The 72,089-nt window shown below is 37.1% G+C and overlaps 1 protein-coding gene across 1 annotated transcript; it reads right to left on the reverse strand.

The window, feature by feature from the left end:
• Positions 1-2,310: 2,310 nt before the first annotated feature.
• TPO (thyroid peroxidase) lies at positions 2,311-40,985 on the reverse strand. Its single transcript, XM_062634608.1, has 13 exons — positions 40,857-40,985; positions 37,737-37,818; positions 35,706-35,875; positions 33,266-33,398; positions 28,847-28,976; positions 26,138-26,344; positions 20,046-20,561; positions 13,017-13,275; positions 12,335-12,505; positions 10,559-10,796; positions 6,675-6,883; positions 5,987-6,157; positions 2,311-2,916 (listed from the first exon to the last, which is right to left on the reverse strand). The coding sequence occupies exons 1-13, from the start codon at positions 40,948-40,950 to the stop codon at positions 2,756-2,758; spliced, it is 2,541 nt and encodes an 846-aa protein (XP_062490592.1). The 5' UTR covers positions 40,951-40,985; the 3' UTR covers positions 2,311-2,755.
• Positions 40,986-72,089: the final 31,104 nt, after the last annotated feature.

Below are 72,089 nucleotides of genomic sequence, written 5' to 3' on the forward strand. Positions count from 1 at the left end.
AGATGGCCCTGCTTGAGGAGGGATTGGGCCAGATGACTTCCAGAGGTCCTTTCAGAACTCAACAGTTCTGTGATTCTTCCATTTGCATGTATCACGTTTCACAGGGCACCTTTCATAGGTATCTTCTTAATCACCTGTGTCAGGAAGCTGTCAGTGCTTTCCAGAAATCTCCTAGATAATTTCTGTCTTGCTGTGTTGTCCTTCCAGGTTAAAGTGTGGCTAAAGTTCCTCATGAGGACCAGGGTCTGTGAATTTGAGGGTTCTTCCAGTTGTTTGAGGTAGGCCTCATATACTTCTTGCTCCTGAGAAGGAAGTCCATAGCACACACCCTCTAATACAGCAGCCATATTGCTCTGCTCACTGATCTTGACCTATAATTTCTCCACTGACTCCTGACCCATCCCAAAGCAGAGCCCCACATAATCCTCCTGCTCTCTCACAAAAAGTGTAACATGCTCCACCCTGTCCTTTTCCCAGCTGATCCTTCAACTGTGTGAGCTATCCCATCATGTTTCTGTGATCCCAGTGAGGTTATAGGCTCATAACTGCACACAGACTTCTCATTCTTCCTCCTTTTTGCCTAGGAATGTATACCTGGGTAACACTTCGCATAATGATAACACTGAAACTTGGGCTTAGCATTAATCCTTCAGTATGTATGCCTCAGACACCACTTTTTTTTAGAAGATTTCATCTTCAAACATTGTCTCTCACACATGGTATTTGGGTAGGGGCTCCTAGTGAGGAGGTAAAGAGGTAATGATGTAAAGAATAGCTGCAATATCGTTCTTGAATCTAAGAAGAGGGTGATGTCTTTCAAAAGTTTGTCAATATAAAATCTAACTAATAGTAATGGCTGACACTTTGCAGTAACTTAAAGAGTTGTTGGTCAATTTCAAACTGACCAACCAGTTTAAAATGCCATTATGACACAGGTACTGTAAAGCGAGTCTCACTATTTCTGTAAAAGAATGCAAGGGAGACCCAGGTAATCACTTGCCAAATTTTGACAGTCATTTGTCAATGGAAATTTCCTTCCATAGCATTTAAGCTGTAAGACGAAGCAATATGTGCCACATACCAGAAGCTATTATGACAGACTTTAGACATCCCAAAACCCAAATCTTGGTGTAGCATGCAAGGATGGGCCCATAGAGATGACAAACTGTTGTAGAAACTGAGGTCTGAAGGAAGGTGTTAAACTTATATGCCAGACATTCAGCTGTGGCCTGGATGGCTGTACCTGTGCGCATTCTCTTGAGTTATCAGAAAGTAAATGGAGCTCTGAAAAGCACATTTGACTTGGTCCGTGATAATGATCACTTACATCACTGACTGTAAGCATTGTCTGTTTCACCCTTTGAAATATAAAACTGACCTTATATTTGGAGCTGCCTTACATTCATGCCAGTGCAGTGTCTTCATATAATCTGCCTTTGTTGTAATCAACAGCAGTGAACTAATCTCTTTAAACTAATCTGAAGGCAGGTTTTTGTCTCTGGATTTAGAGTGGTAAATAAAGGAAACCATGATTGAATGGGTAAAGGAATAAACAGTAAATAAGGATAAGAAACAGCTACAAAGAAGGTGGTTTGTTGTTTTTTTTTCCCTATTTTCTGATATGTTAAAAGATGAAACTCTGAATGAGCAGCATCATTCATTTTTAGTTTTATCCTAGAAAGAGTTGACCCTGAGGATCTGCATTTGCATGTGATATAGCAAGAGAAAACTGGGTCCTTCTGGTGACATTCACTCTTGGGAAGATACTTTTGATGGTGTGCCTGCCGAAAGGGATGACAAGTGCAGCTGTATTAATGCAGTCTCCCACTTTCCTTCACTCTTGGGCCTTTGGTGATCTCACATGGACTCATTTAAGGCTTCGTTTGAGGGATGAGGTGTCATATGAGTGATATGATTGTGTGGTACTGAACCACAACTGGAAAACTGACTGGATGTACATCATATTCGTGAAGACGTCTGTCTGTTTACAAGATTAATATTTTCTTTTTTTTCTGGGGAATTATACTCCTGTGTTTTCTTTGTGCGGTTAATAACAAAGGTCAACATAATGCCACATGTCATAACCAAGGTATTTGAAACAGGAAACAAGAAATGTGCCATCAGTAAGATTCAGCCAATTCAGGATTGCAGGGCATGCAGTGCTCAATACGCAAGATTTAAGCACTCTAAATTGTCTATGCTTCCCTTTAGGCACTTTGGCAGAGTAGATATCCATCCACTTGAGTTTGGATTGCAGGTTTTCATGGAGCTTTTGACAGATCTAGGCACTCCTTCCCAGAACAGGTATTGCTCAGCATCAGTGGGTAGCTACATTCATACTCCCCACCTAAACCTTAAGATACAATACAGCTTTCACACATGCTGAAAAAGCTGAAAAACACGATATATAATTTATGCCAGCTCTAAAAGGTTTAACAGTTTTGGAATGTAGTAGGCAGATCTTAATTAAAATTTAGATGCTGAGTTTAGATACTAACCAGGACAAACTGAGACAGATTTGACCTTCTCTTCATATGCACTATAAGGACATACTTATTAGTTTATATATGGCAGAAATGGAAAATGAAAAGCTTACTTCTGTGTCTGTATTATTTATTCAGTACCTTCATTTACTTTACAGAATCTGACTGTATCTTTATGCCCGTGACTGTGTAGTTTTTTACGTGTTAATAACTCTTCAATAAATCTCAATTTTATAATTTTTACAGCATTATAAAACAGAACAGAGAAAGTTTTAATGGAGAGTAGGTTCACAAGCATTACCAATGCATGTTCTTCCATCTTCTGCCAGCTTGTAAGGATCAGTATGGAGACACTTATAGCTGCCTTTAGTGTTAATGCATTTAGCAGAAGGAGAGCATGGTGGATTAATTTTATTTTCACATTCATTGATGTCTGCAAAATGAATACACAGGAATCAATAGTCATTACAAATTACAGAGAGGGATTACCACCTTATCATACACACCTTGTACTGAAATGAAATATATTGTAGGCTTTCAATGACACAGAGATACCGACAAAAAGAATCTCATTGTTACTGTTCAAAGGAAAAAGTGAGGGGTTGTTTGAGGGGCATAGGGCTTGTTTGGGGGTTTATTTGTGAGGGGTTTTCTTTTTTGTTTGTTTGTTTGTTTATTTGGTTGGCTGGTTCAGGGTTTTTGGTTTTGCTTTATTTATTTTTAAGCTGAAAAATATGAAAAAGGAAGATGCTGTTTTTGTAATTCACCAAAAGCTACAAAGAGCACTTAGTGGAGTTTTCAAAAATGCAGACTGTAAGCTTGAGAACACTTCTTTCATGTGTTTATATCCTAACACTTTGAGTTCCTCTATAAGCTTTCCCCATACTGTGCTCTACTTCTGGGCATGATTCTGAGGACCAAGGATTCAGATTAGCTTTGGTTACAAAATTTATAACAGTAATCTGTGATATCACTGCAAAGACAGTTGTTTCTAGATGCTATATAAGAAGTTCTGTGAAATGACAATATCCTGACAGAATGTTGAGCAGAGGAACATTTATCCATTGGAAAATGTACATAAACATATTGTTCCTCAGGCCATTCAAAACCTTTCATTCTCACGTTCTGATTATGCGATGAAATGGGAGACAGTGTGGAGTGCAGGAGTGAAAGTATTCAGTGAAGGAAAGAACTGAGTCTTTTCCATATTTCTGCATCTTTCTTCTCTCTGTGTAATACTGCTTTGCAGGACTGGATTCAGTTGCCTAGAGATAAGCACCCAGTGCTGTTTTAGATATTTTCCCATTGGTTGTATACAATATTTTCCAGCTTGTTTAATGTCTCTGACCCATGTTTCTGGAAGCACTGCAAGCCCATTTGTGGGCAACAAGCTGAGCTTTCACTGTCCACTGGTTTTGGTTATAGCCCTTTCTTTTCCTTCCCTACTACAATGTTTGATCTGTTACTTCAGGCAAAGTAGCTCTTTTTGATCAGTATCAGAAACAGACCCTGTAGGAACGATTTTCTGACTTAGTTTAGTGTTGTCACACAGACCACTTAGGGAATTCTGTCACTGCTGATGCTCTCTTAAATTTTAATACAAAGCAGCATCTGTGTCCAAAGCTAGCCATCAGCTAGACAGTCAAAAGATTAAACATTTAAGGAATAATCTTAAACTTCAGAATGCTTAAGAAAAACTAATAACACATCTCTGAAGCAGGAAAACAAGTTGTTGTTCTGAATGAAGATTCCTGAATAAGTATTACTCCCTTCAAGAGTATATTTTGGGTTAGTTCTCATTGGCTTCATTATCATCTTGGAAGGACAACCTGCGCAGGCTCTGCCTGCACTGTAATTCAAATATGCTATTTCAGCTTTTGTAGAACCATAGTCGTGCGGTTAACTAGCTAACATTTTTTCTATCATTAAATAGTGCATGTCAGACCTTATCAGCCTGCCCTATGACTCAAAGAGAGCAGTGCTTCATTAAAGCAAAATAAACAGAGCTATCTATCAGGAGTAAGATAACAATATAAACAAAGTAACATAGTCTAGCTCTGAATGACTTCTTGAATCAATAGAAAGTATTTCTGTCAAAGCCAAAGTTAGTAAGCAGAAATTAACAGCTCTCAGATTCCTATGCTTTTGCCAGCAGGCCTCTCTGTCTTTTCCAGAGCAGCATATAATTTTGACGCCATCTGCAAAAATGCCAAGGTCTATTCTTATTATTATATTGCTTGATTTATTCCTAATTTGTTGAACATTTAAAAGAATGGGAACACATTGCACAGACATGCACGGAACAAAGAGCCTTCTGCTGTAAAACTCAAGTAGCATCTGCATAAGTGGGTTTTGATGGCTTTTTTTTTAATAAAGGCATTGTTTATTTAATATATGCAGCAGCTTGTTTTCCTATAGCAGATATACAGTCTTTTGTTTACATTACTGAACATACTAAAAGAAACTAGGACAAGGAATGATTCGTTCATATAACTTATTTATTCAGTTTTCTGCCAGGGCATTAATCTATTGAAAAGATTTAATTATAATTCATTTAACAGCTTTATTTCTTTATATGGTATTTATGTGGGTGGAATTCAGTAGATAAATAGGATTTGGATATAGGAAAGAGCTGCAAATTTCATTTGATTTTTTCCATACCAGGTATACAATTAGAATGAATAGCTTTCTATTCTGCTGTCACAGAAATACTGATAAGCAGACTATTGCGGATCAGCTGCAGCACTTGCATTCAAATTAATTTACTGCCATCCATAATATATTCCTAAATATGGCCTTTACAGGTTTCATGTTTCCTCATGTTTCCTCATAAAGCTGAGCAGTTTGAGTGTGTGTGTGTATATGTATGTATATATATATACACACACACACCATTAAAAGCACACACATTTCAAAATGTGAACAGAAAGAATTCATCCTTCACAGCTGTGAAGAGTGAAGGCCTTGTAACAAAATAGTTGCAATATTCTTTTTCTTCCTATAATTTTTTATTCAACAGTAAAAATAAGGCAAAAATAAAAAAGAAAAGAATAATTAAAATAACAGCAAAACATTTGCTCAAAAATGTGCATGAAAGTTGAAAGACAATATATTTTTACTGATTTTCACCTGGTCTGTCCAGGATGACCACTGTTTGTCTTGCTTTTATATTGCATGTTGGTGGAAGCAATATCTAATTCTGATTTACTACCTTTTTTTCCAACTGGTTGTTAATAGACTAAATTTTTCTTGATCAGGTAATTTTTAGTGACATTTTCCTATCATTTTGATTGCTGAATCAGGATGGGTAGAGACTGAGATAGGAATTCTGGAGCAAGGAGGGCTTCAGATTATCATGTTATTGTACCTATAAAACCTGAAAGTTGGCTGCAAGAGGGAGGGAGTTGACTACAAGGAGGGAGTTCACTTCTGATGAGCTGTGCTGGACTTTAGCATTTAGAAAATTCGAAACCACCACCAACAAAAAAATAAATAAAATATACCTATACAAACAGGAGCCTCAAAGTTCCATCCTTTACTTGTGCAGGTTAATTGCTCTTCTCCTTGTAATTGAAATCCATATTGACATGAATAAGTCACTGTAGATTTTCCAGTTTCTGAACAGTATACAAAATCACCATTTTCTACACTCTTTGGTGTTCCACATATTTCCTCTACAAATAAAAAGACTGTATTACAAACTTCAAAATAATTATCACTTTACCCTCACAATGACGGTCGACATTATTCTTCATTACTGCTACAAATTAATTTAAATTAAATTACTCATATGTTTTAAGGTGATCAAGAATGTAATTGCTCATTTCTGGACAATAATTTATACAATGATTATAATTTATAAGGAATACCTCAGGTTTGGCTTATAAGCTTTGTAAAATTAACATTATCTTCTAACAGCATGTTGCGCATATGTTTTCTTTCATGTAAGAACTCAGTTGCCATAACATCTGAGTATTGCACAATCCATTCATGTTATCAGAATGAAGTTGAAAAACACTATATTTGTTACAGAGGAAGCTGAGAAAGGAGGAAACACCTAGATCTCATTTTTAAGTGGTAGAAATACCAAAGATCTGCATCAGACCAGTGATTCAAGACCTGCCAAAATCAAGGTCAGTTGTCTAATTACTCTCCTCTCCCATCAAAAAAGATAGGTAATTACCATTTTACCTTCCTGATAAAATTCTTTCCAAGCTTCTAAATTCATCCCAGGTATATTGGCACAATGCTTAAAATCCTGTGGAAACTTTCCAAGTTGAAAGGCGTCTCCTGGCACTTCAGAAATTCCTGTATTATCACAAATGACGCGGGACAATGAGTGTTTCTTGAGTTCATGTTTTTGAGCTTCTGTGAAAACGTTATCATTTTCCCACCAAAATCTGGAAGAAACATTTTGAAAATATCAAATTCAAAGAGTTGATTATTCTTACTTTCACAATACCCTAAGTAAAAAGCCAAAAAGAAGAATTACAGCAAATGTAGGTGGATAAAATAATAAAAGTAAACAGCACTATCTGCAGACTTAAATTTCCAGCTTGAAAGACACGAAAAGGCTAGTATAAGTCTGACCAATTCAGATGATGTGTAAAAGAAGTCAGCTGGTTAAAACTATTAATCAGTCACATTTGCAAAATTGTTTTTCATTGATGGTACAGGGCCACAAAAGTTACAATCCTGAAGGAAAAACTTGGAAATGGATGCTTTATCTTATGCACTCCAGCATTCACTGTGCAATGATAAGTTGTTTTAAGCATAAATTACAGGAGAATTACAGGAGCAGCTATAATAGATTTCCCTATACCACAGTTTTTGAATTCTGCTTGGATTACTGAATGTTTCCTATGAAAACAGGAATTGCTGAATACTCCTCTGTTTAATATGGAGTTCTTAATTGCTAAAAAAGCTTCAGATATGCAGATTAATTATAGCAGAAAATTGTAAGACAGTAATTGTGCTTTTGATCATACAAAAAAGTAAGCTAGGAGGACTGGCTGGAACAGAAAGGGGCTACTTTTTCCATGTTGTCAGATTGGGAGTGCAGTGCCAGAGCAGAAGAATGAGTTAGTGCTACCAAGGCGTATCTGTTATATTACATATAATATTTGTGTGTGCACACACAAATGCATATGTGTTTAAAAATAAAAGCAACAGGAAAGAAAACACTGGGAGAAAAAAGAGAAGATAAACTTTATCATGACATGTAACGAATGGCAAAATAGTATTTCTGGAGAATCTGATAGCATATATGCATTAGTACATTAAACAGCGTTAAGCACTGCTAAAATGCTAAGATAGTTCCCTGTGGTACTCAGGCCAATTAGGATCTTCCCAAATTCTAGGCAGGATTTGTGGTAACATGTCATAGGACTATTAGCAGTAGAGTCTAGATGTGTTCACATTGTACAAATTGACTGAATATTTAACACAAGATTTTGTGTTTAATTTTTTCTGATCAGAAGCAAACAGCACTTTTGACTGTGGACTCTGTGTAAACTTGGCATGTGTGAAGTGTGTTAGGTTTTTTATGAGACACCTGATATGGTTCTAAGCAAATGGAAAGTCTGATAGTCGTGCTTGTGTTCTGGGCAACATGAGGGCTTCTGGTGTGCCCTGGAGGGGCTTTTCAGGTCAAAATGGATCCTACTGCCAAGAGGAGTGTATCAGTTAACTAAGGCAAGTGGATGGAGAATTTTGAAAAACGGTAGGCAAATAGTTACCTACAGCAGGACAATCTGGGGAGAAACCTGTCCCATTTTGCCTATAGTGGAGGGAGAGGAAATCTAAAGAACCAGGGATGGAGTGAATGTCCCACACCTCGGCAGGACTTTGACAAGAAATGCAGGAGAGATGGAAGGGCTGAAGAGAGGTAAAAAAGAAAGATGTCTTCCTGCTATACCTCACTTGCACATGGTGTCCAGACTTCTCAGAACATCCTGGAACCTCACTGACTGTTCCCAGACCCTTTCCCATAACCAAAGCTATTAAAAACTTGGCTCCACTCATCTCTCTTATGCCTGTCATTTCCATGTGCATTAAAACCTATTCTACTTTCATCACAAAATTCAGTTTTATATACACTGCTGAGAAGTCTTGAGCAGAAAATTATTTTTAATCTACCCATCGGATAGGTCTTTACTCTAGCAAAGGTTGTTCTGATTGATCTGTATCAGGTGAATTTTACAGTGTTAAAGTAAAAAAATGAAAGAGAAAAAAAGAAGAGGATCAAGCTTCCCTATTCTGGAGTGACAAAGTCAGTTCCAGAATTTTTGCCCAGCTATTGCAAATCCTGAGGTCACACAATGATTCAGAGTGGAAAGAGATAGAAAAAGAAAATCAAGACTGATGGAACAGAAACAATTTGTTCCAGGTGATTTGGTTGAGGTTAAGACAGTGCCTAAGCTTAGTACATTGGAAAAATAAATCCCTTCATGTTCTGTCAGGTTACTGACAAAAGATTTTAAGTCTATCAGAATGGAGTTCAGTCAGTCAAAAATCCACTTAGTCCTGGTTTCTAGACTTAAACAAGTACATTAGAAGACATGTTTTGAAATCCATACTTACTGACATGTCAATTAACGTACCTAGTAAGCATGTAGATTTACTGGTGCAGATGCAGATAATACTGTATCAGACAAGGCACTGCAATGAATGCCAGACTTTTCCATTCTTGAACCTACTGTGTGACAGCTATAACATGTTGTTCCACACTTCTAACTTCTCTTGGCTCCTTTAGTATTAATAACAGAATACCACTTTACATTTAAATTAGCTGACACAAACTTTATGACAGAAACTTGGGGAATTATTTTATTACTAGACTTCTCTTTTTCTCAGTTTGGAGATAATGTATTAAATTATACTTGTTTAATTAATGCTAGTTGTATTATAAGACAATGAATAATAAGTAGTGTCATAAGGCATAGAATTATGGAAGTAAGGCTTGAAAGGACCTTGGTAGATTATTGGTCCCCAGATAGGGTCAAATATGCCAAGTATACAATTCAGAGGGCTTTCAACTGCATTTTTAACACAGCTGAGTGGAATGTTTGTTGTCTATCCAGTTTATGCTAATAAGGTACCACCTTTATGATTAACATCGCTTTTTCCTGTGAGCTAATTAATTAACATTCTTTAAAGTTCAGATTTAAATTCTGCCTCTGATGCTTATTTACGTAATGATTTCTTTCTACAATAGTGACTTATGAGAGGAGCTTAAAGGTGAGCGTGAGGACCAGATGTACTTAAAATACCACTGCTAGCATGGTGTGAGCAGTTTAAAATTAGTCTTCTCCTGAGATTCAAAATTAATGCACACGTACATGCTGGAAATGAAAAAGAGCTGGTTTTATAATAGCTTCAGGAGCAGAAGCAAGATATAAACTGCATCTTGTATCCCTTTGTGACTGAAGCTGCATTTCTCCTTCCTTCCTGGTGTGGAGGGCTGTACTGGCACAGGATCCTGGTGGTGGTAGTGCAGGGTTAGGTGAAAGGACATCCTATGCTGCGTCCAGTGAGGCAATTCTGGGAGAACTCTGCAGTCCTAGTTCATATAAGAATAGGTACATGGTGCTTTTATTATTCCCTCTAGGATGCCTGAATTACAGCTCCTTGCCTATCCTGTCTGACTTTGCTTTGGTTGCCATGGAAAATGTCTAGGTTCTTCTAATTCCTGAGTCCAGTGTAGGCCTCAGGGACTGGATAGTTAATGGCTACACAGTAGTATATCCACCCACACAGAAGTTAGCTGCCCCTGCCACAATTAATTGCTGGTGGCAACTTGCATTTCCACTTGGAGTGCAAAGTTGGACACCTTAGTAGTACAGAAAAAATCTCCACATCATCTGCAGTTGAGACTATACACAGACTGAAGAAGAATAAGCAGAAGTTCACCAAACAAAACTGAAGGAGCTAAGATAAAAATGTGGAAGCTGCAGGAAATATTTTTTTTAAAACATATTTTGTCTTACGCCCTGGGAATGTCCTCAAATATCTGTAAAATCTCCATTGCTTCTGCGTTTTTTACACAAATGCTTCCGCAGCATGAATGAACTCACCGGTCACCATCCCTTAGTGCTTTCATTTGCTTTCCAATTATACACGCAAACAGGGGACCAGTTCTAGCACCTGGAAGAAAGTCTTCTACAAGACCACCAAGCCAAACATCTATATTGCTAGGATTGTGGTACAATTCCATGATTTTTTCAGTGACATTTCGATTGGTTATTACTGTATTCAAGTCAGTGTGAGTTTCCAGTTTTGGTAAACCACAGAATTCTCGCCAGTCATTATAACCTGTAAACATTTTGTGGAAAAAGAAGATTAGAGTTGACTGTTAAGCATGATATATAAAATTAATAAATTTAGAAGCACTGAATTCTGACAACCCTAACCATAGTCACAGGCATTTATGTCTAAAAATAGGACTATTATTATTGGTTAAATTGATCAGGGAAATGATGGCAGGATCTGAAACTAGAGGGTGAATTGCTGCATCATTCTTGTGAAGGTAAACAAAAGCTTAAAACAATTCTCCTATATTTAAATAATGAAAACATGATAATAGATAACAGGAGTATGCACTATGTCTTGAGATTTCCAGAGTAGGAATATAGGAGTTAGATGAGAGTGGGCAGGAAATAACTTGAACAAAGTTAGTAACTAAAGCACTCTACTAAGCCGTATCACATTGCAGGGCACATGTCCAGCTATCTGGAAAATTGATTTCTTTTACTTCCTTTTACATCATTGCAATTAAAGTCCCTGACATTCCAACGAAACTTTAACTTCTGGTCTGGGACATCAAGCCTCCATTTCTACCCTTGGATAGCCAAGAACTTTAAACTCCAAGGCAGAGTCAGACTTCATTTCTACTGTCCAGGCCCAACAACTTTTGTATTCTTAGCTGTGGAGTCATACAGGAGAAATGAAGAGGGTTGTCACCCAGAAAGATAATGCCATTTGGCAATCAGCCAGTCCTATCTTCATTACTAACATGTCGGGCTCAAAGAATAGAAGAGCAGGCTATGTTTGTTTCTTAATCATGCAGAACAGTGACCTGCTCAGGCAGCAGGGCAGGGCACCTTTAAAAATAAAAAGTCCCAGATTGCCATGATGAAGGTTGCTGCTTCTGTTCTCAGAAGCACACAGAGCTGGGAACCTACTGTATGTTTTCAACAGCCGTTGCAATTAAATTAAACTAAATGCCAGCAGTCTTCCTCTAAGCTAGTACACCCATGGCTTGATGAGCTAATGATACTTGACTGTTAGCTCAGTCTCCTCCTGGGCTGACTGGAGTAAATAAATTAGTGAAAAAGTCAGCACAAATATGTAATGTTACTTAAAATGAGGTGTACACCTAACTCAGCCATCTACACCACATGTACACCGCATGTACACCACATACAGTACAGGGAGACATCTCAACACCTCCTATGGTTGGTAGAGCCAATGAGGTTGTGTCTAAGTTGTCCTGTCCCACAGGCTGGGGGCAGTCTACTGATGGCAAGTAGCTCCTGCAGGCAGAAACCCCACTCCTCTGGAGCTGCTTCCAGCAAGAATAAGCCTCAGGTACCTACAGTGAGCACACCTAGGTCCACTCACTAGTAATGTCTGTCCTTCTAGATTCCAGATTTAACAGATTAATTTCAAATGCTGTGGAAAATTTTGTTTTCATAAAAGTTAAGAATATTATCAACTTATATTTAAAAAGAGACTGAAGTTACTTTTCTGATTACCAAAGCTATTATTTAAAACCTTAGGATTACATCCCAAATATAAACAGTTACAATTCTGTTACCAGTTGGAAGAAAATTCAAGAAAAATCAATAGACCTGGGAGTCCATGATCACGGCCACGCTGTAAATTTAATGATGATAAATCGAGTGAACCATTGTTGGACAACACAAACAGTTTTTCTGTTAACTCCTCATTCAACAGTTGATCTTGCACCTGCAGTTTTGCTGAATGTGCTAGAAGACCCCTTAGTAAAGGATCCAAGCCTCCTTTAAACACAAAAGTAATATAACATTACATCATATATATAAACCATTATAACTTTCTTAACACACGTGAATGCATATATGTCTCCATGGTTTTTAAACATTGGTCACACAGCTTTTACATTCAAACACATGAAAAATCTCTTTCAGGTTGAAATAGAAGTAATGGTGATATGAAAAGGCTCCATTTTCTTCTTCATGTGTAAGAAAATTTGCAATCTGATAATAAAATAATCCACAAAAAAAAAAAAAATATCTTCATCATCAATCACCAGTATATTGTCATTCTGCCAGACTGGTTTAATCTGGAGAGTAACTGTCGTCTGATTCAGACAACTATTTAACTCAGAATAATCATTCCAGTTCATGTTAGTAATCTGGAAGCCATTCAACAATTTAAATAAATGATGCAATTAAATAAATGTCCTTATTCTTAATTCAAGATAAGTAACTTTAAAAAAAATTACAATATTCTGGAAAAAAAAAGCCACAGACATTTTAAATAAAACCATACCTTCTTTAATGAGCCTCCAAGGACTAAAGAAAACTTCATGCAAATGAAGATTTGGGAATTCTGGATCATCTAAATACTGTGCATTCAATCGCCTTACTATTGGTTGGATCGTTGCATGACCAAAACGAAAGGCAGCTGTTGAAAATACATTGGAAACTGTAGGATTCAATGTGGGATCATAACCTGTATAAGGGCCAATATACATATTAAAAGCATCTGGACCAATGATTTTGGGAATGTAATCTCTTAAAGTAATAATCTGAAAGAAAAGAAAAAAGAAACATATATCATACAGTGGCTTTATAGATGAATAGCAATGATGAATGCCTTTTTCTTCACTCATCTATGCACAAGCATTTGGCATGACTAAGAGCAGTATGAACTGGCAAAAAATGTCAGTCTTATTTTTGTAATAAGGAGACAAATGACAAAAGAATCAGTGGCACAGCTCAGTATAGTGCAGCAATCAGGCCTCTGTTAGCTCTTAGCATAAACGGTAGACCAAGTGTTGCTACTTAGAATACATGAGGGTAATCCAGCTCACAGGAAGTGTGCCGAGATTTAAAGCTTTGATTGTATAAATTGTAATGCCCTTTAAAATGGCAAAGAAATCATGAATTACTATAAAGTCTTTAAAAAATGATTGTAGATATGAAGAAATTTGATTTTAAGACATATATTTCTGACTCAGATCCTTTTTGCTAAGTATTTGAAATGATCAAGCTTTAAAATTATGGTGCCCAGAATCCCTTGATGGACCTCTTATGCTAAACTCAAGCCAATTTATAGATTCCTAAAAAAAAACACTTCAAAAATGAAAATGCTGATAAACACCTTCTGTCAAACGATTTTGTAAGGTAACAGTATTACAGTTGCATGAAAAAAATCATGTGAGTAATCATGACAAAACTCAATAAATTCATGGCTGAACTCAATGAAGTGTAATAGGATGAATACAAAGCATATTGAACTCAATAAAATACCTTATAGATTCTACATAGTATGCAATAAAATGTGCAGACAAATGTGTTTTGAGCTTGATATGGTGCATATTGAAAAACCAGTTGGCATAAAATGATGTTATGAAAAACTTGTATCTTTATTTTTAGGCACGGCAAAGAGACAAGCAAACCTCTCAAGAATTTGCTCACTTTTTTTAGAAGGCAGAGGTAAAAGCCTCTATGTTTTCAGGTCAGGCCATGGAGTGAAAAAAACATTAGAAGACAATAGGTTAGAATTCTTTTTACGGCTTCTTTAATACAGCATATGAAGAAAATAATTGCTAGAAATTTAAACTGACACTATCATTTGAGAAGTTAATGTCTTTTCTATATTCACAAAGGTTTTGCAAGATGAGAGTTCTTTCTAGTTTTAGATTCAGAGCTAGTTTTAACAAGCAAAGACTAAATAGAACTAGATTAGCCATAGACACAAACATCCTGATATGACTGGAATTTTTTGTGTCATTGTAAATAAAAACCCAAGGTAAACTGCTCATAAAGGCCAGATTCATTGAGGGAAAGGGCAATTCAGATTTTTCATTTTACCCAGAGGTAAGACCTTCATTTCTTGTTTCCTTAGTGAGAGAAAAGGGGTTGCCATTTTCAGATATGAAAATCAAAGGACTAAGTGTAAAAAGGGGTCTTATGCCTGCCTCAGGTTAGGAGAGGCATCTGTTTGGTGGAATCTTCCACTGGCTAAGTAAGACTCCGTTAGGTAAAGGTGATTTTTAAACAATACAGACTAAGATGCTACCGATACAGCAGAATATGATACTTCCAGAAAGAATCTGGAGTCTGGCAGAGAACCACACCTAAAGAAACATCTGGTATTTGTGTAGTCTCTGAATGTTCCTTGCCTGAATTTGTCTGCATGAAGTCAAATAGAGCCTTGCTAAAAGTTCTTCTACCTGACTCATATATAAGTTTTAAAAAGGTATAAACAGTTGAAAACATCAAAATTATTTCTGTTAAAATTCCTTTGCATGCACTCCTTGATCTGAAAGTGTGATTTGAAAGGTTTCTTTCCTTTAATATTTCAATAGTGTTTCTTCAACAACTGAGATTCAGTTGTGGAAACAAAGGAACATGATTGCCTAGAAATCTGTCAGAGCCAGAAAGGCAGTATATGGGAAAAGAAATTGAAAACAAGTACAATTAACTGCTCTAGCATTTATTACTTACATTGAATTTAATTATGAATATTAACTTTCAGATATTTGCAGCAGTATAAGGGATTTATGTGTATATGATGAGTTCTGCAAGGTTCTGGGTGGACTCAGCTCCTTGTGGCATTTAAGATATTGTTTGTAATCCAAGCTTCTCTTAGAGTATGTTCTGCACACCATAGCATCAACTCCAAGCTCTGTAGAAGCCTCATGAAGAAATTAATTTTAATCAATAATGTCAATATTTCTACTGTCTCCGGGCAGTAATTGTTTCAGTGGTATAATTCCATGAAAATGATGATAAATGGGTTCTGTCTTTCAAAAGGAAGCTTACATGCTTACTGTTTAAATTACTTTAGTAGCATATATGACCAGATAGTAACAGAGTGATTAAGATTTAAATGATATTCAGTTAGTCATATCAGAGAAAATAAAATTCTGATTTCCTGGCAATTCTTCTGACTACTTGGTAAGTACCCAGGCAGGGACAGAATCTGAGTGATTACTGTCAGAAAAGGCTCTGTACAGATTTTATGTCATATAAGTCACATGTACACTGTTTATAGGAAAGTAATTGAACCCTGACCTGCAAACACAGTAATCATAGAATCAACTATTCTTAGTTAGGGTTGGAAAGAACCTTAAGATCATCTAGTGCCAAGCCCCCTGCCATGGGCAAGGTCACCTCACACTAAACCATGCCACCCAAGGCTCTGTCCAGCCTGGCCTTGAACACTGCCAGGGATGGAGCAATCCAGTCCAGTGCCTCATCACCCTCACAGTAAAAACTTCCTTCTTATATCCAATCTAAACTTCCCCTGTTTAAGTTTTAACCTGTTGCCCCTTGTCCTATCACTACAGTCCCTAATGAAGAGTCCCTCCCCAGCATCCTTGTAGGCCCCCTTCAGATACGAGAAGGCTGCTATGAGGTCTCCACGCAGCCTGCTCTTCTCCAGGCTGAACAGCCCTAACTTTCTCAGCCTATCTTCATATTAGATTTAGAAGGCAAAATTACAGGAGGGATTCCCAAGTGTCCTTATGAACTCAGCAAGCACCCTGGCTGGGTTTGCTTCCAGGCTGAGCCTCCTCCAGCAGAAGTCAGCCATACATCAGATATTTGGAAATAGGTTGCATAATTTCAGATTATTTTTGAGAATTTCTTGTTCATGTGAAAAGTTATTTCAAATTTGGTGCAAAAAATACAGAAATTCATATCTCTTTTCATAAGGTTCAGCAGTCTTATCTTGTCTTTGTCAAAACCCCTCTAGTATTTTAAAAAGTGTGAATGGGGCACAGGAGATGGAAAACTGAAAACTAAAGGCTGGAAGAGACCATGTAAAAACACACGAAATATCATAAAAATAAGTGACCAAAAGTGAAACTCATTTTTGCCATTGGCCAGAGGAAAGAATAGTATCTCAATTCCATGCAAAAGAATAGTATCTCATTGAGGTAGTGAAGAACCAATTGAATGAAGCTCCTCCACTTGGGAAAGACCACAGAAAGAGAAAAACAAAACATAACAATGATATTTAATTCATTAAAGTGTTACACACAGTTGTTTTGAAGTTCTCACTGTAACTATTTAAGTCCAAAACTTTGATGTAAAGGTTGATTATATGAGAGCTCAATTTTTAATAAAAAATGATCACATTATAGTTCTATTAGTAGTCTGTACCACTCTACAATGTACTACATCTACAATGTGATACTCTACAAACATGAGTTATACTGTGCAACGCATACTCTTTTATAACATCTATAGTTTATCTATTTATCCTTTATAATTTCATAGAGTTTAAACTCTGAGGAATTATCTAGTATTCTAATTTCACAACAAGTTTCATCTAAGTAAGCCATACTGAGCCCAATAATTGTAGTTAACATATGTCAGCCTCAGAAGACACTTATTTTCAACCCACACCTAGGACAATGGCAGAGAAATAGAATGAAAGATACTCAGAGAACACAAGCAAATGTAGAAGGAAATTAAAAAAACACCTATCCACACACAAAAAATAAAGGCAGTTGTCAGCTGTAATTGGGATCAACTGGTAGCAACTCCATTAATTAAGAGATGGTTCCCTGATGCTGTGATAAATCAAAGAGAATTTGATTTAGATTGATCTGCAAAATTTCTGTTTCACTTTGACTAGTGCCATATCATTCAGCTTTCATAATTCAAATGGCCCATCAGGGAAACAGTCTCTGGAAGGAAGAGCACGTGTGCATGCAATTTCATTCTGTAAATCATCATGTACAAAGTACTAATGTTAAGACTGCAGCAGCTGGACTATTAAGCTTTTTTTTTCTGTTTCATATACACTTTTTTTTTTTAAGGGAAGCAAATTTAAGCTATTTTCTTTCAAATAGCTTAAAAGGAGGAATCCTAATTTTACTTAACCTGTCAAAACAGGAATAAGCAAATCAAGCAGATGGTGTCATTTCAGTTAGTAAACAACAACGGAAAAATGTCTTTTTGCACAAAACACTAGGTAGATCAGGGTGTGCATTTTTACACTGTATACTGCAGTGTTAATACTTTTGAGTTAAGCATGTATCATTCCCGTAAAATACAAGGGGAGAGTTAACCACTGTTGTGGGTTATAAAAACTACTACTTATCAGTGAAACATGTCCACAATGCAATAAAAAAAATATGTTTTCTGCAGGATATCAACAGGCATTTGTCATGTTTGGTAACTTTGTCAAGTTTCTATTATTAAATGCTTGGCACTAGAGATATTTATGGTGCCAAAAATCTTCCAGGAAGAACAGTATGTCTAGAGAGATTTTTTAAATTCTTCTGGAATGAAGGGAAGGCTTTTTGTTCAACTCTCTATAATTACACAGCCACAAGCAAAAATTATGTTTGAAAGTATTCATTCCAAACAGAGAGAATTTTAGAAATGTGCAGCAACTGAGACAAAATTTTATAGGAGAAATATAAAGGTAACTTCAACTAGAGCTGTCATTAGTGTGTTGGTTAGCATACCATATTAATAGACATACTCCAATTATCTCCCTTGAATGATAATAAGCCAGCTAGATATAACTCAAACAGGTGTCTAATGAGCCATAGGCAAATCTCATTAGCCTGTGATACTTACAGAAATAACGAGTAGCCCTGATTCATGTAGTGGATTGCCTTGCACAATATGTTTTCTTTCAAGCCATGTTAGTGGACATAAATCAGAGGTGTATGAATGCTCAGAGGCCCACTTTTGGATTTGTACTAACAAGTATTAACAACCCTTCTGACTTGTCAGTGCCATTATTTTAATGTAAACAGCAGTTTTACAGAAAAGGAGCAGACATGGTTAATGTAAACAAAATAAATATATGTATATATGTTTATATATATATAAAAGTCAAACTTTTCAAAAGGACTGACTAAATACAGTTAAATAAAGTATGCTACTTTTCTGAAGTTATCTATCTGTAAGTGAAAATAACAACATGGCGAAGAATATAGGTGATTTCTTAAAGGACATATTCTACGTATTCTACTGACCAAAAATTGTGGCAGAAGAAAGGAAAATTGTTTTATCGGAACAGTGACATTTTCTTCCCTCCTTCCCCAATTTATCTTAAAAAAAAGTCTCTTAAAAAAATAATTTAGAAGTATCAGAAACCATAGATAAGTCCCCTAGCCTTCAGTTTATTCTGAGCATTGCTCATCTGTTGTTATGGATTATAACAGACAGACTGAATTGCTGTGTTTTAGGTTGTCTAAGTAAAGGCAAATCTCCATAAACGCAAAGGCCCCGGTGAGGCTCGGAGGAGCAGCATCAGGCAGAGCAACTTGAGTAACCAAACCATCTAAAAGGGGCTCATGGGATTGTCCATTCCCCAAAGCCACTGGTGAGACCAGTCAAAACCCAGGTGTGAAACCCGCCAAGATAAGCCAGTGAAAGAAACTATCCTCTGAACCTCAAGAAAGCTGAAGAGGCTATTGCCTGCAGGGGTAGGAGTCCTTGTGGGACAACACCTTCCCAGATGTGAGACAAGCTGTGCCATTCATTTTATGTGAGAACCAGCAAAGGTTCTGCCTTTGGTGTGTGATGGTTGGTGTGGCCTGCTGTGTACACATGTGTGTCCTCCCACACTGAATACAAGTACTGAGAGGAAAAAAATAAGTTCTGTGATTCTAAGTTAAAGCCTGCACAGCTAATTCAGGAGGGAAAATAAAATAAAGTAAAATAATAAAATAACATAAAATAAAATAAATAAAATAAAATAGTAATATGCTGTGTAGAAATAGAATTTTCTAATTTTGGGTCTAATATAAATATTTATATGGTCTCTTTTCTTCAGTATTTTTCCATATTTATATCTCCTATCAAGAGTAGCCCTTGAAGTTTATTCATTAATGCTTTATTGAGAACTTCACAGGCATTTTTATGGAGGGAAGTTATTAATTTATATAATATGTATGAGAAAGTAAGCATTTTGAACTCAATGTAAATACAGAGACATTACTTTTAATTCTTTCCTTTACTAAAAAAAACCCCACCCAAACAACCTGTAAAGAAATGCATCTGAAAAGGCCTCTTCAAAAGGCAAATAGACATCTGAGAAGCCGGAAAAAAGATGCAGCAGAATAGAAACTGCCATGAAAATCAGAACACTGAGAGGTCTGGCCACACTAAGGACCAGGACGTTGCATTCAGGAAAGTGAGAAACAGAGCAAACTTCAAAATTCGAAGCAGAGAAATAGGTGGCAAAGAAAAGGTTTCATGATATCGAAAGTCCCCCACAGATACATGTTTGAAGTTTTCTCATCAATTCTGTTTTGATATCAGCTCTGGTATTTACTTCAATTTGTAGATAAGCAAACAGATAAGCAAATAAGCAGCTAACCTGATGCAGAGCACCAATAATTTTTCGTGCTTCTTGGTACACTGTCTCAGCACTCCAGTGACCATTGATGTTTTTGAGGGCTCGGGCCATGCGGTTGTGCTCTCTCAGCCATAGTGTGTGCATAGCTGCCAGCGATGTGACCTCACTGGAGCGGCTGTCCCCAGCCATAAAGCATTCAATCCTCTCACCTTCACTTGCATTCAAATCTTGTGCACAAGGTGATGGGATGTGGTCTGTAAAAGGAAGGTATTCCCGATGGTTATCGTAATATTTATCATTTACTTTAAGAAGGCCTTCTTTGCTTGTTAAATTCCTCAGTTTGTTTTCAGCAGCAGGGGTACTGCCATAAACAGTAGAAGCATCAAGGAAAGAAGTTAAGCCATTGATCTGTTGTCTTGGATTTAGTGCTGACAGATTTCCAAAGAGAATACTGTGATCACCAGTGCCACATGCAGCAGATGAGCGGTAGAAGGGCAGGCAATCCATCCCTGTGGATAATGTATCATTGGTGGTCACCTGCATTGAAAAAAAAAAGAATATTTTCTGACATGAAAATAACAGCTGTGGATGTTAAATTAAATCTTGTGTAAATATTTTCATCACTTCTTTTCAGTTGTTCAGATCTCAACTACTGGAATGAGATATTCTAAACTTGTAGAGATTGTTTTCTTTCAGATCTAAGCAGAGATGATTCAACCTTTTAAAGCAAAGACAAATGAAAACCAAAACATTTACTCTGTCAATGAGCCATAACTGCCTGTCAGTTCCAAGAGTTTAAAAAAGATTAACCTCAATTAAAAAGGTGATAACAATCATGAGTATGAGTTTCAAGGAATATAAATCTAGGGTTTTCTTATCAATTCATCAGATAACACTTAACAAAGCTGCTGAAATATCCCAGAAAAAAAAATCTTCAAAAATTTAACTAAGAGAAAATAAATATTTTGTACAGACACCTGAGATAACCCTTTTTATTATCTCTGCTTGATTTTAATTTTTTGAATCTCTTTGAGAAAAGACAGCAAATACTGCATACGTTAGAAAAAAATTGTGCAATTTCTTCTTCATTCTTGTAAATAACGTAAAGATCAGTCTGTGAAGATAGAAGTCATTAAATTGGGGTTAAAAGTAACAAGGAATCTTTGGAATGGCATTCAAGAGCTTCATACAATAACATCTTAAACTCATTTATTATATCAAGTAAAATTTTCTTACTACTGAAAACTCATGTCAGTAGGGATTGATACCAATGAAACATTTAAGAAAGCGTTTAATTTGTTTTTTTAATTTTGTTTGGGGAAGAAATTCTTCCAATATTTATTCACTGCCTAGGTTTGGACAAATCAAAATTGGTTATTTTTGAAGGAAATATGCAACTTTTTTTCTTCCTTTCACTGCTGAAATCACTAATTTCTCTGCTTTGTGTTTTCTATTTAACATTTGTCTTTCTTATTAAATCTCTTGCTATTAGTGTGGCTTCTTTCTCCCTTCAGATGGTAAAGTAAGCAGGAAGCTCATCTCATACAACAAATACCTGTACTAGACAGCCACAGCACTGTACGTATTTGTCTCCAGCTCCTAGTTACCAGTGAAGTCTGGGTACAAACTGGAACACAAGAGGTTCCACTTAAACTTGAGAAGAAACTTCTTCTCAGTGAGGGTGACAGAACACTGGAACCCGCTGCCCAGGGAGGTTGTGGAGTCTCCTTCCCTGGAGACATTCAAAACCCGCCTGGACACATTCCTGTGTAACATTATCTAGGTGTTCCTGCTCTGGCAGAGGGATTGGACTAGATGATCTTTTGAGGTCCCTTCCAATCTCTAGCATACTGTGATACTGTGATACTGTGAATTCAGGTATCATTGGGAAAAAAATGTATGAGACACCTTTAAGTTGTTAAACAGCAAGGTTCACAGCAAAACATATCGGCAGTGAATGAAGTTCATACTGAATAATTTTTAGTTAACTGTCTCTGCAATTTCAGTTCAAACCATTCTGTGCCGCAGTGGAGAAAAACAGCAGTAATGAACATTAAGAGACCTGCATAATGCAGTTCTTTCCCTTTTCATGGAATAAGTAGTGTGCAGCCAGCAGCTGAATGGGCAGATGAGAGGTTCCTTATATTATTATTATTCAAATGCATAAAAAACAATGTGAGAAAAAAAAAGATCCCTTTCTGCTGAAATGGGTACAGAATCACTTCCCCCTTCACCCCCCCTCCCCCAACCTAATGAATAATATTGATTAAAAAAAAATAATCATATGACTCCTTTCTTTGACTTGCATAATTTTAGAGGAAAAAATGTCACAGTAAAACTCTCTCTGGACACAATAGTTTTCCTAGTTTAGCTGCACACTGAATTAACCTGCTGTTATATGTGCACAGTCAAACCTGCACATGGTGGAAGTCTTTTATGTGTAGAACAATGATAGGCACTAATTGTTTCAGTGTACCGCAATGTCTGAACTGTTATTTCAGTTGAAGAAAAATCTTTCTTATTGTGAACTTGTTCTACAGGAAATGACCTTGTCAAAGGACTTTTGCTGTAGAGTTTAAAGAAAATGTAGCTTATGGTTTATGAAAGTTTGCCAGTAAGGAAAACACAAATCTTTATTTGTGGACATGAAGCTAGGAAGAGAGTCAATGACCCCATCTGACAGTGAACTGCTCCTTGTGAAACATAAGAAAAAGGCAGGGGCTCACCTTGCTGGTTGGTTGGCACACACAGTGATCCATTTGCAGCTGAGACAGTAACCTGTCTTGTTACATGTCACCTTTTACAAATCACCTCACTTTTTTGTAGCTCTTTTTCTTTTTTTACCTGAACTGTCTGTAAGCTTTTCAGGATTGTATCTTACTAAGTGTATGCGCTGTGTCTAACTTATAGTCAGCAATGTAATTAGTAGTGAATGAAGTCAGTAGCTCTCCTATGAAAGTTTTTATAATGCTTTATTATGTCTCAGCTCTGACCCAATGTAATCATCTGGGGAATGACAGGTTATCTCCACAACCCTGTTTCATGTGTCAGGCTGCTGTAAAAGAAGTATAAACTAAAGCTAGTGATTTTTTTTTTTTTTTTTTTTTTTTTTACCTTATGTGATTCTGAAAAGATAGAGAAAAGGAATGTTAAAGCTCTACCAGAAGCTACAGGCTTGATGTGAGAACCACCGAGTGAAATTTTATAGCTTTTATCTTGAAAATGTTCAGAATAGAAAATCATAATTGTTCCCGCTAACCTATGAATCATTTACCTACACTTATTATTGATATTAATGCACAACCACAATTTTCAGTCCTTCATTGAATTGCACTGACTCAGAACATTTTCCACACAGCTTCCCTAACCTGCATACTCAGGAGTTTCCTCTCCCTGGTGAAACTGGCCGAGAGGGCATACAGCTGTAAGCACAGCTGTCCTTCTCCATGGGTGGGCTGTCTCTTGGGTGCCACTGCTCTAGGAACACAGCAAGAGTGCAAACTGGAGCCTCTGTGTTTACATTGTGGATAATATGTTATTGATTTCACTCTCTTTGGAAGCCAGGCACAATTTCTTCATATAAAAAATGAATGTATAAAGCTAACTGTGGCAGTTTTCCAAACATTTAATAGGTGGAGATTGGTTTTAATTAAGATTTCAGGAAGAAGATCAGTTCCAGGGGGTAACAGCATTTTGTTTCACTGTTAAATAAATAGTTTCTCTGGTCATACTAATAACTAACCTCTCTTTTTTTTTTCTTTTTTTTCTTTCTTTCTTTCTTTAAGTACAATGTCTATTCTTTGTCTTTGACCAAAAAAAAAAAAAAGTCAGAAAATACTAGACATATAATAAAAGCAAAAGAACAACCATGTTCACATCTGTCCCTCTAAGGTGTGAATAACAAAATAACAACAAATTGGAGCTGAAAAATGCATGGGACTGTGATCACGTAATGAATCCACAAGTTGGGTAATCTGCCTAATAATCTCAGGGTTGTGTCTGAACTTTTATATATCCACACACTATGGCCATTCTGACTATGAAACTCTAACTCCCAGCAGTAGGCATGTGTATGCTTTGACCTTCTTTGTCTCCTAGGCTACATTTCAGTGCTAAATTTCATATATGTATGCATAACTTGCCTTTAAGAACATCCTTGAAACACACTCTGTGATGAATCTCTTCACAGCTCCCTTGTTTAGAGCACTGAAGGATGCACTTTTGGATCTAAACCACGGTAATCTGTGCAGCTTCTTTCTCCCTGCACCATAATGCCTCCACCTTAATGCTAGCCTTGGAGTGCTTTATTAAAGAACCCTTAAATTGTCTCTTTTTTAAGCAGGTAGGATTTCTAGGCTTGAACTAGTCAGGGTTCAGTGATTAGACTTCTATGGTCCCTGTGATTCACATTTGATTGAAGTTATGGTCAACAGTATGAGACTTTTCAATTTAAAAATTCATTTAGTAATAAGAAATGTGGAGGCTTTGTATATAAAGATTAATATTAAATGTGTCATTTCAAAGAATACGTCATTAACATATAAACATAAGCTTTTGAAGACTTTTGCAGTTTTATATCTACAGCAAACTGACTTTTTTAAAAAAGGAGTCAATACACAGCTATATTGTGCCATATGGATATGATGTCTCCTTCATCATATCTTAGGAAGCACTGCTGGTCAGATTCTGAACTTCTGCCCTAACCTCTCTTGGTAAGACTTTGGGAATGGGAATGTTTCTAAAGCTACTACTTAATAGCATAAACAGAATAATTCTTTCCTTACCCCAGATGGAAATTTAAGACATAGTAAACTAGAGATTTTTGTCAGAACTATAGAAAACTCATTGTAATTAGGAGTATTGTGGCCAAATCAGGTTAGCCGGTCACTGAGAGTCCTGAGACTAATTCTTTAAGAAGCCTGTGCTCTTTTTGAATGCTCTGAAGTTCTGTTTGCAAACTTGCAAAAGTTCATATTTCCTTGGTGAGAGAGACTAGCTTTACCTGCCTGAGGTAAAATTGCAGGCAGTCATTAATTTCACTTACCCTTCCCCATGGTTTATATTCTTTTATCAAATGAATATGAGCCATCTTTCAACATAAGACCTGATTTGGTTCACATTGCAGTTAGCCAAGTATTTTTCTTTATGTTTAATGGAAGTGGAATGAAGCACTTAAGAGAAACTGGGACTGTGGCATGGTTATCAGTTATGGTTGTTGAGGGGAAAAAAGTTTTTTATTCCGATAGAACTTATTCCTTACATTGGCTTTAGTGCATAGAGAAACTGGTCAATAATGAAGGTTGAACCCTAAGGAAAGTAATTCAGGTTGCTCTGAATAGAGATAGGAGCATCAGTCCAAGGGCTGTAATGTGCATGGGGTCTCCTGTAGCATGAGACAAACAGGCTGCACTCTGGGGAAAAAAAACACAACTGATTGCTACTGATTTTTTTTTGGTGAAATACTGTATGCTTTTAAATCAATCAGACAAGAATACAGGAACCTATATTTATACCAATTTATGTTTCTTCTAACCCTCTTACAAGCTTTGAATTCATGTTTTCCACCCACTCACAGCAAAGAGGTGATGTAGGTAAGTTTCAGCAACTCCCTGAAGATCATTTTATACATACGTTGAAAAGATAACTTTCTTCAAAAGTTTGCATCAGCTGCTGGAAATATCTTTCCTTTCACTGAGTAAAGTTAAGATCCTTTCACTTTATCTGGCTGGTAATTTAAAACCAGAATTATTTATGACTACTTCCCTATTATCTCCAGTAGAACTCAAAACTTTAAAGAATGAGAATAATAATGTTGTGGGGAACTAGAAAGGTTTCTCTGCAACATAAACCTGAGAGGTAGAAAAATTTGATGTTTTACTAAGTACCTTAGCTATGGTTTGTTATCTCTACGAATCAATTTAAATATCTATCTGTTTTATGTAATAGCTGTATTGGGTTTCCATTTTTCTGCCACTGTGTGCTCTAGTATTTCTGGATGATCTACCAACTTCCTTTATAACTAATTCAGTGTATGTGTATCACTAATGTGTTTTACTTTACTCACCTCTTTAAAGCCTTAAATTTATCTTGAAGAAATTAATTTAGAATCTTACCTTTATTGGAAAACATGGGTTTTGTTTTTCGCATGTTGTCTGGCATTCCATTCCGTTTAGGAAGGTGGTTCTACTTGTGCTTTGGGGCGTGAATGCAATGTCATGGTCTATGTATTGTCCCCATACCATAATAATATCAGAGTACATGTTATCTTCAGTAACAGCCTCATTAGACGCGTGAATGATTGTTTTTGTCACTTCACGAACCTGGGAAAAGAACAAATTTACCTTGGGTGCCAAGCAGTATTTACTTCTTAGAAAATGCTAAAATACAAAAAAGAGGGTAAAGTATAAAAGCTATCTTTTTATTGTTATTATTATTTTTTGCCTTAGAATATTTTATATTGTAGAGTACTTTTAATGCTTTGCCCAAAGACAAAACTGAAAAAAAAACAACAATGAGAATAACCCCAACCTCTGACAGACTTATTTCTGTTCAGGAGCTGAGATTCCAGTGCCACAAGGAGGTTCAAAGATGTTTCAGCTGAGTTTTTCTCTATATATTCCAAATGAGCAGTGTATCTTTGATCTGTTCCTTTCCAGAGAATTTTGAAAACCACACATTTCTTTTAGACTGCCCAAATTTTCTTTCTTTTTGTTCTGTTTTCTGCTCCTTTAACAAATGGATTCTCTTTGCTGGGCAACCTCAAATCACTGTGGATACACAGAGGCTCTGGGCTGCTCTGTACTTAAATGGAGCAGCTTATGCAGCACAGGAGACAAGCGGGTTGCAAATATGTGGTAGCTGAGAGCTCTGCTTCATTTTCCCTGGCAAGGAGAAGCCAAAACATATTTCTGAGACACTTCTGTGAAAGCTGAATAGAGATACAGATGTTCTGAGGGGGAACATATGAAGGCACCTATGCTACATGTCCAGCCTATACTAATAACCAAACAAAACCATTAAAGCAAAATCAGGAGTCAGTTTGCAATGATTAGGGAAATATTACTCACAGATTCCTCCCTCATGATGCAAAATATTCCCTTGCATACAGCAGCTGCCTTAGAAGTCAAGCAACCGAGAGGAAAGCACATAAAAGAGAGCCAAAGAGCGTGCAATGAATACAAGGGCTATATAATGAATGTATAAGGCAGGTGCTGTTAAACAGAATTGGTAGAGACAAGAGGTAATATGGGACTTGTTAGGAACATCAGACTTTATATTGAAATAGTCAAGAGCAGTGATATACACACCTCATCAGGAATAAGTCTTTATATCAGTATCTTAATATCTTTGGTGACCACAAAGCACAAACTTTTTTTTCTTGCAGTTAGTAAGATTTTCTTATTGCCATTAACTTGCACAGCTATGCTGTGTTCTAATATTGCTTTATAGTAATCCTCACACTTATCTCTCACCTTCTTATCATTTTCATGTTGCTTTTTAAAGGATATATTTGGCTAGCTAAAAGTACAACAAAAGACAATTACATAAATGAGGAAAACCATCTATTGCACTAGTTTTATCCTATCTTACTTCAAAATAAAGCAGAGAACTTTGCTGATGGTCAGATATGATCAGATTTGGTATGGTCATATAGTTTTGTTTTAGTGTGTCTTACTTCATAAGTATGTACCCTAACAAATCTAGAAAAAGACAGCTTGTACAATCTACTGGAAATTTATGTGTGTAAATGTCAGGCTTTCATCTTTAAGTGCTAAATTTTGCAGCTTAGAGACACTGTTATTTAATTAATATCATGAGTTGCAGGTGACATTAACACTAAATTCTCTTGCTTATCCTTTATTAAATATATGGTGGTTAAAATAACAAAATTCTGGGTCTATTAAAAGTCAGGTTTTAAAGCCATGATGACAAACTAGAAATAGAAAATCCAGCCCAAATCACTGTACACTACAGTGGGGAATTTTTCACCCAGTCCTCTATGCAAACATTTTTTGTTCAAAGTTTCCTCTGTTGCAGCTCTCCTACTTTTTAAGTATATGAGCTGCTAAAATCCACAAATTTTGCAATAATTTCTTAGCCTGGTAATGTGGGTGAAATCAACATAAAAATATATGTTATGATTTGACAGTAATACTTGTTAAGTTAGGGTACACTGACGTAGGAGAAATGGTATACATGTGTACATAGATATGCATGCTAGCATGCCTATCTGCTTTATATTTATTTAACACCCAACCCTGTTTTGCCCATCCTCCTTCCCTGAATAAAAGCACCATTATTAAAACAAAGAATCATAAGATCACTGGAAAGTCTAGGCTGGTGAAGACCTCATGGTGCAGCTTTCGGTTGAAAGCAGAGATTACATTTTCAGAGCCCCAGCAAGTCAGGTCTTGGGTATTTTCCATAAGGGATATCCCAGCAGTTGTCTAGGCAGCCTATTCCAACATTTAATTACTCTCACAACAAATTTTTTTTCTTGTATCAGACAAAATTTCTGGAGCAATTAGCGACTGTTGCCTCTTGCCATGTTGGTGTGCACCCCACCGAAGACCCCCCTCTTCTCTGTAACACCCTTTTCTGCATAAGAGGGCTGTAATTATGTCCCCCCTACACCACCTTTTCTCTATGCTGAACAATCACCTCCCCAGGTTTGCTGGCTGCCCTACATCTGGGGCAAACCAGAAGCTCATGCTCCATCTGCTCTCCACCACATTCCTTTTTGGCAGAGCTGCCCCTCAAGGCAGACTTTGCCCCCTTGCACTGCCCCACAGTGCAAATAATCTCATGGTGTATTTTCTAACCAAGGGTAGCTGGACTCCGTTGTATCGGATGCTGGGATCCCATCCTCGAGGTTGACTGAGCCCATCTTCATAGGCTGGTGGAAGCCACCTAGCCAAGGCTGTGTTGGATGCTCCCCATCTAGGATGTTCCCTGAGAAAAGAAAATAAACCAAACCTGGATATAAATTAAATAAATCTAATTAATATAAAATAAACATCAGCCACAGAGTAATACTCCATTGCAATAAGATGTTCATGTAGTAATCTTTGAAAAGGTAACGAATACTGTCTTCATGTATGCCAACATTAGTTCGACTCTAAAGGAAAACAAATTAAATTACTAATGAAATGTTACTATCTTCTGTTTATAATATAAGTTGGTCACCTTTCGAAGTCTTTGAAATACTTGCCCCAGTGATTTCCTGATAGTGTTCTCATACCCTATAAAGTCAGATATACTCAAATTTTTGCAATGTATCTAGTTGACTAAAATTGTAAAGTTAGCTACAAAGCACCAGAAATATTCCCAGGCAATCAGCAGAAATAGAGTGTTAAAACATACATTTATGTCTATTGGGATGCTAAAGAGGGAACAATTATTTTATTAATACTTCACTGATCTCTGGCACACTGAAGTGGCTCAATTTGCCAAGCTATATGGTACAGTAATACTCTAAATTATCCACAATAATTCACACTTGAACGTTGAAGTATGCTTTAATAAAGCATTCAAATTAGTTACAGTTGATTTGCCTTTATTGAAATTGCATAAAATACTGCACACAGTGTAGTGCTATTTCAGTCAATTAAAAATAATGAAATGTTAATTTAACTGCTTAACCAGTGATTTTGCTCCTGATTGCTTTTATATTTTATCAGATCATTGGAATGCTACTTTAGTAAAACCCTTCTCACATGCTTTTTTATTATTGCATTAAACATGTTAATGTCTTGGAATCTTGCTTGAGTTAAAAAGGTTTTTATCTAGGGCAGCTGACATAATGAGGTTTTGGTACCACACAGCTTTATAGAGTAGTCAAATTTGATTGCTACACATTCTGTATTTGGGAAATGAGACTTTTCATTCACTTGTGAAAAAGTGGAATTGCAAAATTTGGGTTTTGTTTTGGCTTCCTTAGAAGGAACCTGGAGATTTAAGATGCATTTCACTATCCAGACTTACGTATTTTAAATGCTATTTTAATGTCCTGCCCCTGGGTCAATCACAAGCAACCGGTGACGCAATAGCACAACAAGCGTCTAGGCGGGTTCTTAGAAGCGTTCAGTCATAAGCCCGCAGATGGTAGACTCGCGCCAGTGGCTCCTCAGCCAAGTGCACACACCAGGGGTATGAACCTGCGGTTACTCTCGCTTGTCTGTATGGCCGGATGAGTGTCTAAACAGTAGATGACAAGGTGCATGGGAAGCTGCAGATCCAACATTGCATGTACGCAGACCAGCACATGGGTAGCTCAAGTTAGCTCAGGAGTTGACAGTCGTGGTCGGACACTTCCTGATTGCCTAAGCAGCCTTTTTTTTTCCAACCAGATTTGGATATCTCACTTGCCCTTGGTCAGCGTGCTTGTAGTAAACGTGGTTAAAGCCCTTCCCAAATCTTTGCTCGAGAAGCCAAGCCATCAATCAATCAATCAATCAATGTCCTGCCTAGTTTCAGGTAGAAAGATGACTGCCATATGGCAATTTATTAAATGGATATTGTCATGTTTTACAGTCTGTGAGCTTCCATGGACATAACTTCTGTCAAACATGGAAGATTTCTGAAAAATAAGCCAGCTACTAAACCGAACAGCTTGTATTGAAGCAGCTATCCTAAAGGGAACATCTTAATTCCATGTTATAGTTAATGGATTTAGCTAGGACTGCTCATTCCTTCTACTAGATGAGCCATATTCATACCCCTAACTCTGATGGTACTAGAGCTTCAGAGTAAGCATCAGGTCCTCACCTGCTGAAATGATTAATGGAACAGCAGTGAAATAGAAATGCTGCAGATAAAATGCCACAGATAAAATGCGTTGTAGCTTCACAAATACTAGGCATACAAAAAGTAATCTAGTCATCTAAGCACCTGTCCACCAAGGCAGAGAGACAGACAACTCCTAGAAGCCATCCTGTCACCCCATCCTATTTCCCACTATTAGGAAAAGCCAAAGCTGCAGCCTTGCAGTAGACATATTACTACCCCTCAGAAAGCTAAGATTAGGTGAGGTTAATTGCACTGTGAGATTCCATTCCTTAAGCACCTGTAGCTCCTTCACCTTTTAACCCCTTTCATTGCACTACACACTAAAATCTACACAGATCAATGCTAGTTATCTGGGGTAAAAAATGATGAAAAATAGCTATCTGGCCATGCCTATCTCCTTTATACTTATTTTAAAATAATTCTGTGAATTTGTTTTGCTTATTATACACACCTATGTCTTCAGGCAGAAAGAAAAGTAAAATCTTTTGATACCTGTTACTAGTAAAAGTGGATAATGATATTGCTGCAAACCTCTGATGTCATGTTGACATCCTCTGTGAAGGCTGTGTTTATGTTATTCTGTAACACATTTGTTCTAGGAAGTTCACACTAAACCAAACTAATCTCAGAGCTGTGGAATAAATAATTTGTAATCTATCTGATCTGTCCCAAATATGTGAACTAACCAAGTAAAACATCTGTGAAGAATTTCCATGCTAACTGATCAATAGGTTCAAATACACTTTTTTAATAGGTAAACAATTAACTACACTGTGAATTTTGGTTTTAAACTGCAGCATTTGCTGATCTACAGAACAGTTGCACATTCCTACTGGGTGACAAAAATTACAGCATAAGTCCTGATATGTTTTCTATCTGAAAGTGGCAGCTGTAAAGCAAGGAAAAGTACAGACTGGTACTTCATTTAATGTTTGAGGTATTTGAAGCTGGTTCACACTGTAGAATATATTGTTTACATCATAGCATAATGGGCTTTTTAAGCTGACTTATTTCAGTAAAGCCTGAGGTATTTCAAGAGGCTCATGGAGTTTTACACTCACTGTTTTTTTTTTTCCTTTAAGCACCCTTAAACAGGTGTTTAAAGAGTCTGAAATGTCACCACATATGAGTGCTGGGTTTAAACACCAATTTGGTGTAAGCATAAAAGTATAAAAAGTAGAACACAGTGACTACAGACTAACCAGACTCAATGCATCATATTTGTCATACCCAGCTGAAATCCCTATTCACATCCTACTGTTGTCAGAGTCATTTAAGAGAAATAAGCTTTACCTTACCCATAGCAGATTGAATTTCTCTCCATCTCTGGAGAGACAGAGTACCGTTGCCATGCTGGCAAATTAAGAGCTTCAGACATGTGCCTGTGTTCAGCTGCATGAATCTTGGCCAATGTATTTAAGCCCTGATGGAGCCGTCAGTGAAAATATTATACTAGCTGTTAGCTCAGATTCCAAGCAACTCTGCAAGTCCCTGGGGGAAATTATGGACATCCACATAGTTAGATTTATAACATCAATGCATATCAGGCTGTGTCCTTTCAACAAAGAGCTGAGCCTATCATCAGGAATATTCCTTGCAAATGACTTGTGATGTAGCAAAACAGATTCATCTTATAAAGCCAGAATGGTGGAATAATAAAACTACATAATTTTACTTACGTAGTTCATTCACTATGTTGCAGAGTGCATTAAACTGTGCAACGCTAACAACTTTCCATTTACAGCTCTGTAGTCTTTCAGTTGTAAACACTACAGTCTGCCTTTCAGTTTGTGACCTTACGTATATGTATCCAAAGCCTGCTGAGAATAAATATTTTTTACCCTTGTATTCCTTGCCCTCCTTCTCAGTTTTAGACCCCCATTGCATTAGAGGATTCTAAAAATACAGTTACATCTGTTATGTTGGGTTTTGCAGGAAACAATTGCCACATATATTAGGTAACAAGATAATAGTAGTAAATAATAGTAATTCAGATAGAAAATAAACATATATTTATATAAAACCAAATGTATTCTCCAGAATTTTTATGTTCATGTTTGCTAAATATTAAGGTTGTAGGAAAATATGAAAATGAGATTTTCTTTTTGTTCCTTGTAAAGTAAAATAAATGCTAGGTTACTATTCAGCCTGTTTAATTTTTATAGAAAAAGACTGTATAGAATCAGTTCTCCTTAAATTTAAATTTCCTTACATAATATCAGAAGCCTTTATAGGGAAAGCCTGTCTGCAAATGCTAGTGTACCAAAGTTTAGATGAAGTGGTTCTTCCTCTGGGAGATTTCAAAAGCACCTCATTTAGAGATGTATGGATGCCAAATATAGCTGATTGAGGTTATCCTCCCTGCCCAGTTTTTCTAGAAAAAAGTAAACATCGCTTCTTGAGTTTAAAGAATAAGAAAGAAGTTTTCAGGGCACAATTCTTATATTACATACCTGTTATTGCAGGCACCAGTGATGAGTCGGTATTTATTAGCTACGCAATTGTCTGGACATTTTGGTGGCAACATATAAGGCAGACATCCAGAAATATTAGCAATTGTAGTAAGCAGATCAGCTGATAAAAGATCTGAAAGAAGAAACCAAATAAGCGATTTGCTCTACTGCTATATAGCTGCTATTGGAGAAAAGGCATCATTGTCAGGTACTACTTCAGGATCCCCTCTTTTCTTCCTAGGAAAGAGGACTTTGAGAGAAGTGTTGCAGGAAGCAGTCTTGGGGACTTAGAGGAAACAGAAGGTGAAAGGAGAGAGCTGTTTTTATTATCTAATGCAGAGAATAAGAAGATGAACCTTGATGAACTCAGAGATTTTTTGCCATTCAAAAGGACTGTAAACATCACATGCTGAAAGAAAATGGTAGTGTGAGCATCTAAGTGCACCCTCAGCAAGTTTGCCGATGACACCAAGCTGTGTGGTTTGGTTGATATGCTGGAGGGAAGGAATGCCATCCAGAGGGACCTTGACACGCTTGTGAGGTGGGCTGATGCCAACCTCATGAAGTTTAACCATGCCAAGTGCAAGGTCCTGCACCTGGGTTGGATCAATCCCAGGCACAGCTACAGACTGGGCAGAGAAGAGATTCAGAGCAGCCCTGCGGTGAAGGACTCGGGGGTGTTGGTTGATGAGAAAATGAACATGAGCAGGCAGTGTGCGCTCACAGCCCAGAAAGCCAACCGTATCCTGGGCTGCATCAAAAGGAGCGTGATCAGCAGGAAGAAGGAGGTGATCCTGCCCCTCTACTCTGCTCTTGTGAGACCTCACCTGGAGTATTGTGTACAGTTCTGATTTCCTCAACATAAAAAAAAAACATGGAACTGTTGGAACAAGTCCAGAGAAGGGCCATGAGGATGATCAGGGGACTGGAGCACCTCCCGTATGAAGACAGGCTGAGAAAGTTGGGGCTGTTCAGCCTGGAGAATAGAAGGCTGCGTGGAGACCTCATAGCAGCCTTCCGGTATCTGAAGGGGAGCTACAAGGATGCTGGGGAGGGACTCTTCATTAGGGACTGTAGTGACAGGACAAGGGGTAACGGGTTAAAACTTAAACAGGGGAAGTTTAGATTGGATATAAGGAGGAAATTCTTTCCTGTTAGGGTATTGAGGCACTGGAGTGGGTTGCCCAGGGAGGTTGTGAATGCTCCATCCCTGGCAGTGCTCAAGACCAGGTTGGACGAAGCCTTGGGTGATATGGTTTAGTGTGAGGTGTCCCTGCCTATGGTAGGGGGGGTGGAACTTGATGATCTTAAGGTCCTTTCCAACCCTAATGATTCTATGATTCTATGATTCTAAGACTTGCCCTTGTCTCCCCACTGGTCACCCAGTCCTACCACAATTCTGAAATAAACTGCTTTATTTTGAAACTGCATCAGAAGGGAAATAATTGTATCTCTGTGTGTGAATGTCTGTGTATATATAAATATATGCACACACACATATATGTATACTTTTAGTTCTACAGATGTCCCATTAGTTTAGTAAGCTACATTTCTGCAAGATAAAAATATAATAAACTGTGGACCTTGACATTTGTCTACAACACTAATGATTCCATATCTTGAAAAATAATGTCATAACACTAAGAGAATACACGTTATAATTATACAGTTCATGCTGCTGTAAATTACAGAATTAAATTACAGAAAACCAGCTCAGTGTTTCTGAATTTTTGAGCCTTCCAGACACTAAACAGGCATCTTCAAATTAATCTGTAATTAATAGCAACAAGAACTTTACTTTACTTAGACAATTATACATCATTGAATTTTTTTGGACTACCCCTCTTGCTTTCTCTATCTAACAGAAAACCCCAATATTTAAAATAGAAACAAAGTGGAAATAAATGTGCAACAGCAATGCATTATAAAATCAGTTTTAGAAATAAGAAAATATTTTCTTGAAAGAGGGATATTAATAAGGCCATCAATGTCCAGAGGAAGTCTATTTGAAAATGTCATAGATGGATAGAAATTGTATTATTTTATCTGTAGACCCTAGGCTCCAGATGCACTAAACCCAAAGTGCTAGCTCAGGTAGATATTTCACTGAAAACAGGAAGCTTGAAACACTGCAGACATGAAAGCTGGTTTATAGGCGATATAAATATACAATTATAAGTTCACAGGATTCCAGTGGCATAGTGCTGCTCTCCTCAACTATAGGAACACAGCCCACTCTCTAGCAAAGAAAAATGTGAACTACTGATTATGCGAGGTGCTTTTAGGAGCAAAAGAGAGGGCATCCTTGCCCCAGAGTGCAGACAAGATATGTACTCTTGCCAATGGTAAAATAAAAATGAATCTAACCTAACTTTAATCTAAAAGACAACATTCAGAAAATCAACAGGGGTTTTTGCCAGTGTCAGTGTACTATATTTACCAGTTGGATGCAATGAGCGTTTGTGCCTCTGGCAAACCTTTTGTTTCAGCACTTGAATTGACATTTCCATTCTTTCAGCTGCTTGGGAAATATCTTGACTCTCTTGTTGAGGAAATTTTGAGAAAGCCAGCAGCAAGGCAGGAGCTGATATTCCCCTTCCTTGGATATTTCTATAATTGAGACAAAAAAAAAAACCAGAAGGTTGTTTTTTTTTTTTTAATATATAACATTTTAGAACTTGTTTGTGGCTCTATTTTTCTGTGTTGGATATGTTCTGATTTTAAGATATATTTTGATTGAAGAGTATGCTGGGAAAGAATAGAAGGCTACTTTGTGACCTTGTTCTGCAAGGAAAATTCTGGAAAAGAAAGGGAATATATGGGGCATATACGCAGTGTTAAGATTGTGAGAAGCCTTAGGATGAGACAGAAACTGTTGGGATGGACAGAGATGGCAGAACAAAGTAGCTGGGAAGACCTTACTCAGGATAATACAAGACTCCTACTCTAGACACATTGAAGTGAGTATGTTTTGCTTTCATGCAACATTTAATATCAAATACAATCTCAGTCTTTGCAGGTAGATTCACAAATGCTTCAGCACTTAGGAGTTCATGAATTGCAGTTCATGATAGAGACATGTCTCCTGTCAGAGACTGTCCAGGCACCTGCCTTGCACTGACTAGTTATATATGGTATATATATTAGTTCTGGCAATTGGTTTAATAGGGCTTCGTTAGACAGTTATGTGGCTATATATGTTAGTTTACAGCCTGGCCTTACCTCTAACGTTAAGGAGCTCAGGTTTGATGAGATAACTTCTGTAACATAAACTTAAACAATAAATATATGAAAAATCCTTTTTACTGTGAGAGTAGTCAGATACTGCAATAGGCTGCCCAGAAAGGCTGTGAAGTCTCCATCTTTGGAGATACTCAAAGCCCAAATGGACTGAGAATAGTACTGGCCTAGATGGTTTCCAGATCTCTCTCAACTGCTCTGTGACTCACTATAAGATTTATTTTTTTACTCAGCATGGATTGTCTTACCACTGCCTTTTCATTGACAGAGGAGTCTTGAGAAAAGAGCATCAGGGAGAACTTCCTTTTTAACTGGAAGTCCCAAGTCCTAAACTGACTCTTGCAGCTTAGAAAAAAACACTCCAGTCTATTCCATTTCCAGACATGGCCACAGGTTGCAGACATCCCTGAGGCTGAATGGTTAAATTTTTTAGACTCCTGGCTAGTCATCTTGCAGCATTTTCATTCCTATAAGGAGATCACTCTCATAGCATAACTCAGTCACAAGGGAGCTTTCCTTAAGTTGTTCACTACCCACAGTTCAAGATAAATGTTTTATTTCCTTTCCTTTATCCTTTCATTACTTCTGGTTTAGATGGAAAGAGAAATGTGAAACTCACTTCAACAGTCCCATTTAAGGCAATAGGGGTTTGACACATGCCATAGGAATTGCTCCCACTTCACTCTGCACTAGAAAAAAGATTATTAATGTTCAAAACTAAAGTGTTCATAAAATTATAATTTCATGAGCCATGTTAATGGAATGTGCTGTGCTGCTTAGATCAGAAAAACATTCCTGTTTATTTTCATATTTCTTATTTTTCTCACATTTTAAGAGAGCAATTTATGTCCAATTTTAATGGACATATTATTAATGGACATATTTATTAATTTATATCATATATAAATTATGTCCAATTTATGTCCAATTAATGGAGCAATTTGCTCAACCCCTGACAGTGTTCAAGTCCAGGCTGGACAGAGCCTTGGGTGACAAGGTTTAGTGTGAAGTGGCCTTGCCCATGGCAGGGGGCTTGGAACTAGATGATCTTAAGGTCCTTTCCAACTCTAACTATTCTATGATTCTATGTGGTGGTAACACACAAGGTTATATTGATTCAGGTGATCATAAACATAATCCATATGTTTTCTCAAAGAATCAGACTGATCTCAAACTTCTCTGGTATGAAAGGTTTTTGCTGAATAAATCCTTCACTATTTTTTTTCTTTACCTTTTCAGTGCATAATGTGCAGCACAATCCACTAGACTAGAGCCCTTTTGGATAGCCTCAGTAATGCAGTTATCTTCAGTTTCTTCTCAGTAGGGGAAAAAAAGAAAAGAAAGAGGAATATGTTATTCAAAAATTTACATTTAAAACATATACAGGTTTGTAATATTAAGATATGTGTAATTTTTCCCTTTTAAAATGATCTCCATATTTTAGTGTTCATGAAACTAATGTTGTGGCTTCTGATCTTTCTGAAAGATCAGGTATGGGTAGTAAAACAATTCTTCCCTAATTTATTTGGCTTGAAAAGTTAGACTTTCCTTCTGTTTTTTCCAATATAAATCCAGCTGTGCACATGTTAAGTAGTACCAAACATAACAGGTCTATCTGAAACATTTTGTATATGCAATTAAGATTGTTAGGTTTCAGATGGATTTTTCATTAAAATGTCCTTGGACTGATAGCACAAATCCGAGCCTCCCTGTCACGGTTTAAACCTAGCCAGACAGCTTGTTCACTCATTCCCAGTGAGTGGTGCCGGGCTGGAAGAAATCGAGGCCCGTGTCCATCCCCCTCCGGGGGCTCTCACCTTCTCCGCTCCTGGAGGGATGGTGAGGAGAATCGAAAGAGTGCAACTCCCACGGGTTGAGACAAGAACAGTCCAGCAACCAGTGTACAACACAAATCACCACCGCTACCACCACCGACAACAATGATAAGAGAAAATAACAAGGGAAGAGAATACGATACCACCCACCGAGAAACAAGTCTGACCCAGAAGACTCCGTGTTCTTCCGGGTAACTCCCAGTTACCCCCCCCAGGCATGACGTGCTGTGGTATGGAATACCTCTTTGTCTAGCTTGTGTCAAGTGTCCTGTCTCTGCTTCCTCCTGGCTTCCCCTCCTCCCTGGCAGAGCATGAGCTTCACAAAGTCTTTAGTCAGGGTAAACATCACTTAGCAACAACCGAAAACATCGGTATTATCAGCACTGTTCCCAGGCTGAAAGTCAAAACACAACACTGCACCAGCTACCAAGAAGGAGAAAAATTGACTGCTACTGCTAAACGCAGGACACTCCCTCACAGGTAATATGAGCTGGCCTGAGCCACATGAAGAATTCAAGTCAATCTTCAGGTATAATTAATAAACTTTAAAACCTTCTGGGACCTGACAAATGCATGAAAGCCTTATTCTCATTTCTCCACATATGCTTGATGGAAAGATATATGTGAACCTAATGATAGCTCAGCTGTGTTATTTTTCATGGTCCTATCATGGAACACAGATCATTCCTCTTTTGTGTACATCTAGCTTTATATTAAATGAATCAGTCATATTTAAAGCCCAGCAGTTTATTTCTGTACTTTGTGGGATCACTCATTTTTTTCTTAGGCAATGACTCATAAATAATAATAGATCGCTAAGAACCATTTATGTGCAATTGCTCATCATTTATATACAGTGCAATTTTAGGTGACATATTTTACTGTAGTTCATGTTGTGCTATTTCTGTGATTTGTTTTTTGAATAGGTCTCTCAGCTCAAGGGACAATAATGTGTGATGAGGAGTAATCTTTTGTAGGCAAAATTCTAGTCCACTCTACTAAAGATCTTTTCAGCATCTAAGTATAGCAGTAGTTATTTCTGTTTTTTCTCTTTTTCACCTATGTGTGATAATGATTTGTTTAATGTTATACTTCAGATTTCTGTTACATCTAAAAACTTTTTTGGGACTATGTTAAAAACCAAGACTGATCCTTGTAGGCCATACAACAGCTAATTATTTTAGAAATTAATATTGGATTATTTTTAATAATCTTTGGAGGTTTATGTCCAAGAAATATATTATGCTCACAGTATTGTTCATCATGTGATAGTGATTCAGACTCTGATCTAATAAAGAAGGTCTACGTGCTATACTTGAATTCCATTGTCTCTTTCATTTTCTACTGAGAAGTATGATTTTGGTACCAATGCGATGTCTCAAAAATGTGGTTCTTACAGTAATAAACATAAACATTATCTTGCATTGTTCCCATCAGACCAAAAGACACTCACTATAAAAAAAACACCTATGCAGTGCATCTCTTCCGTTTATTTAGTCCATTCTATTTAGCCCATATATATTCATTTTGTTTTAACTAACATACTATATAACTTCATTTTAGGCCATGTCTTTCCAAACAATTAATGTGGAAGCTCTAACTAAAGAATCCACTACTGAATAATATGATTCCCTGTTTCACAGTGATGGTCCAAAAAAGATTTCCCATTGGAAGAAAGGACTTGGGGATTGTTTTTGTTTGTTTGTTTGGTTGGTTGGTTTTGTTTGCTTGTTTGTTTTACAATAGAAATTTATTTTATTTGAATTGTACACTAATTTCAGGTGAAAACTTTCCTAAGGAGCCGTATCACCATCCCTTTTGAATCATATCCAGCTATATAATTTAAGATAATCTAAAGGCTGAAATCCTGATTCTTCTTCATCTCTCCCTTTAATGTAAAATGGGTCTCTGAAGAATTGAAATTCTATCTAGTAACTCATATATCTTTAATTTATTAGATCTAACTAATTTAGATAAGAACAGATAGAAATAAAATAGCTCTCATGTTTAAAATGCTGAGTACATTGTTTGAACATAGGCATTACTGCAATCTGAGATGCTCTAAAATCAACCTGGTATCTGCAGGGTGCCAGAAAAGGGCCCATAGGAAACTTGTCCTCTCGTGGGCCAGCACAAGGGTGCCAGGTGGGACATCCTATAGCAAAGGAGTCTAGCTCAGGATGACTGAACGTAGTGATTGGCAGTCTGGGAAAGAAATCTAGCAGTCATGCTTGTAAACATGTCAGCTGACATGAATGTCGCTAAGAAAATAAAATCACTCCCAAAGAATACATAATCAAGATACATTATACATACAAATTTTTCCTTTGTGAATGAAGCTGCATTTTAAAACAAAACACCCATGGAATAATTCTCACATAAATTAGGTAGTGTATTTTGCACATAAAAAGAGATTAAGCTAAACTGCCATTGCTAAACTGCAGTGCTAGTGTATTTTTAGCTTAACAGTAGTAGTAGACAAAAGAAAATAACATGCATTTTTTTCCGTTACTTACCAAAGAGGATATCTTTGCCTAGCTGAAGGAAAGAAAAGAAAACAGCTGTGAAGGCTATAGCTGCTGAAAATCCCAAAATAATGAGCATTTTCATCTACAAGAAAGAAGAGATAACTGTTGACAAAGTACATACCTTCATCTTCTAATTATAAGACATACTATAAATAATTTCCTGCATATGGTAAAATTTACTTTAAAATTTGGTTTGTAGCTCCATGTTCAACTATGTTTTTGAAGTTCAAAATATTAATTTTTAGAAGCTGTAATTCAGTTTCTTTTTTTTCCTTCCTTATTACTTTTTCTCACTTTAAGAAACTTCTAGCCAAGGAAATACATCACTTTATTTTATAACACAATATGTTCTGACAATATTAACAACACTTTGCCTATATATTACAAAATCAGCAACATTTTACCATTCATTTTAAACTTCTCTGTGCGCTAACATGCTTTGACTGCAAATTAGTCATTGCACATGAGATAGTGAAACTGGCAGAACTAAAAATATCGATCAGACTCCTCTACACTCCTATATATATATAACTGTAGTATCAAGCACAATGAATATGCTCACATGGCTAATGTGAGCTACATTCTCTATTTCAGTACATGGATTTTCTGGTAGTTATTACAGCAGTGCAAATATATAAACTGTCCAATAGGTAACATTTTTCACATGTAATACGTTGATTGGAGATTGAAAGACTTAAAATATCTTTAGCTCTATAATCTATCAGCATGAAATAATTTTATAAATAAATAATATTATTCATAAATAATAATAACTCAACTCTAAAAATTCAGGGATGCAATATTGCCCATAGAAACTCAATATGAAAACAGCCATTCTTTTTACATTTCATGAGTTAATATGATGAATTTCTTTTGGAAAATGACAAGCAAAAGTTTTATAGTCTCACCTTTTGTCTGCTGAGGAGATTTTCTTCCACAGTTATGTACCTTACTGATGGCAGTAACTGCTCTGAAATATGAATGAGAAGTACTTTCCAAGGGCCCAGCTTATGCTATCAGCTTTATGCACTGGTACTCACTCAAGCCTTAACAGTACAAATGATTTCAAAATCTTTTTGGTCACACTGTGTACCCCCAAAGCAGAAACTAACATTAATGCTTGACTTCATTATTATTGTCCTGCTAGACACTGAGGGCTATCTATGTAGTCAGTTCTGATATCACAGTTGTCTTCATGGAAATGTGAAGGACAAATATTCAGACAAAAAAAAAGAAAAGAAATACTGCCATGTTATGAAGTAAATTGAATCATAGAATGGTTCAGGTTGAAAGGAAGCTTAAAGATCATTCAACACCTTCCACTAGACCAGGTTGTTCAAAGCTTCATCCAAACTGTGCCAGTGTCTCACAACCCTCATAGGAAAGAACTTCCTTATATCTGATCTAGATCTCTGTTCTTTCAGTTTAAAGCCATTCCTCCTTGTTCTGTCACTACATGCCCTTGCAAAGAGTCCCTCTCCAGATTTCTTGTAGGCCATTCCTTTGGGTACTGGTAGGCTGCTCTAAGGTTTCCCCAGAGCTTTCTCTTCTTCAGGTTGAGCAACACTAGCTCTCTCAGCCTGTCTTCGTAGGAGAAGTGCTCCAGCCCTTTGAGCCTGTTTGTGGCCCTCTTCTGGACATACTCAAACAGGTCCATGACTTTCTTATGTTGGAAACACCAAAGCTGAATGTAATACTCATACAATTTTTCTGTACCTTCCAACATGCACTGGGGTGGTTGAAGTTCCCCGTGAGGGCCAGGGTTTGTGAACAAGGCCATTTCTATCTGTCTATACAGGGCCTCAGTCTTTCAGGTCAGGCGACCTGTACCTGACCCCCACTATAATGTCACCTGTCTGTGCCATTCCTTTAATCCTGACCCATAAACTCTCAGTCAGCAGCTTATCCATCCCAAGAGAGAGATTCATGAACTCAGCTGCTCATTGACATAGAAGGTGACAACCCCGTTCTTATCTTTCCCACCTGAAGAGCCTGTAACCTTCTATTCTAACACTCCAGCTATAGGAACCCTCCTACCATGCCTCCACGATGTCAGTAAGATCATAGCTCTGCAGGGTGCACACATCTCTAACTGCTCTTGTTTCTTCTAGATACTATGTGCGTTTGCATAGAGGTATTTAAGTTGGACCCACTATGAAGCTGACTTACTGGCTGGAGTGGCTGGAATTCCTTTGTGCTGCTCTTCAGAGGCTCTCCTGCTGACCTGTGGTACCCTTCCAGGCTCTGGGCATCCCTTGCTAGCACTGGTATCAAACTAGTAGGAGTGGGATGGATTGAGGTTCCCTTCCTGCAGCAACACAAAATTCTGGGTACACTTTTCATTAGTCCTCTCTGTCAATGTATTTGACAAGAAAGTAACTTTGTGTCCTATTTCATGCATTCTAGCATTGGCGCTTTACAAAAATGACATTTTAAACTCCGATTATAATCCTTTGATTGCCCACCAACTTTCTTGCAACACTTCTTGTTTTGTTCTCTTAAATTATTTCACACTTTTGAGTTACCCACTTTTATTTAGTTACACTTTCCAACCCTTCTTCTTCCAACCCTGCTTCTAAAGTCAGTATTTTGACCTAGTGAATCTGTTTCAGTGGGTGTTTTTTTCATTTTCTATATGGGCAGGCACATCAGAATAAGTGCTGGAATCACTACTGAGGATTCCCTAATTTAATCTTGCTGGTTTCGACAGGGAGATCACAAGGTGGAGCCAAAGATCAGGGTTTTGGTCTCTGCCACAGGTAATAAGTAGGGGTTGAGTAGCAGGGAGCATACTGAAGCTTGTTTCTGTGGTATAATGGTGGTGAAAGGAAACCTATGGGCATGTGAAAGAAATGGAGGAAAAAAATCAAGGTTGTTATTACAGCAAACTTAAGTTCAGGAATACCATCTATAACCTATTCACTGAAAAGGTGAGTGGACATGGATGAAAAGTAAGCACAGAGTAAAGGTAAACAGACCTCTACTGGAAAAGTAAGCTTACACTCCTTGGTTGAGAGCTTAAAGCTTGCAGACAAGAAGTCAAACATGCAATGCCTCTTTAAGGCCATTCCAATTTATAAATCTCTTAAGATTGTTTCCTTACATAGGAAGGTTGATTTTCTTTGTGGCGCAGCAAAGCATGAGAAAAACAGATCCATTCCAAACACCTAACAGAATAAGAAGCTTCACCTATATGCTTTCATGTATTTCACATGTATCACAGGTTTCATATCTGAGAGTTCAGGGGATTTCTTAAAGTAAAAAACAGGTCTGATTTCCTTTGCAGTTTCACAGTCAAAAATCAAAGCTTCCGATTTAGTTCAAGAAGATGCTATCTACATCAAATTTTGTTTAAATAAGGATCTCAAATTTTGCTCATTGGTTGCAATTGAAGTATTTGTCAACAGTGGGCTTTAAGTGGCTGCATGCAGACAATTGATCTCTGATAAAAAATTTGAATGGCAACATCTCTTTTGCATTTTCCTGATTTTAGAGTATATATGTTTAATTCCCCACCGAACCTCAAATACAGTTTTAGTTAGAATATGTGAGAAGTCTTAATTACACTGGACTGACACAGACATATGCAATTGTCCTCCCATTCTTACTGGAGTTCATCCAGAATCCTGTTATGGAAATCTGCTGAAAGAGGGTTATGAGGGCAAAATTTAGTTAAAGAACAACCTTAATTTTCTGAATCCAAGATTCATATATTGCCTAAATGTCAGTGCAGATTATTTGGATGAATATCTTGCTGAATGTATCCCCATGAACAAATTTGCTGTTAACTGTCTGTCTTAATCTATTCCTTCTGCACAAAGGGTACCAGACCTTTGCATCCAGCAGTGAAACTGCATGGATTAATGACTGTCTAAACATGGAGTACAAGACAAGTATAAAACAGTCGCTATGTTAAAAAGCACTGTTAAGAAAAGCAGCACTGAATCTTAGCAGTTAACCATATTAATATAATTTTTAAGTGACTTGTTCAGTTTGTTATATTCCCAAGATTTGAATCTGTGCATGAAGAGGAGTATTGCATCTGCATTCTTAAAAGTCAAAGACCTATAAAGTAAATCTTTGAGTTGTTGATAAAAAGACAAATTCTGTTCAAGGAAATACCCCAAAGCGAGAGAATATCTGATTATTCACACATAGGAAATTCTGCAGACCTACTTTGGTATTCAGAAAAATTATCCCATACTTAAAATATTATGCAATTGTAACTGATGTTTGGTACAGGGAACAGCCATATTTCTACAAACACAGGGCAACTCTTATGTTTGTACTGTAATAGCCTGCAGCTCTACCAGGCTCTCTGAGGCATCATCAGTTCTTACAAACATTGGATTAGAATGAGAGACCTCCAAGATAAATCTGTGCAGCTGCAGGAGCTATTTTTGATAGCAAATTACACTGTTTTGTAGTATTTAATGGCAATCCTGGGCACTAGCATGGCATGAAGGACATTGTGTTAATATGGATGTCTAATCTATAATAGAAAAAATATTCTCTGATCTCTTCTGGTTGTTAAAATTCCAAGAACACTCTTTTGCAAGAGGAGAGACAAAAAGTGCATATAACTGCACAATACTCCAACAGAAGCAATTATGCTGAAGTTCCACCTTAACATAATACAAACAACAGCAATTAGTCTCATCCAAGTTACTTCATCAAAGTGTCACCAAGTCAAAAAATGCAAGGAAAGGGTGAAAGAAAAGTATTTGAGTAGGAGAGAAATTTAACTGGGTTTCATCAATACCATGACTTGTAGTCACTTTAATTACTTAGGTTTTCTTTCTGGAATTATTTCCATTTTATTGGAAACATTTTATTATTATTATTATTATTATCTTTAATTAGAAAAGACCTTGCCGAGATCTCTGAAGCCAGAAATGGGATGAAGAGACTGAATAGCTGATGATCATAAAATACTCTCTGCCTGCCTTCAAGCTACTGTAACTCTGAGGACTGGGTCTGGCAGCACAGAAGAGGCAATGTGTCCTCACAAAAATGCGCTGTAATTATGTCTACTGTAGTACAGAACTAAGGGTCAAGTAGGTGGCAGGTTAAAAAGTGTCATGGTTTAAACCCAGCCAGACAGCTCGTTCAATCACTCCTCCCCTTCTTGCTCTCCCCCTACTCCCGGAGGGACGGAGAGGAGAATCAAAAAGAATGCAACTCCCACGGGTTGAGATAAGAGCAGTTTAGTAACTAAGGTATAACACAAATCACTACTGCTACCACCAATAATAATAATGATAAAGGAAATAACAAGGGAAGAGAATACATCACCTCACCACCAGCCAACCGATAACTCCCCCCCCCCCCCCCCCCCCCCCCCCAGCCTGACCAAGCACCGACCGACACCTCCTCCAACCCTGCAGTGCACCAGCCCTTCCGGGTAACTCCCAGTTACATCGCAGGCATGACGTGCTGTGGTATGGAATACGTTTTTGGTCAGTTTGGGTCAGGTGTCCTGTCTCTGCTTCCTCCCGGCCTCTCCTCCTCCCTGGCAGGGCATGAGGCTCAGAATGTCCTTGGTCAGACTAAAACATCATTGTTATCAGCTCTGTTCCCAGGCCGAAAGCCAAAACACAACGCTGCAGTAACTACTAAGAAGGAGAAAAATAACTGCTACTGCTGAACCCAGGACACATCAATACTATGACTTGTAGTCACTTTAAGTACTTAGGTTTTCTTTCTGGAATTATTTCCATTTTATTGGAAACATTTTATTATTATTATTATTCTTTTTAATTAAAAAAGACCTTGCAGGGGTCTCTGAAGCCAGAAATGGTATGAAGAGACTGAATAGCTGATCATCATACACTGTCTACTGTAGTACAGAACTAAGGGTCAAGTAGGTGGCAGGTTAAAAAGAAGCAAAAAATAAGCCATTATTTAGACAACACATAAACCATGGAACAGCTCCTGTCAAGAAGTTGTGGTAAAAAAAAATCATAGATATTTCATAGAAAAATAAAAATTATTCATATAAAAATTTATAGAAGTGTGCTGACAATTTCAGGGAATAAAAATATCTAAAAGCATATGAGACAGAAGATTTGCACCAGGAACCCTCTGCATCCCAAATTGACAATGGCTGGAATTTTTTTGTCCTTGTTTTACAGGCTTCCTTCAGTACTAACTGTTGCTGCTTGCCAAATGCAAAATACAAAGCTGACCAGCTCTTAGGACTGATTTTTATGGTTTATGTGTAGAATTGAAGCTTGGCTGAACTGCTATATGTAGCTGTCTTAAAGGATAAATAATAAGTGAAAAAATACATCTACATATGGTAGCTAAATAGTTCTATAGTAATGGAATAATTCAGATATTATTCCAGTCTTTTTACAATAGATTGGGGGGTTATCTATCTGTCTGTCTGTTTCTCTATCTCCTTTTTTTTACTCAGGCTCTGTGTTTGAAATGTTGTCACATAATCAACAACTGGTTAAAAAGATGAGGAAATAAACTGAAGAAGGCCAGCAAATAGCTAAATGGCTGTCTGCAAAGAAGGAAAAGCTTTGAACCTTTACTCTTGCAAAAAGTAGGCTTGCAGAAGGAACAAGCAGACTCATATCTGGAAGTGTGATGCTCTGTGGCTGAATAAATTATTTATCCATCTGGATAACTTGATGTCTAGTTTTCCAAATACCATGCTTGTCCTCTAAAATAATGTCTCTGCCTTTGCAGATTAGCTATGGTCTCATCCTGAAGAAGTTGTCCCAGGCTGGTGGAGTGTTTCTTAATACTTGTCTTTTGTTAGGCTAATGATTTGCCTTGAGTAAGATCAGAGGATTTGGTCATTATATAGTAATTATAGTCTATGATGCTGAAATCATGTTCTCAGATGAATTATTCTTCTCAGAAACAGGTGGAATATAATATGTAAATAACCACGACTACAGAAATTCAGTGAACATTAACTGAATAAATCTATAGACCATGACATTATCTTCCTAAAAGGTTGTTTTAAACCCAAATTGATGTTATATCTCATGCAAGCAAACAATATCTAACACTCAAGTTACAGAATGCATTCCTAAGAATTTTTAATATTGTGGTATGGTTGCTTATACTCTGAAATAATGCAGAACAAGACTCTGTAAAGGTAAATTTAGCTGCAGAGGAGAGACCACTCAATTTCTTGTGTCTGCATATTACTGTTTGAAAACTCTGCCTAAACTAAAGAGCAAATTATGATTTATTTGGAAGAATGTGGAAGAGATGAACAATTTTTAATGTCTATAGAAGGTTTGAATTTCAGTGGCTAAAATCACAAAAAAAATTCTTTTTAAAATGAGACAGAAAACTAATCCTTCTTCTTGATGAAGCACTGATTTCAGACCAAACTCAATCTCTTTCAGACAGATGACAAGCCTAATGGTGAGATTTCTGCCTTCTTACAACACGTGGCCTCCTTGCAGAGGCCACAGAAGTATCATATAATGAGGTTTATATCTTGGAATTAAGGATAGTAGGCAGATACATGATATGTCATATAGCTGTAAGCTGATCAAATACTAATGAGATAACAAGTATGATGTTTTGTAAGTTAGCAATAAACAGAAGTTGATTAGGAAAATAAAAACAATGACCACATAATAAAATTATGACAGACCAATTCTAGTATTCTGCCTGCTGTGAGTGACACTCAGCATGGTTACTAACAAATCCACAAGAAGATAAAGATTCCAGAGGAAAAACTGGGAGGTGCCAGTACCGAGCGTGATTTGGCAGATGTTCTTGTCCTCTTGTAGTGCTTTGCAATGAATGAAATATTCTGTGAATATTTCCATGGTGGGAACCATGACATATGGATCTCTCACCTCAGAAGCAACTTGGATAGCAGTAGGAACTGTACCAACGTCTTTCAACACCTGCCTTCCAACACCAAGTTACTGTGAAAATCCAAGAAGTGGAAGCATATTTTAATTTTATGCCCATGATTCAAAAGAAAATAAAAAGGGGGCTTAGTCAAAGTGCTCAAGGAAAATAAGACGAGTAGAGAAATAAGAGGAGCAGAGAATCACCACTGGAAAGGGACTCTACCTTGCAGTGAGCAGTGCCAATGCTCTACCATCAAGCGCATTGTATGGTAGTTGTGTGTTCTCAGCTGGTCTTACTATCCGGTTCAGGTCTCTCAGTATGATAGCACTGGAACATCCCATTCTGAGCTTTATTCTTCTCTGCACTGTCCAAAAAGCCTGGCTTTTTTTTCTAGGCTGGATACATTTCCAGTTGGGCACTACAAGCTGTCAAGCTGATAAGGAAGCCCCTCTGTGGGCACAAATGTTCTAATAACTTCAAAAACAGCTCTTGAAGTCATCCTCACACTTAAATGTTTTCAGCAAGTCTGAAATTTAGTGAATTACCTGGTAAGCTGCATTTTCCCAAACATGGCATTGACTTCCAAATTTATTTTTATTATTTACTTTTAATTAGTATTTTAATTAATTCAGAGATAAAGGAAATGGTAGCTATTAACACAGTAAGAAATTCAGAGGTGGAATTGTCAGTTTGGAGAAAGAGGTAATAAAAAGAAACAAACAGGCAGTGAAAAATCAGACTTCTAGTCAGTAAATCAAGTAATAAAAGAATCTCTCAAGATGGCCACCAGCTCATTAGATGGATTGTTCACTAGACACATCCTACATTATAAACACATTTTGTTAATTGAAAAACACATTTTAAATCTAATGAGATACTCTTGAACTGTTTTCATCCAAGTTCATATTCACTCAGGCAAATGAGTATGCTTCTGAATTAATCTCCAAATTTCCATTAGTCTGTCACAAATCAGGAAAGTAAATGATCTGAAGAAGTTAAATGAAACATTCTTCATGAGTGTTGATATTAAGAGGTCACACAGCACTACTCTCTGGGACATTTAGTTTTCAAGTGAGCCTTATGACTGAGTAATAAAAACATCTTGGATATTTGACGTCATGTCAAGATTTCACAAATCTTGAGCTGTTATTTTTAATGCCTTAATGAGTTTGAAGCATTCTGTAACTATAAAAAGTATGTTTTAGAAAGCTCTCAGACTAAGCAAACAAGAGATGTTATAGCTTTCTTACTTTTATGTTGAAATAACAAGGTGAAAAAAGCATGAGAATTATCACATGCAGCATTCAGTACTAACTAATAACAAGAACAAAACCCATCATATTTAAATGAATATAATAAGAATCAACACTTTGTAAACAATTAAGCAGAGGTTACCAAGTAGCTGAAGGAACAGGGAAGACTATGTGTGTGAGTGTGTGTGTGTTTGTATGTATGTATGTATATATACATACACAACAAAAGAACTCATTTTTCACTGACATCTTCATATCTGAGTTGAATCAAAATTAGTAATAGATACTGTGTTAGACTGAAAGGTCCAAGAAAAATATTTTAATACAGCCAAATATAAGACAATGTCTTTGGAAATATATTGTGCAGAAAATGCACACATGATTAAAAGAATCTTGAAAATCTGTGACTCAGGAGAAGAAAAAGAAGATACAAAGGAATTATCACTGATTGTCAACAGACATTTCAGGTTAATGCTCTGGCAAAACAAAATAATGGCTGCCCCTGAGATGTAAATGAGAATTAAAAAAAAAGCAACAACAAAAACTGAACAACCAACAACAAAAAACACCACCGCCCCCCCCCCCAAAAAAAAAACCAAAAACCAAAACACAGAAACCCAAACATGGATCTGATGTCAACATACGCAGTTGATAGCACTACTACAAGTTCATCATGTCCTCTTCCACAGTCTGGAGGTGGTGAGTCAGCTTTAAAAATGTGAGGTTTAAAGCAGTGAAGGTTCTTGGTCTGGTGAGAAACTGCTGAGGATTGACATCTAATGTGGTTGAACATTTACACTTGGGAAAAAAACGTATAGGGAGCAAGTTTTCAATTTTGCAGAAAAAGGTCCAGGAAGATATGATACCTCTGAGCTGTACTGGAGTGAAACAACCTTGACCATGAAATAAAAAATAACTTGCAAGTAGCAAAAATACCCACTTCAAAATTGAAAGTGGTTACAAGGGTGTACAGTGAGGAACAAAAAGAAGCAGGAAAGCTTTCTGCACAGGGCCCTGGGCCCTTGTTTATGCCCTGGTTCAGGGCTCACATACAATTCCCTTGGGTACCAGTGACCAGTACTGTAGGACCAGCACTGTGCAAGGATTACATATCCAAGAGCCGACAGAAAGAATAACATATTTGTACCTACCCTAATCTTTTCACCACTCCTTCTGCAGACTGGTAGCTTACACCTACCCCTGTCCTTCCCATCTTCCCCAGCCCATGCTCCTGCCTGGCTTCCCAGCCCTGCTCTGCTGTGGGCAGTGAGGAGCTTCTCCTGGGCAGCCCCCTGTTAATGACCACCTGGTTGGCTGACTTTTCAACCACCAGCTTACTGCAGGGTGCATGGTAGCACATAGGCTGTTAATTACGGGTAGTCTGGGATGCAGTCTTGCCTGGCAGGTCAACTTATGTGTATACTGCTGTAAACTACCAGGACATTTTTACATATTGCTATGGGTACCACAGTTAGAAAATATCTAACTCTGATTTTGGTAACAAAGTACCCCTTACTTCTTCAGTTATGCAGTTGTTCCCTGATGCAAAAGGTAGCCCTTTTTTTGGCTGACAAAACCAGACCTCTGCAGTAGTCAGATCAATGGTATTTGACAGCAGAATTGCTTGCCTTCTGAGAGGATCACAGTTCCTATCAGAAATAATTACATTTGTGTTAATGAGAAATAAATGTTTACAAGAAATGTCCTTTGGTATGAAACAACTTTTGTGGATGTATTTTGGTATCACACTGGCAAGGTGTACTCCCTAAAAGAGCTCTAACCTTATTTCATTGCACTGCTGAATGCACTCAAAATACATACCTATGTTACTGTAATATAAGTGCTATAGGTCCATGCCATGTTGTGTACTGTGTAATATTGCAGCATTTTAATACTCAGCTCTTTTTTCTAGTTTTCAGAAATGGTGTCAAGGATCAAATAACTTTTCATTCAAGAGGCACACACAGAAGACATGGATGCCCTTCTCTAGTACAAGGCACTGTTGCCTTATGTATACAAACACTGGAATCTCTGGAATGGAAAGTTGCTTCTCTAAATTAAATGCATATGAAACACTAGAGCTTTCATCTGTACTATTGTAAATCTCCAAATTGAGTGTAGCTAAACTGCGTGTAACAGTGCCTGGCTCATGCTAATTCTTTAGCCATGTCTAGGGGCTATTCAGCAGACCATTGGCTGTCCTGGGGCAAAATCATATCAGAGACAATTTTCTCAATTTTACCTTAGGGATAATCATAACTCTGATCCTGAGCATTTCTTGATACACTTTAATTTACCAGTACTGAGATAATGAAATGGTCTTTGCTAGAGAAACAGCTGGGTTAAAAAAGGGTGCTCTCTAATCAGTTTTTTCAAGGTGGTTGAATGTGGCCAGCATAGAGGAGAGAAGCATCTCAGATTCTTCACTGTCTGAAGCCATAGACCCAGTAACATTCTCAGGCTTTCCTGATGGCCACTCTGAAGGACAAAATGAACTTTCCCGAGCTCTGACATGAGGACACAATTAATCAATTTGGTGTGAGTATTCATCCATAAATAAGGACTCACTATCTGACAGGACCAGTAGCAGCTTTGTGATGTGACAAATACAATGAATAGGAAATTACTTCCCTACCTGCAGAAATTATTAAGCAGAGTCTGTAGTTGTGTGCATAAATCATATAAATGTGTTTATAATATTCATATATCTTTTAGAACCAAATAATATCATGACACTAGGTAGCTTTTCTTAATATACATAAATCTTGGAATGATGCCCATATTCTCTTTCCCCTGAGGCACAGAAAAGCTTAGCTCCTCAACTTCTTTTCAGTTGCTACCTTACTGTGATAGCACTTAGATACCTGAATTTGTGCTAATAAAAAGTCAGCAAATTTGTGTGCCTGTGCAACAGCATAACTAACCGGTGGCGTAACATAGGGCCCTAACAGCCTGTGAACTGGGGGAGGCAATGCTCACTCTCACCAGTTGTTTCTTTTCAAGTTTGTGTGTAACAGAAGAACACAGTGGACTACTGTCAACTGTTTGGCACAGAGGAAAGTCATCCGCACACCAGGAAAACCAGCAGGGAGAAAAGGAAGATGCTGATGAGTGCAGATCTTGTATTTCTCAGAAATTTGGCTAAGCGAAGGAGTATGCCCTGACTGCTCTGAATTAACCCCTTAAGATCTCATCTGAGATAAAGAAAACCATCTTCATTTGCTGAGGGAGTAATACATTTGCCATATCAAAAAGGTGACTTTTATGCATGGTTGCATAAAAGACGTTAAATACTCCATTGTCATATCAACATTAACTCAGTATGAATACGCCACTACCATGTCAACGTTAGTTTAATGGAAGCAAAGTTCTGGTGGCATAGGAAGCACGTCTTTGCTAATGTGATGTACTCTCACTGTCAGGGAGAGAGATTAGCACAGGCTGGGAAAGGCAGATGCAAGATTACAAGAAGGTAGAAGATGGCAAAAAGAGCAGGTATATCCTTTAAACGGGGAATATGCAAAAAGTAGCAACGATAATGGGGAGAAAAAGGCATAACTTTCCTGGAATTCTGCCTGTGCCAGTCACAGTAATTATATGGCAGGATGAAGCTGCCAGCAGCAGTATTTGTTTTCTGTGCAACAGTCAGGCTGTAGTATAGGTAATTAGAAGGCAGATGGCTAGAGCCCCACGGGGACCATAGTATGTGACGACTTTTGCACTCCACTGCTTGTGCCACAACATTCTTTTTAAAATAGTGCATGCGCCAGGTCTGGGTAATGGTTTAACAGATGCTTCATCTTGGTTTCAGGACAGCAGATGCAGAAAAGTTTCTCTGAGAGCCACGAAGGAGATGTTCATGAAGCTGTGGATGTTCCAGTATGTGTAACCTCGTATAGGTGCACAATATGCTCCTTTAACTCTCAGAATGCCAGGGGCATATAGTCAGTATAGGAGTTCAAGCAGGAGGAAGGTGCAAAAGACAGTGGGCTCATCTTTTTCCTTAAGAGCCCAGTACTTTATGGGTCACATCATACAGTGAGCTGACTGGTTTGCTCAATTTTTAGACTGCTTGTCATGGTTTAAACCCAGCCAGCCAGCTCATTCACTCAATCCCCCCCTTTCCTCCCTCTTTCTTTCCTTCCCCCCCTTCCCCCCCCCCCCTTTTCCCGCTCCCTGAGGGATGGGGAGGAGAATCGAAAGAATGTAACTCCCACAGGTTGAGATAAGAACAGTCCAGTAACTAAGGTATAACACAAATCACTGCTGCTACCACCAATAATAATAATGACAAGAGAAAATAACAAGCAAAGAGAATACAGCACCGCCCGCCGAAAAGAGTCCAACCCAGAAGACTCCATGCCCTTCCAGGTAACTCCCAGTGACCTCCCCGGGCATGACGTGCTGTGGTATGGAATACCTCTTTGGATAGCTTGGATCAGGTGTCCTGTCTCTGCTTCCTCCCGGCTTCCCCTCCTCCCTGGCAGAGCATGAGACTCACAGAGTCCTTGGTCAGGGTAAACATTACTTAGCGACAACTAAAAACATCGGTGTTATCAGCCCTGTTCCCAGGCTGAAAGTCAAAACACATCACTGCACCAGCTACCAAGAAGGATAAAAACTGACTGCTACTGCTAAACCCAGGACACTACTGAATTTGGATCTGAGATCTGGAGGCCAGATGCTGTTTTAGATGCTGGAAGTTTGAACAGGCATGGGCAAAATGTACCTCCATTAAAAGTATTATTAGTAACATCCCATGTCTAAGTACTTTTTCCGTATTTCAGAGTATATTGTATTGATCAGCTACAATAGCTCTCAAGAATAAAATGTGATTGCAGAAAGAAGTAGGTAAGAATGGCCTGGCAAAGGACAATTAGTCAAGAGGCCTTGGGTATGCTTAGACACAATACTTGTGAAAAAATACAGTTGTGGCTGCTTATTTAAATCTGCTTCATGTGTAAAGTGTTAACCTGACCAGTGTGTATAAGACGTTATATTTAGGTAGCTCTGTACCATTTACAGACTGCTCTGACTCTCTGCTTTTCCTCACTAGTTTCTGTTGGAACTCCCAATTTTTTTCTCCTCTTTCCAGCTGTATTTTAGTTTGATCTCATTTATAGCCTGAAGCTTTGCTTTTTCGCCAGGTTCCCCATATTGGCCAAAGTTTTGAGTTATAACTGTCTCATCCTTTCCTTAAAGTGAGCACACCTAATCAACAGAGTGAGTTGCATAAGGGCACAAATTACAAAATGGGAGATCTGAAACTAGATAAGATTTAAGTATTCTGGGCAAGACATTCAAATACAAAACTCTATCAAGTCATCTGCATCACCAGGAAATGTCTTACCTTACAAGCCTCCTTTGACACAGCAATATTCAGTGTTTTTTCCATCCTGCTTCCTGACCATCACCTCATTCCCCCCACCCTCCCCAGCCATGCACATATCAGTATGCTCAGTGTTAATATTTGAAAGGGGACATCGCTCTTGTTTCTCAATCAAAGCAACAGGCATTTGCCACTTTTTCCAGGCCAGGACACCCCTCCCTCCATCCCTTCCTTCAATTACCTTTACCTCTCTCACTGTCTTCATGTCAGTCCCTCTTGCTGATCTCACCTTTCTATTTCTGTTTTTCCACACCTGACCCTCCACTTGCTCTGTCTTTCTTCATCCCTCCCTCTCTGTTTTGTCTCACATTTGTCCTTACCCTACTTCTGTCCTGGGTCTCTAATTGTCACTTAACCATTCTCCCGACTTCTGCCACAGAAACAGGGAAGGTCTTGTATGCTTTAAAAAACATGAAAGGGTAATACTTCATGATAGTTAGATAAACATCCTTAAAGAAAAATCCTTTGATTTTGTACTACTCCCTTCCAAACTGTCAGACTGGTGTGGGTCTGCAGGAAGGACCTGGGTCCGCTGCTGGGTTGAGAACTACCCACCGAGTACAAGAAAAGACTGTTCTGCAAATCTGAGCTTGCTGCTACTTCTAAGATGAATGGATGGCTCTGTGCTAGGTAGGCAATAAGTATTTAATGCAATGGGAGAATCACAGATGGTGGAGATACTAAACAAGCAGTCTTAAGCTCTTCTTCTCTACTTCTGACACTATCGTAGAGTTCCCACTTCGAATGCACAAAAAGTTGCACCTGAATCATTAAACAAGGCTGTGTATGAACAACAAAGTCCAGCTCTCAGAAGAAAAAAAGGAAGACAACCTCTTTTCTTTGTGTACTTAAAAATTAACCTACCCATTTCTCTGACAGGTGCAACACTACAAGTCTTGAGTTCATGAGCTGCAGCGAAGACTGAGTATGACCTAATATAGCAGAGGTAAACTCTGAAGAACAGCTCCCTTTCTTTGAAAAAGTCAGGAAGTTTACAACTAACAGCAACCAGCATTAAAAATCCTAAGAACAGAAGAAATGTGATTACTTTAAAATTAGCCACTTGCAAACATTTTTTTTCCTGCAATTGAAAGTAACCACCATTTTTTCCTAATCAGCAGGAATTTTTTTCTGTTTTAAGCTACATACTGCAGAAAATAATTCAGCCCTGTTATTCCAAGCATGAAGTAGAACAAACCACCTGAAATAGTTAATATAATTCAGTGCAAAGCAATTACATCTATTACCATGAGAAGCACAATTTACTACCGCAGGGAAGTGAAAAAGTCCAACATGTCAGAGTAAAATGTAATTTAAGCTGCACATAAATGAGACATTCCTCCCATTTCTGCAGTTTTCTCTTTGGAAGGGGACCAAAGATCAGGAATACACCTCCTCAGATGATTGCCCTGCCTGTCGGGTTACCAAAGCTTTCACTTTAACTTGTGCTTACTCTCCTTCTCCAGCAAATCTGCCTCTTCCCCTCAACAGTGGCACAACCTCCACAGGAGGCCAAAAAGTGCTGCCATTCACAGCAGCCTCTTGTGATGAAGAACACAGTTACAGCATTGTGACCGGGGGCTCTGGCACATGCTGACACAAAGAGAAGTTGCTTAAATAGCATGCAGCCCCCTTGGCTATGCTATCTTATCTGCTCCTCTCCGCTCTGCTCCTCCTGTCCTTCCTTCACTGCTGCTTCTTAAAGGCTGCCTCACTGAAATAGACTTCTTCAGGGGCTGATGCAGTTAAAATGCCAGACTGTGACATACAATGCAGGCACATATTCTCTGCTGCCTCTTCTCAGAGAGTAACCCTGAGCAGAGAAGGGGGACAGGCAGAAAATGATACCATTTAAAAACCTAGCTGCTCTAGGATCTTGCCTGTTAAAAGAACGCTTTTTTCTCTGGCTCCAGTGCTGTAATCAACAGGCAGTTAAATACGAGCCTCAGGTGGGAAGGGTCACTCTGCCTCTTCCTGCCTTTAGGAACATATTTTAATAGAAATGGCAGCTGCCACATCCTTTGTGAAGAGACTGGTCTGACTGCACTCTAAAAAGGCACTATAGTATCAAGTTTTTCCCTGGACCAAGGAGCCTTCCTCCTAATTGTTTGCCCTCTGTTTACAAGGAGAGCAGATCAGCATAAATGGAATTTTGGGGTATTAAGGATATTTAAAGATTTACAGCCTTCAGATTTGTTGACAGAAGACTTTCAATGGTTACTTTTTCAAACTCTCAGTTTAGCTGTCTAAGTCTCACTTTGGATACACATTTGTGGTACTAGGGTACCTCTTGATTCAAAGACTAAGAGATTACTTATTTGACTAAGGAGTGACTGAGACAAGTTAATTGTTTACAGGTTAGCTTTGATTAAACTGTATTGGCATTATCTAAGAAAGCAAGCTCAGCTCCATTGCCATCACATACTGTTTTTCTTTCAGGTTTAATGTCAGGATTTATTTTTTCAAAACATATTCTCTTCTTGAAATACTTCAGAAACATTTCTTTTTACAGTTAATGGTACCTACAGGTGGATGATTCCACTATTAACAACATGAGTATCACCTACATGGTGGTAAATGTGTTTTCTTCTTAGAGACTAGATACATTAGAAGACTTAAAATTGTTTATAAACCTCTACTGAAGTCCCTTTTTCCATTCATCTACCAAGTAGATTTGACAATGATCCTAATGTGTCACATTTTTCTCTGTTAGCAAAACAAGAAATGTGTATAAAAGAAATCTCAAATTAAAAATCTGAAATTTGTCCAGCTTTGAAGGCTCCGGACATTTCACTGTTTACCACCTTTCAGTTCAGGATTTCAGCACTGATTTCACTGAAACAAATGTATATCATGGTCATTATGTCTCCCAGTAAATCTCTACTGGCTGCATTTAAACCAAGGGAAGTGGGAGTGCTTCTAATTCCTTACTCCATATTACTGGCAAAGGACAGACCTTGATTTTCTCTTCACTTGTCTAAGGCTGAAAGCACTTGTTATGCATTCCTCTCTCCATACCTTGATTTCCATGGCCAAAATTGGTCTTCATGGCTGAAGGAAGCTGCTGTGACCAGGTCCCTTTGCTGATAGATCTTAAAGACTGTGGGCTGCACCATGGATTATACCCAGGCTTCATCATAACAAGTAGATCAAGTCAATGATGATTTATTAAGTAAAAAGTGAAATGTGACTAAGTCTTTTACTGATCCAATTACACAACTTTCAGTTTAAAATTAAGAAACCCGCAAAAATCACTTATCATAAAATATAAACCTCAAATAGCTGCTAACAAATCCTTTATATTTATTTTATAAATGAGAAAAAAACACTGATGCGCAATAAATTATTTATTCAAAAACATCTATACAAAATAACACTCTTTGAGATAAACACATTTTTAAAGTGCATCTCTTCATTGCTACAATATTTGATTTACTAATTTACACTGTACATTCATAATTTATAAAAAAAATAATTGCTGAATATTTTTCCAGTTGGATGTTAATAACAGTGACAGGGAGCACATATTCCATTATAGAAATAACTTCTGAAGTGTGCACCTATACAAACTATTCATATCCAGATGTAAAGACAACACTGACAATTAGCAAGGGTATCACTAGAAAGTGGAATTATAGTATACCGTACGATAATAGGTTCTCTTGTTATAAAAGGTTATTTAAAAATGCAAAATATATACACTCTGCCTTTATATTACTTCCTAATTTAATCTTTCCTATTTATTAAATCCCTTTCTGACTTCCTAAACTGAACAGATAAAATTACAGTAAGTTTACACTATGTAAATCTACAATCATGCACATGTTGCAAGGCTTCATTTCCAATAAAAGAAAAGAACAAAAGCAAAGCTACACACACAAAAATATACTGCATTTCAGATGCCTTTTTTTAATTTGCCAACTGAAATTCATAAAATGTGCAATGAAATATGTAACAAATAACATTGTGATGTGAAACATTATGAATATGGAAAATATTCTTAATTCTCCTTTGTCTGTTAATTATGGGATTACCTCTAATTAGTTGCCTACATGAAGATGATCCCATTTATAGCATTGTTTTTTTTGCACAAAATTTTGACCCTCAACATGGAAAAGAAATCTGGGATATGTGAAACCTCAAATAATATCTACAGACATTTAACTCCCACAAGGCCAAGATGAACAACATTCAAACATTCTCTATGTGTCTGTATAGAAGTCTGATATCAATTTAGATCTGGCTCTATTATGAACTAATGCATTTTTTAGGACAGAGCTAGTGGATTGTCAGGACATATTTAATAAGGTTTTATTGGCTGCAACAGAATATACTAATTCAAGTGTTTTTCTTCTTAAAAATGAAGTTCTGAGTTCATGTTTTGTAAGGCCTTAAAATTGAAAATCACTTTCTGTAACTCATCTCAATATTTTTATTTTTTTTTTCCTGTGCCAGAGACTTCAGTACGCTTGATCTTTCAAAATTTATGTCAATTACTGAAGAAAAGATGATCTTTCCCTCTCAACAAGGAAAGATTTACAGGATGGAAATAAGAAAAAAATGGCAGTTAGGGGGAAAACCTGAGCCTTAATGTCACCACTGATGATAAATTATCCCAGAAGCCCTGAGATCTTAGGGAATACCACTGATGTCCACTGACTACAAAGGGCACGTCTGGAAGTGGTTTAAAACATTTCCTATGAAGTGTCCACTGGTTATTCACACATTTTTTTCTTCTTTGGGTGAGGAAATGTAGACATTTTTTCCAATAAACAACAGTATGCAGCAACCAGCACTATGCTGTATTGCTGGCTGCTGTTCTGAATGTGAACCAGCTCTAGACGTCATTGTTGGCTACACTCATACGCAGGATAAAGGACTCATTTCATTAAAGTTCTCCTCATTTTATGTCCATAAAGTATTTTTGCAGGTTTTCACCAAGAAGTGGCAATTGCGTTTTACTTCGCAAACAAAATGGCATGATGGAGGGAAGGAGAATCAATGGCTGCATATTTGAAAGCGATCATTTTGGAATGGAAATTACCACAGATGTAGTGCATGGCTCTGTTACTATTGGTGTTTGCAACCCACAGTGGACAAATTTACTGTGGTATTTGAGACAGAAATTTCTGGAAATGTTGATATAAAAGTATGCGTGGGAATGATATTAATATAAATTTCAAGGACACACATTAGCTACTTTTCTCAGCTAAGAAGCCAGTTAGCTTCCCCTTCTTTTTACTTACCATATTCACAAAGAATGATATCTTGGGGTTTTACAGCTAAGTGAAAACTGAGCACATTCTGAGAATTTTCAATCCCCTTAATTTGAAAACATAAATGATTTATAGAATTTTATCATTACCAACCTAAGCTATTAGTCATGTTTTTGTCGAAGTAGAACTAGTATTAGACTAATATAGTATGAAATATGTCAAAATACTTACACTAAAATTTAAAATTCCAATCTTGTTACATAATATTAATTTTCTTGGATTTTCCCGTGGATATAAAGGAAATGCAGATCTGAGCATCTAACATCATAAATTTTTATATATATATATTAAAAATCATTGCTTATATAACAAATAAACTTTAAAATGTAATGTGATAAAGGTAATGCAATAAGCATAAATAATAACTTACGTGCACCATATGGTGTCACGTTAAAGTAAAATTTTGAAATAACTCATAGCTTGTGCTACCAATACAGTCAGCTATCAGCAAGTTCCAAAAGGGGCTAAACTTTTATTTCCCTTTGACTTTGAGAGATTCAGTAACTACAAAGTATGGTTTGGAAATAAGAAATTTTAAATAAATTGACTAACAAAACATAACATTTGGTTTCCAGGGAGAATTGATAGAAGGCATTAAACCAGATATTAAAAACTTCCAGCAACCAAAGGATCTTGACATAGGTGAAGAGATACTGTAAATGGCAGAAATATGACTAGTGAACAGGAATCTGCTAAGGGATGAGCAAACACAAAGGAGTGAGATGAGAAAACTTTCAGTGACCAGCAGTGATCTGACCCCTTAGAGAACTGAATTCCATCTTCTGTGAGAATGTTAATAATGTCCCCTCAAAGGGATGGATGACATTTTAATCTGGGGAACAGGGTACTGAGGTATATATGTATATGCTTTAAGAAGAGATGCAAAAAGTACCTGGATTTGTAAAATCACTGTCTGGCTCAAACAGGAAAAGAAACTCATAAGAAACAAGAATTCATTTTCTCTGATAGGACCACTATTATTTAATAATTGAGCAGTGTCTTTGCTCATGATGTGTAAGGAATTGTTGCATAATTCTCTTTTCCTGCTCTTTACATGTTTGTAATCATGAATGCTGGCTACTCTAGTCTAGTTAACAACTTCTTAGGACACACGCAGCATATTCCCAAGCACCTGCTTCCATGCTGTTCCAACTGAGCTCATTAGTTTGCTGCCTTTTTATTTTTATTTTTTCTTATTCTTTTCACATTCCAAATTTTTCATTTGAGAGAGTGTTTTTACAATTTTAAAATAATGTTCTTTCCCATCATTGTATTCATATTTAAAATTACTTCAAAGTATCAGTGCTCTGACTGCTTATGGAATAGATTATACAGTCCTCCTTCTTATTACAAACATTGCACAAAGCCACGGCATAAAGAAAAGTGATCCAACAACAATAAGTTACCTATGCATAAGAGGAGGTTAGAAGTACTTATATATGCCTGTGCAAAGCCTTCTGGTCTACAGAGAAGAGCCTTGTGAATACAGTTAACTCATTTGCAAGACAGTTTTACTTAAGTTTTGTCTTTCTGACTGTAATGACATGTTGTATCATGAATACTGTTTTCTCATACCCCCTCCAAATATTAAATGTTTGAAACTAAATGGCAAGTCCTTCGAGTACAGTTATCTCACTATATACTTCAAATTAGCTCATTTTTGCCTGTACACAGTGAACAAAAGACAACTGCACAAATTTTAGGCAGTGAATTAACCAAGATGTTTTGCTCTGTAAGTCTTCTTACAGAGCAAAGTGTGAATATGCACCATTTTTGAAGTGGAGAAAACAGTGGTGGACGCTGTGATCATGGTAATGAACAAGCTGAGGAAGTACAGTTAAAACCATGGAATAATACGGAACCAATACAATTAGGGAGCATTAAAAAGAAAGAGAAGAATCAGATACCTCTCATTTCAGTACTTCCCGATAGCGAATTTGTTCCTGCCCTAATCTGCAGTATGGGGAATTTTAATGAGAAGAGGGTCTTTCCCCATGCTTAGCTGGTCGCCTTGGCAGCTCTGCTGTTATTAAAATGGAATGACCTGGAAACATCTTTATAATCCAAGGCCTGCTTTCTGAAATGAAGTATGGTAGCAGGAAAACTGTCAGGCTGAGAATTCCCGAAGTGCTAGATCCCAGAGCTTCAAGTCTCTGCTGTCTGGATTTAGGCAAACTGAATGCTGGATGGGAGGAATTGCCAGATGCACAACGGTTATGCTGGGATCCATGGAAATCTACTTGGTTACTTCATCCCAGTAAGCACACTTCCAAATTTGATTTATGATTCATGTTAGGTTAGCAGAAAATCTTTTGTTTGGGAATGCAGATCATCTCAACCAAGAAGAAAAAAAGCCAACAACAAAAGTTAAGTATAGACAACCGAAAAAAGGGCAAGAAAAAAAATCAAATTAATACTTGCTTCCCTATCAAAATTCATCCTCTTTTTTTTTCTCTCAACAGTTGAGAATCATACCTTTGTTTCAGAGATATAAATACAATACCCGGTCTGCCTTTCTTTCTCATCTTACACTGCTTCTACAGCAATATTGTTACATGTTACTGACTAATTCAAAGTTTTACTGAAAACCTTCAGAATTAGATACTATAGAAAAATATATCTGAGGAAAAGCCTCTCCTGCAGCAGGTCTTTGTTTTACTTTAACACTGCTTCTATTTTCAACAATATTTCTGCCCCTTGGTAATCTTGTTTGTGCTACACAAAGTCACTGAATAAGTCACTGTGTTTTTTCCACTTTAAATGATCTGTTAATCAAATAATTTTCCATTCAGTTCAAGCTCAGCCTTTCCCTACTTACATTTGTGCAGGGACAATTGAATTTGCCCTTTAAAGCTACTACAGTGACAACAAGTTTCCTGTTCCTTACTAAATTTAAGCAGAATGGTATTTACTAAAGTGATTCATTTTATGACAGAGAATAAGGGAGTGTGCTGAACATCTTTCGCTGCTGGGTGGTGAAACAAATCTGTATGTGTAGAGGACTGAGTTCTTGCTAGCACCTTGCTGATGTAAACTGCTTGTAATTCCATTTGTGTAACAAAGGCTTAAGGAGTATAGAAAAGACGAATGCTGTGCTAAAGGAAAGGGGTTTTTCCCCTTACAGACAGTTTTTCAGAATATTTTCCATATTTTCATTTTTAATTCAAGGAAGGAAAGCATTTTTCTTCTGTGTTTAAACATAAAATTTTTCTTCACATTCAAACAAATATCTGAGACAAAATACATATAAGAAATGGCAAATCTTTGCCTTTTCTAAGGAGGCACAAGGAATGTGCAAGGTATATGGCCTTCAGGGGTAAGAGTAGTGATGGCTCTGTATAAGGCCACAAAGGAGTTAGGCATGCATTTGAAGAGAGAAACATGAAGCAATGATGCAAATGAACAGGCAGATGCCATTAATGACCTCTCACATTTGAAAATGCTACAGTATTACAAGTTAAAGTCTGACTTTTCTACCCTAAATATGTCACCATGAGTACAAATTAATGCCTGTTCTGATATAATTAGAAATTATTAGAATTAAAAAAAAAGGTGACTTTTAATAGACCTCTAAGTGGATCAAGTGTGCTTATTTTCTTACTTTTCTTCTACCTGTTACTACTGCTTACTCTTGTCACACTAAGAATATTTTGCAGAAATTTTTCTATATTCTTAGTTTTTTCAGACCCAGCACTGAAGCACACTTCTAGTGGGACTAATCTATTTGACCTAAAATGTCAAAGGACAGATTCATAGATAAACAACCATAGGTAACCAAGATATTACATCTTAATGACTTCCACTCGTCAGCGGAGGCACAGCAATCATCTGTACGCATACTCCCAGCTGGCTGCAAATATTACATGAAACATGCTCAGTAAACAACTGCAAAGGTCTAGGACTTGAAAGGGAGTGCCTGTAGGGAGTAGATGGTTGCATATTTCGCAATTTTAATTATTAGATGCATTTGGGGGAATCTAAATAATCTCTTCCATGCAATACTAGAACAGCTAGATCTTTTTCCCATTGCAAGATCTCTTCATAGCAAGGTTGGGGGGGGGGTGGGGGGGTGGGGGTGGATGTCTGTCTTCCAAGCTGTCTCTGAATGAACCCCTAAAGATGTTTTAACAGCCTGAAGTCTGGTCTCTGGTGTTGTCACTAATTATAGTTCACAAAGCAGCTATAATTTTATCCATACGAAACCCCGGTTCTTAGCTATGTATACTTTTTGTGGGTGTTTTAAATACATCAGCTGCCTGTTCTTTGTTAGCTATAGGTTGCTTTCTGTTGGGAAATTCTACAGGCAGCCTGCAAACACATTACAAATAGCACACAGTGAATGGTGCTGGGTTATACTGGTAGGTTCTAGTGTTCAGCTTTTAGAAATCTTGTATACAGTGCTTTAAAATGATGGAGACAAGCGGTCTATCTACACAAGAGCTTTTTTTAATAATTGAATCAGTCTAGGAAACCCCTTCCTAAGTATTTGATACTGGTCCCTCGGTTTTCTAGGTTATGCAAATCTTAGCTGGAAACAAAATGGTAGTTCTTAAATCCATATGGTTTGGATAACATCTCAGTATATCAAAACCACATGGCTGATACTGAGATACTTTCTTTTCCCTATGCTACAAAAAAGTTCCTAGTTTTTGCAATGTATGATGAAATGCCAATTCCCTCCATTTCAATTTTATTTGGGGTTCAAACTAATTAAAGTACATCTGCAAATTGTTCTGGCAATTTCTAAACTCTGGTGTTGAACAATAGTAAACACTGACCAGCCTTATGTAAATACCTGTGGGGTTATTTCACAGTTTGAACTTCTAACATTTGATTTTGGAGGGGACATTTTCATGCCACAGACACAAAAATTGTCCAATTTATCTTCTAGAAAATGCTGAGTGTGTCCTGAATGTCAAATAAAAAAAAAAATAAAAATAAAAAAATGAAAGTGAGAAAAAGGAGGATGGATCATACCACTAAAAATTCCCAATCTTAACCTTTTTTTTTTTTTTTTCCCAAGAGAAACAAAAATAACATTAATGACAGAAATTGTTAGAGAAAAACTACAGAGCTGTTTTTCTTAAGGCAGCTGAATTTTTTCAGACCTAGGGCTGAGAATGTAGCTACAAAAGAAGTAAGGTTGATTGATTTTTTTGAAAAAGCTATGACAAATGAACACAACATTCAATCTTTCAGAAAAATGAACCTGAAAAAAATGTGAAGTGGTATGACAAACCAAATGGTAATGTACATTGCAGATAAAGATGCACCAACAAACTGAAGCAATTGATTAGCAAGCATTAGGCAAAAATGGGAACCACTACTAGACGCAGTTTAACATACATGCACTTTTAGCCAAAATATTTTTGCAAGCACTGTTGAAAAGCACAGTGCAAGTGTGGATGGTTGAGAAAATGCTGTGCTTGTTAAAAAGAATATTGGAATTATTATTTTTTTTAAATAACACCTATGCCATGCCTGCTTGCCTGTATTGTTATGAAAAAAAATATCAGTCATATCAAACTAAGAAAACATTTCCTTTGAAGGCAAGGGAACTAAGCAATCCTGACTTGATGGTTGGCAAATCTATTTTGATAGAGAAATCAAAAAGCCCCAGGAAACCTACGTGCCTCTTAGCTAGATTAAGTCAAATCATAAGACAAAATGCCATATAAATGGATTTACTACTGATGAAAAGGCATCTATTGTTGAGGGATGTATATTAATTAGCAAGAGAAAAGATGAACTGCACTGCTGTGCCTACTAGAACACATCGGACAAGAATGAAGTATGCTTTAAGTTTTTCCAAGAGAAAAATAAGTAAAAGATCTTAACAATTAAAGCAGAGAAACTTGTTTAGATCCTTTTCATATGAGCATTCAAAACCTATGATTTTGGGGGCAATTTCCTGATTGTAATTGCAGATCTTTCTCCACAGGATATGAAAACAGTGTGTTAGAAACTTACTAAGAGATTAAAAAGAAATGGAAAAAATATTGAGGGAATAGAAACAGTTAATGTGGCAACAAGCTATTAGAAGTACCTGGCTTTATAGAATTAGGATGACAAAGACAGTAACAAAACAAACACCTAAGAGTATTTTGAGATCTTAGAACTTGAAACTTCAAGTGCAAAACAAAGCAACAAGCAAACTCAGGGAACTTAAAAGCAGAACTGGGAAGAAGTTAACTTTGTGTAAGTTAAAATGACCATGAACTCGAACTTTGCCACTGTCATAACAGCCTTCCCAGCTATCATAGGGAGTAAGTTAATTGAAACTCCTCAGTGCCTTGACCCAAAGGAGGGGGAAGGGCAAATTAAAATACAAGTTTGGTTATGAATCTCATTCATTTTCCTTTAATCCTGCTATGAATATCCTCATGATGGGGAGAAATAAATCTGTAATAATACTAAAAATGCTGACAGAAACATACTTAACTGCCACAAAGAACTGAAGCCCAGAAATGTCTTTGACATTCAAACTTGCAGCTGTTTTGATGTTACGAAGCATCCTACTTTTCTCACTGCATAATTTCCCCACTTGAGTTTTATGAATGCACTAGTATATTTCGAACAGTAAGATACAATATATGCTAGTGAGCACTGGGCTTTTTGTGGAAGCCACTGTGATTTGTAACAGGCAGGTGGGGAAAACTGCTACCTTTACTTGAAAAACTCTTCATAGTATTGAATATAGATAGAGTACATGACAAATGCAAATCATGGTACTTCTTTGAGTGTTACTGTGAAATATTAAGGAACTTTTTTTTTTTTTCCAGTTTTATCCAACAATAAAATAATCTGACCAAGCACAGTGGTTCAGTAAAGGATTTCTACTTCGAAACTTTAGGGAAAGTTTTATCCCTAAAACCAATTAAATATTCATATTAACTCAGCTGGGGAATATTTGTCCAGCTTCTGTGCAAAAAGAAAACAGTGAGCTGATTATGAACTCTGCTTATGCATTTTGAAGGGCAGTAATTTAGCTCTGTTCTGAATACTAATTGAACAAAGTGCTTAAAGACTTTAGAATGTCTCTAATATTTATTTATTTATTTTTATGAGCAGCTTGATGTTCCAAGAGTCAGTGTATCCCCTGGAACATAGAACACATCTATGAACTAATACAATTTCTACTGTCTCATTTTAGAGATACCTTCTACTAAGTGCTAAGTAGTAACTGCTAGCTCGGAAAACAGGCTAAGGCTTTTTCTTCCCCCCTCTGCCTGTTTAAATGGGATGACAAACTTCTGATTTACACTCCCTTCACTTAAGGATCGTTTTATGCTATTCTCATAATCCTCTGACATCATTGCTCATGATTGCTACTTTTTATTGTATTGGTATATACATCTGACACTAATGTTACCTATAGGAAATTGAGCTGTCAAAAAACTATACAATAGTATAGGAAATGCTAGGCTAGTAAATGGAGAAAGATGACTGCCTTTTCAGAACATGATTTGATTCACTGGTTTTAGACATCTATTGCAGGAGGGAGTAAAGCACTCCTGGGAACTGCCAGTCTCTTTCCACCAATTACTGGAGTTAAAACCAGCTGATTAACATAGACTGGATACCTAATTTCTGCATTAATTCATTAATCATTATCAAGTATGATATTTCCATCTTAATTAAGAATTTAGACACACGTAAAAACCTGGCAGCTGCTTCACCTAGAAATGTAACAGAAATAATGTTGTAAGAATAATTCGTAACCAGAAGGGAAAAATAAATTTCTTATATTCAGCTTCCTTTCCCTGCTTGATTGTCTGGCAATGCTAGAGATCTATGCAGCTGAGACCCTTCTGCCACTCACAGCTCCTGATATAGTGTAACCTTGTACAATAGATCATGGTTTTGCACTGACAAAAGAGTCTGTGATACATCTAGATTAGAGGTCTGAATACCTGCATAACTGCAACTCTTACAAGGCACAATGGCAGCCTTTCCAAATAAAAGATTGAAGGTTTCAGTCCAAATAGTTTTGAGTTTGATTCCTTACTGAAAAGTCAGTAACTTTTTCAGAAGGAATGAATCCTTTTACTGATAAGGTAGGCCCTTGTCCACTAAGGGAATATTAGAAAATAAAAGTTTCTCTACACTTGTGGATTATTTAAGATTGTGTATTTCTTTGGGATTTTTTAAGGTTAAGTGCCAATAAAATCACTGGGATTTAAAACAGCAGTGAATTTTGGCTCAAGTCCATGGAATTTAATAACTTCAAATTTAACAAAAAGATTTTACTTGATGAGTTTTTCTGGTTGAACCAGATTAAATAGATCTTCAACTTCACCTTGCATGCTACACAAATCCCTTTTGTACTTCCTCATAAATTTGCTACAAGGTCCTTTACTTCACATAAGATAATCTCTTCTCTACATGCTTCAACATAAAAGTACCTAAATATTTTTGAAGCACAGGTTAAGGAAGAAAATATATGATTATATGATGCATTTTACATTATTTTCTTTGAAATATTTTCCATTCAGCAGCCCTAACCTCAATGAACAGTAATTTAAAGCAAGAAAACTGCACTGAAAGAATTTCTCTATGAATTTCCAAGAGTGACAGGTACTTCCATCTTGCATGCCAAAGTAAAGGAGGTTTTTAAGATTGCACAGTCCATCCATCTGTCTATCCCTCTCCTGCTTCCATTTTTTTAGTGTTTGGGTCAATTTCCTACACACTGGACAGAGGAACAGAAATCACCACTGACTTATCTTTGCCTCTCATAACAGCACAGAGGAAATAGTTTCCTTTATAACATTCACCCTCTCTGCCCTCAGAAACTTACTGGAGTACAAAGACAAACTATGTTAAATGAAAAATCAATAACAGCAGTCAACAAAAAGCAGCAAAAATTGTGTGTTGCCATTACACACACCCCACTTTGAATACTGTGATAGAGGAGATACTCAGGTGGGTGGAAAAGTGTCATAAATACTGACAGTATTTTAGTAGAAGCATTTATGAAAATATACTTAAAAAAAATGTGGTATGTAGCTTATGCTACTACAAAAATCTGACCAGACATTAAAGGTTTTGTGGAAAAGGCATGCCTTGTCTGAAGTTACTTATGAATTAATGCATTTCAGATATAAGAAAGGATTTTAGATTTATGGTTCTAAAATTTGTCACAGCTAAGTCCTCCCCCCTGTTTCAATTTGAGGCCTACTGGCTTAAAGGTGGAAATCACTTCAAAATACTTTTTATAAGATTCTGCTGTGAAAAGAATTAAGTCAGATTTCCAGAACTTGAGCTTTGGATCAGCAGAGCCTCAATATTAAAATTATATGCTTTATGATTATAAGCAAAATAGAATTAAATAATATAGGTCAGATACAGTGGATGAGGCTCTGCTTCAACTGAAGTCAGAGAGACTCTGGCAACATCTAAACTTATAACCAAAATTCTCAGGGCCTCTTTTATATCCCTGAGATCATCTGGCAGCATCTGGCCACAACCCCTCTGTGAAATGCTCTGGTGTTTTAAACAGAATAGCACAACCAAACCACTCACTGGGAACAGACCTGAGCTGAGTCTATCATCTTGACTGTGTCCAGGATTTTTTCTGTAGATTTTAACCACTGTGGAGCAAAAATTGCCAGAAATTATTTCAACAAGCCAGCAGTATGATTCAGGCTCAGTGCCCAAATCCATCCTCTACCACTCATTTTATATGTCATTGATGAGCCTTGCTCTGATTTAAATCAAGAGTACTACCCATATTCTCAGATATCAATAGGATTATTTTTAGCCTTTTAACCATGTTTTGAGTTTAAAATAAAGACATAAAGATAATCCAGACATATAGAAATTATGCTGGTTTTACTCTGTTTCTAGTGGTAAGTGGCTATTTTGATTTTGTGATGGTGCACAATTTTCTAACTCTATATTTGTGCGCTTCTTTCCCCAGTCTGCTATTTATGGCTCTGCTGTAGCAAATGTCTCTCTCCCCTTACCCCTTACTCAATTCTGGTACCATGCTTTCTCCCTAGAAAAAAATAAAGAAAAGCTACGCACAAATGAATAATGAATAGTTAGTAAGACTAAAACTTAATATATCACAAGTATGAACAAAGCGTATTAAAATTTCTCATTTGTTTTGATTGATAATTAAATATTTGACATTCCAGCTGCCCAGCCACATAAAGCAAGTGCCCTCTGCCTCAGAATGTGATTCCAGAGGGGTGACTGCAAAATTTACCTAAGCAGCAGCAGCAGATCTATTTACTGTTTGCACATCCTACTATTTTGAGGTCTTCAGTGAGCTGAAAATTGGTGCAATACTCAAGAAATTTGACAGAGGAAAACATATGCATGTTCTATGATACACACTCTGAAGGCAATGATAAAATAATATGCTTGACTGACAATAAAAAAATGCAATGAATAGAAGTAACCAAACAAATTGGAAGCACAACATTTTTATATATGAGGTATATGTTACTCTGTCAAGACAATTACAAAGAAATGCAAGTTACTATGGCAGTCTTAGGGAACTTATATAACAGCTGAGTAACTAGCGGTTTGCTAGCTTTTCCCAGGCTACAGGAACTTCCTCAGAAGACTGAGGAAGGCCTTTAGTCCCAGTCTTGAGATTGTTGCAGAATATGAAAGGAAGCAAGAAGCAAGTGAGCTAACAAGGATCGGTAGGTCCCTCATTAAAAATATGTTTGGAGAATTATGTCTAAAATACAACCCCTAAATCCAGAGAGTGAATTTATAAGGATTTTTTTTCTAATATTCCTTGAGATTGATTTGGACATATCAGAAGAAAACCACTGTACTGCAATAGTGGTAGAGAACATAGGTCATTAAAAGACCAAAATAATTTAGAAATTCCTTGAAACAAATAACAAATTTACTTCAAATCAGTATAAGCAACTTCATGTAAAAAGCTTAAGGTGGTCAAGGAAAACATGTAATATCAAGCTGCTCTTACAAAAAAAAAACCAAACAAACAACACCCCCCCCCCCCCAACCCCCAAATTAATAATGTTCATTTTGAATTGCAGATTTTTTTGGTAGAAATAAAAGATTATTTAATAAACATTTTTAAAAATTTGCAGTATTTGGGGAGATACGCTACGTTTTTCATCACATGATACTTAAAACATTAAGTGTAGAGACCTGACTGTAGTACCAACTCAGTACTAGCTGGTACAGTTTCCTGCTGTTCGATGTTAGTGGTGATCCTCATATATGAGAAAATAGCAGAAAAGCAAAATTGAAGGAAATCCATAATTCTTCATCCTACAGACACTCTGTCAGTTCTAATAATTCATTCTACTAACTGAGAATTGATTGTAAGAAAACTATTAAAATTTTAATGCTATAATTTGTGAATGTTAAAATCTCAACAAATACAAAGGGCTGAAAATAAAATGGAAAGCTGACTATTAAATGAAACATTTTGAATAAAAGCATGTTTGAGAAAGAAGAAATTTTTTATGTTTTT

This window comes from Pezoporus occidentalis, unplaced genomic scaffold (assembly GCF_034315485.1).
Source record: "Pezoporus occidentalis ecotype Australia unplaced genomic scaffold, CSIRO_AGI_Poc_V1 ctg43, whole genome shotgun sequence".
Classification (NCBI taxonomy): Eukaryota; Metazoa; Chordata; class Aves; order Psittaciformes; family Psittacidae; genus Pezoporus; species Pezoporus occidentalis.

Excerpts from the sequence above, each read along its gene's own strand:
- TPO (XM_062634608.1), bottom strand. The coding sequence starts at position 40,950 with ATGAAAATGCTCATTATTTTGGGATTTTCAGCAGCTATAGCCTTCACA. Across the intron at positions 26,345-28,846 it reads ACGGAGTCCAGCTACCCTTG|GTTCGTGAAGTGACAAAAAC; the intron begins GTTAGAAAATAC and ends TTCTTTTCCCAG. Across the intron at positions 20,562-26,137 it reads ACCCATGTTTTCCAATAAAG|GTGACCACCAATGATACATT; the intron begins GTAAGATTCTAA and ends TTTTCAATGCAG.